The sequence below is a fragment of the Equus przewalskii genome, chromosome 6 (assembly GCF_037783145.1).
Source record: "Equus przewalskii isolate Varuska chromosome 6, EquPr2, whole genome shotgun sequence".
NCBI classification, from domain to species: Eukaryota; Metazoa; Chordata; class Mammalia; order Perissodactyla; family Equidae; genus Equus; species Equus przewalskii.
In genome coordinates this window covers 97,978,413-98,048,915 of record NC_091836.1, presented here as the reverse complement: position 1 = coordinate 98,048,915, position 70,503 = coordinate 97,978,413, and the positions used below count along the sequence as shown (strand labels likewise).

The 70,503-nt window shown below is 50.8% G+C and overlaps 1 protein-coding gene and 1 long non-coding RNA gene across 3 annotated transcripts; both read right to left on the bottom strand.

Annotated features, from left to right (window-relative positions):
- Window positions 1-11,994: 11,994 nt before the first annotated feature.
- On the bottom strand, window positions 11,995-13,772 carry LOC139084031 (uncharacterized). Its single transcript, XR_011541321.1, has 2 exons — window positions 13,637-13,772; window positions 11,995-12,980 (listed from the first exon to the last, which is right to left on the bottom strand). It is a non-coding gene; the product is annotated as an uncharacterized lncRNA (long non-coding RNA).
- Window positions 13,773-18,524: 4,752 nt separating this feature from the next.
- RCN1 (reticulocalbin 1) lies at window positions 18,525-31,124 on the bottom strand. Of its 2 annotated transcripts, none has more exons than XM_070624613.1 (6): window positions 30,699-31,124; window positions 26,296-26,489; window positions 25,107-25,285; window positions 23,335-23,395; window positions 20,544-20,743; window positions 18,525-19,646 (listed from the first exon to the last, which is right to left on the bottom strand). In XM_070624613.1, the coding sequence occupies exons 1-6, from the start codon at window positions 30,941-30,943 to the stop codon at window positions 19,539-19,541; spliced, it is 987 nt and encodes a 328-aa protein (XP_070480714.1). In that variant the 5' UTR covers window positions 30,944-31,124; the 3' UTR covers window positions 18,525-19,538. The 2 variants fall into 2 exon arrangements, with proteins under 2 accessions (XP_070480714.1, XP_070480715.1); XM_070624614.1 differs by lacking the exon at window positions 30,699-31,124 and adding an exon at window positions 27,761-29,087.
- Between the last annotated feature and the right edge of the window lie 39,379 nt (window positions 31,125-70,503).

The window sequence follows — 70,503 nt, the reverse complement described above, 5'->3', positions numbered from 1 at the left end:
GTTTCCTGGTCCTTGGATGAAGAGCTCCAAGAAGGCGTGGGTTGTATTTGCTTCTTCATAGCCTCGGGCCCAGCACAGTTGCTGAAAGTGACTTTTTGTTGAATAAATGAACATAAAAAATTACTTGATAAGCCTTGAAACTCGATATCCAAATGCAGCGAGGGCTTTAAAAATAGTTTATTATCTAAGTCGGTTAAATATGTTCCATGAAAGCTTTTTAAAAGTTATTACTTTTACTATTAACAAAAATTCAGAGTGAATCCTCAGCCCAGTACAGACATATTTGGCAAAAGTTTCTAAGCAAAGAAACTCAGATTAATGAGACGACGGTATTTGGTCAGATGTGGAGTAGCATTTTCCGTAGCCTGACTTGTACTTTGCAGGACGTGTTCTTTTTGAGGATATGCGATATGCAATGCGGGTCACTGCTTATTATGTTAGATTATTCCTTAATCCTCTTACTCCTGGGCAAACTCAACAAACGACGGGTCAGGACATCACGTGAAAATTCACCTTCGTGGCTGCCACACTGTCTCTTCCTTTTCCTTGCTCTCAGCGTCTGTCTCCCACTGATGGACTAGAGAGATTTGAGCTGGACAGTCCGGCTAAACAAGGCATTTTGTTATTATGTTGCCTTCTCCGAAGATTGCTTTAGATTTAGACTTTTTGTTCACATGGAACTTGTAAAACCCTCTCAGTCCCGACCGGCCTACCAGGGCCTTTGAAAGAACAGAGAATCCTTTGTCATCTGAAAGTGCCGTGTCTGATTTTTTTCACCCAGTGATCTCAAGGTTCGTAAGTACAGACTATTTTCCTGAAATTTCTCTGTACACCTAATTCTTTTTTCTCACAAAAGTAGTTTTTATGATTTTGATAGTATAACTTGCTCATTTTGGACAATGTGGAAAATTCAGAAAATGATAAAGAAGAAAAGGATCATCATTAATAATCCCACAGTCAGAGATGGGTTTGGTTCAGATATTGGTGTACTTCTCTCCATTGTACTATGTTTTTAAAGCAGCTTTATTGAGCCATCCCTGACATAGAATGAGCTGCACATATTTAAAGTGTGCGGTTTGATGAGTTTTGGCGTATTTGCACAGTGGTGAACCATCCCTGCTATTGAGATAATGACCGTCAGCCCCGAAGTTTCCCCGCGCCCTGGGAGCCCCTCCTCTGACTCCATGCCTAGGGGACCACCCGTCTTCTTTCTTCCACCAGAGATTAGTGTGCATTTTCTGGAATTTTATGTAAGTGGAATCATACAGTATGTAGTCTTTTTTGCCTAGCTTCTTTCACTGAAGGTAATTATTTTGTGTTTCATCCATGTTGTGGTGTGTTCGTTCCTCTTCAGTGTGAGTACCATTCTATGGGAGGGACGTACACACTGTGTGAACTTGTGGACTGACATTTGGGTTGTCTCCAGCTATTACAAATACCGCTGCTGTGAGCATCCCTGTGACGTGTGCTTTCATTTCTCCTGAGTCAGTCCCTAAGAGTGAGATGGCTGCGTCACGTGGTAGGTGTATTTTTGACATTTTTTTAGGAAACTGCCAAAGTATTTTCCCAAGCAGTTGTGTTAGTTTGCCTTCCTATCAGCAGTATATGAGAGCTCCAATCCTCCACATCCTTGTCAACACTTGGCACAGTCCATTTATTTATTTGAGGAAGATTAGCCCTGAACTAACATCCGTGCCCATCTTCCTCTACCTTATATGTGGGACATCTGCCACAGCATGGCTTGACAAGTGGTACATAGGTCTGTGCCCAGAATCTGAACAGGTGAACCCCGGACCACCGAAGCGGAACATGTGAACTTAACTGCTGCACCACTGGGCTGGCCCCAAGCACAGTCCATCTTTTTAATTTCAGCCGTTCTAGCAGGTGTGCAATGGGTATCTCATTGTTGTTTTAATTTGCATTTCCCTAATGACTAATGATATTGAAATCTTTCCATGTTCTTATTGCCTTTCGTGTATCTTCTTTTGGTGAAGTGTCTATTCAAACATTTGCACATTTTAAAATTGCATTGTGTGTCTTCTTATTATGGAGTTGTAAATGTACTTTATATATTCTGGATCCAATCCTTTGTTGGATAGGTTTGTTCAATATTTTCTCTCAGTCTATGGCTTGGAGATTTTTTTCATTTTTGTAATAGTGGGTTTTGAGGAACAAAAGTATTAATTTTGGTTAAGTCCACTTTATTGATTTTTTTCTTGATAACTTGTACTTTTTGTGTCCTACTTAAGAAAATCTTTGCTAAACACAAAACTACTAAGATTTTCTCCTATGTTTTCTTCTGTATGTCTTTTGAGTTTTAGCTCTGAAATTTTGATTTATGGTCCATTTTTCGTTGATTTTTGTGTATCATGTGATGTATGGATCCAAGTTCACTTTTTTGCGTATGGTTCTCCAGTTCCAGAACTTTGAATAATCTTGTGTCATCTGTTGGCACGTGTGCTGGGATGACTCGGTTGCTCTGGTGAGCCGTTGAATAATTGTGTGACCCTTTACAGTCTCTGACTTTGTGCATCTCGGTTCAATAATCTATAAAATGGGGGTGAGAGTTACTGGCCCCGTCTGCCTGACAGGGTTGTTACAGAGACCAACTTGAGAGAAGTAATATCGCTTGGGATTTTTTTCTCTGAGAAGTTGGAAACTTGGGAGTCAGCCTTGATTGCTCCTCCACCGTCGTCCCCACACTCAGGCACCTCTTACGTATTTCTTGAATCTGCTGTCTCCTCATGACTCCTGTCCCCCTGTCCCTGTGTGTTCTCGTCTGGGTTGTTGCCACATCCTACTAAGCGGTCTGCTGCCTCCAAGTGCTCATCAAACCTTGTTGGTCGTGTTATCGTCTGCTGACCCCGTGTCAAGTCCAACTTTAGGTCTTGGTCCAGGCCCTCCACGCTCTGGTCCTGCCTCCCCTCTGGCCTCGTCTCCCACTGCTCCCTGAGTGATATTTTACCTGCTGGAACACGCTCCCTCCCCGCCCGCCAACTCTCCCCCCACCCTAGACATGCACACACGCACATGCACACGTGTACTCGCACGCACAGACATGCACACATTCACACGTGCCCTCACACACAAACACGCACCCACAACCTTGCTGTTGCTCACCTCCACGAGTCTCCACTCAGCTGTGAGATCTGCTCTCCCTGTGTCTCCATGTCCCGGCCCCTCTGTGCCCAGAGTGTTGTCACGCAGCCCCGACCACACTGCGTTGTGGGTGCCGTTGTGTCTCTCCCATCACAATGTAAGTGGCTCAAGAAAAGGACTGTTCCTTCATCCACTTTTATTTCTTGATTTCCAGCATAGAGTCTTCCCAGAGTAGAACTGAGAGTTGTCTGAAGAACTAAACATGGTGTCAGGAAAGCGATGACTATTTTTGTGAAGAACTATGGCAGTTTAGTGCAGGTGTGCCTCTTGGAAACCCTCCCTGTGAGCGCTTCCTGGTCTAGATTGAGAACCGGTGACTGCAGACACGTCCCAACCTCGTCTCCAGGATGAGGGAAGGACAGGGGCAGGGCTGGAGCTGCCCTAAGGCCTTCCCCTTTGTCTCTGCACAGGAGGCAGGAGGGCTTATCAAGGACAGTGTCTGAGGCTGAGACCAGGACAATCCTCGTATCTCCCCACGAACTGCTTGTTAAAAGGAACAAATAAAAACTACAGAGCAGAGGCATGAGACTGTGACTGTCCTTATTGCCACTGAACTGGACACTTAAAAATGGTTAAAATGGTAAATTTCATGCGGTGTGTATCATACCACAATAAAGAAATAGGCGAAGGGAAAACTACACAGTAGAAAAACTAGACAGTAAATACCTTAATCAAGTGATCAAACTAACATCGCCGGGAAAGGGCAGATGGATGCGAGGGCCTCTGGACTTGTGCCTGAGCAGGGCCCCCAGTGCCGGCACAGCGTTCCAGAGACGATGCACAGCCGCCATGAGGAGCCATGGGCAGACCGAGGGCGGCTCAGGCTGCGTCGAAGCTGGCCTGTCCTTCTCAGAAGGGTCTGCGTCCCAGGGTATAAGGCAGAGTGAAGAGCGTTCCAGATTCGAGGGTGGCAACTGAACGTCCACATGATCCTGGGTGAGACCCTCTGGGAAAAAGAAGCTTCTTTGTTCTCTTTTCCTTCATTTTTTAGATAAAACAGCTTATTGGGACAACTTGGACTATAAGCCGCAGATCAGACCTGTGTCAAATTTCCTGACTTGGATGACTGGACTGTGGTTGTGGAGGAGACTGTCGTTTTTAATAAATACACACTGAACTACTGAGGGAAGGGTGGCGTGGTGTGCACAGCTTCAAGCAGTTCAGAAGTAAAAGTTAGTGATGACAGACACATGGCAACACGTTAAAGATGATGACTCCATATAAAAGAAATACAGGAGCCCTTTGTACTATTCTTGCAGACTTTCCAGTAAGTTTGAAAGTATTTTGAAATTAAAAAAAACTTTAAATTGCTTTGGGATTGATTCAATAAATGTTTCTCATCCGTACAAGGACATACTTGGCAGTCAATAACAATAATGATAAGAAATATATTTATTGGCATGGAAACAAGTTTAAAATATATCATTGATTCAAGAGAGCAAGTTGGGGTATGATCTCCATTTTATTCAGAACAAAACAAAAATCTCCTTTTCTAAAAAACAGTCTGGAAAGATGTGTGCCAAAATGTTAATTCTGGTTATCTCTGAGTTGTGGAACAAAGGGTAATTTAAATTTTCTACTTTTTGTTTATCTATATTTTCTACTTTTTCTACAGCGTGCATGCATTAACTATGTAATAAAAATTAATTATTTAAAAATCACGAAGAAACAAGTGACAAAAAAGCTTTAAAGCCACCCATGTGCATGGGCTGATGTTGGGGACCCTCCGAGCTGGGGTACCTGCTGTCGTTAGTCACCCCTTTCTGGAGCAGAAGCTCAAAGTTCTTTCAACTTCCGACATCACGCTGTGGAGATTAAAAAAGAAAAACGCGTGTCCTCCATCCTCCGTCTCCCCAACTTCACCTTCTCTGGATACAAAGCTCTCAGGGAGTTGTTTCTGGTGTATCTGGGATTCTAGATTGTTCTCCACGGTTTTAAGTGTTTTCTGGTCAAATTAAAATAGGTGTTTAAGCTGCTGCTCAGCGTCTCCTGGAATTTTCCGTAAGTGACTGAACGATGCTGGATGTCAGGGACCTCACTGCTTCCCCCACTTCCTAAACTTCCGCTCCCACCTTCTCACAGGCCCAGGAGTGAGGGCTGGGTCCCTGGCTGCTTACTTCTGAGGGCTGGAAAGACCGAATCGTCCTCTCCAGAGGACGCTCTCTGACACCGCTCACTCGGAGAACGGCTCCAGCAGAAGCAGAAAGCGCGGCAGACTGAGTTCCTCTCAGCGTCCTCTCTAACGTCTGTTCCATTTCTGGACGTCCGAAAAAATCAGATCATCGTCTGCCATGTTTACCCTTTAAGACTGCGTTTTCCTGTTAATTGAGCATAATGTCACGGTCATCTTACTTTTATTCAAAATGTTTTAATGAATTTGTTTCTCGTCCTTCACTTTTTGGTCTTGAATTCTTCATCAGACCCTTTAACACTCAGTTTCTGAGCACAGATTTGGAGACGTCTGCTCGTTACGCATTGTGCCTCCTGAGACGTGTTGGAGCTTCTTGTCATTTTGACACTGATTTACCGGAATGAACTTCCTGGGACAACACTGTTGCAAAGAAATGCTTCTGCTCTGACACAGATCATTTGCATTAGTTTTGCTCACTTTGGAGACCCAGCTCACGCACTTGGGAAGCTGCAGTCGCAGCGAGCTGCAGCTGTCTGGGGCTGCGCGTTTTCCTGATGTGAGCTATTGCCAGCTCATTGTATTAGCTTCTCGTGTGTGGAGACAGGCAACCTGGTTTATAAAGGCCATTTTTATTTTTTATATTGTCAGCTGGCACAAGAAACCTGGCATGGGGTAAAGGCTTGTGTAGATGCTTGCCCAGCCTCACATCTTGCTGAGCGTAAGTTCTAAGAAATCTTTCTTGTTACCTAAGCCAAAATGTGCTAAAAAGCAACATGAAAGTAACCAAAGGAAAAACTCAGTATTCTTCAGGTCATGATCGTTCAAAATGTGAGGTTCTTCCCATTTTTATCTTAACTGCCTCCCATCCCTTTTGGGAGCAAATCAGCTTAAAAGTTTGCAGCTAAATTTGTTTGTCTGTGTGGTCATTTCTCTTGGGTTTGGAAGAATATTCCTCTTGAAGTACTTGAAGAACCTGGACCTAAAGTTATACTCAGAGAGAGTGGGACGCGGTCACAGGCGCAGCCGTGCAGAGCGGTGGGTAATGGGAGAAACGGCCCTGGAGCCAAGGGTGTGGGGTCACCGTGCGGAACCTGGTTTCACCAACAGCCTCGGAGAGGAGAGGGGCTGGTGAGGCTGCTGCTCTGTCTGTAAGCACTTTACTATCAAATGCTGACCTTTGAGAGGTGAAACCAGCCAGGAAGGCCCAGGGAGGGTCCTTTAAGCCCCCTCTCGAATATCTGGGAGCTGCTCCTCTGTCCAGCCACAGCGCCTCACTGGGCTCCCCCTGCTCTGTCGGGTCAGGCTCCCCTGTCGTGGTGTCTCACACAACCAGGGCCCTCTCCTGAGAGCACTTAGCCTGTTTGTACTGATGCACCATTGCAGTCTCTCGTGGATTCGGTGTCAGCGCTGCCAGAGAAGAGACCCCCTCACAGCCGCCGCATCAGCACCGGAGCCGGCGATGAGGTTAAGTTAGCAAAACTGGATGCAGTCTGGACGGATTCACCAGTTTCTGCTGACACGGTCTTAGCTCCACAAATTGGTCTGCTTGCATCATTGCCTCAAAGGGACCAGGCGAAACTTCCATTGTCCCTCTTGAGTAAATTCCTGTCTGTTAAGACGATGCAGTAAACACTAGTTAGATTCTATCGTATTTACTATGCAATTACATTGGCTCAGACTTGCCCTGCCTCAGTTGCTGGACTGCCCGCTCTTCCCTCGAAGCGTCCCTTAGTTCTTCCTTGAAGTTCCTGAGGTGTAGCTTTCACCGTGCCTCCCCGTCCCCTTCTTTCTGCTCTGCTCACCTTGTTCTCGTGTCCACTGCTCTTCAAGCCCCCTGAAGGCATAGTACGGTGGCCTTTGTCCACAGTCGTCTGTGAGGTCACCAGTGTCCACACCCCGTTTGGTCACCAGGGTCCTGACACAAGGAGTCTTCCCAAAATAAAGGAAAAGTTTGGCCCAAAGACGAATGTAAGTCTCTACCCATAGAGACCAAAACTATTTATAAAATTCAAAAAACAAACTAACAACAAAGATCTTTAAGTTCCAGAAATCAGGCAGGACATGTAAAACGTGGCTTACTTATTTAATTGTCACAGAAGTCCCGTCAGGTCTGTGGTATCACCTCCGTTTTAGAGATGAGAAACCGAGGCTCCAGGATGCTGACTCATTGAAGTCACACAGCAGCAGGGCCACGATTCAGACCCAGGCCTGATGACTTCAGCTCTTACCCTGTGTCTACACTGCAGGCCGACATCAGTGGACACGGCTAGGGGACTTGCATGCAATTAATTTCAGTTAGACCAGAATCGTTCTGTGAGGCAACAGCCAGACAGGCTTGACTGAGGATGCACATCTGTGTGAAGACTCACAGAGTGCGTCACCTAGTCTTACTCGGTTTAAGGTCTCTTCTCCCCAGGACTATGTTCTAAACCTATGCATTCCTCCTAGGAACCACAGAATCTCCTGGCCCCCAGGCAGGCCCGTGCAGCCCCCAGGCCGGGGTTCCTGCTGGCAGCTCGTGGGGCCTTCTGGAGACTCAGCGCAGTCCTGGGGTCACGCTGCCAAGCTGGCGCTTATTCTTAGTTTTGGGGAGTGTGGGGACGGATGTGCTGCCAGATCCTGCCCTGGCATTCCAGGTCGACCAGGCCAACCACATGCTGTGCCCACCCTGTGCTATTTATGGTGAGTGACAAAAATAGCCTCCCCCTCTGAAAGGTGTGTCTGTGCCGCATGCCCAGGGGCCTCCAAGCATCTGACAGGAGCTTCTCTCCAGCCCCTGGGACACAATGGGGTCCAGTCCTTGCCGGTCCCAGGGCCACTGTGCCGCTCCTGTGCACACACCTCCTGCTGCAGAGGCACTCAGGGCCCGGGGAGCACCGTGACAGGGCCCAGTGACAGGCCCAAGCAGGGAGGTGGGAGCCTGGGGAGAGGGGAGTAAGGCCAGACTGTACCCAGCTGTTGGATTTGGGTGCAAAGTCAGGGTGAGATCGTGAGCGTTGCTGGTCTGCTTCTGAGCCATGAATGCCTGAGACCAACGGGTCCCCAAGGTTGGACCAGGCTCAGGTGCGGATGTTAATGGACCTGGCCGAAGGGGCTGAATGACCATGGAGTGTAGACAGATCCTGCCTCTTTCTGGTGGCTTGCAACTCACTTCATCCTTCTGGCTATTTCCTTACTGAGGGGGCAGCGCTGGAGGAGCACCTCCCGAGCTGGCTGTGTGCGTCAGAGTCCCCGGGAGCCTGCTCCACCAGGACGCCGGGACCCCTGCAGACTGACTCAGGGTCTGGGAGGGCGTTCCGCAGGCTCCCCAGGGGATTCTGATCCACACAGTGTAGGAGGACCCGTGCTAGATGAGCCCCGAGGGGTCTTCCGACTCGAACACCCCTTTGTTCTAAAGTTCACTCCCTGGGGGACGAGAAGGCATTTACCTCACACAGTGATCAGGCAGCATCAGAACCAGATGCTTCCTCACTCGCTTGTTGCATCCTAAGAAATCATCAGGTGGGGGCTTATTCAAAGCCAGTTTCTCGTGTGTGGGGCTGAAACCCTGGGCTACGCTCACCCCTCCTGTCTTATCCCCTAGCAGATCCCTTCCTCTCCCGGAGGTCACAGCTGGGCCAGAAAGACAAACTCAGGCAGGCCTCAGGCGAGTTTAAGCAGTCTGCATGGCCGTTTTAGAAGTCTGCATTTGTGGGGTCACACTGGGCCCTTGCTTTCCAGCTGCCTGGGCCCCCCACACCCGGGTGTCCGACACCAGCCAGCCTCAACCCGTTACGATGTCTGCTTGGACCCCAACTTCAGTCTAGGTCGGTCTCTCCCCTCCTGTCTCCAGCCCAGGCCTCTTTCTCAGCATCAGACCCAGACGCCTCTTGGAGAGACAATTCGGTTATGTACTTAATTAGAGGCCTGGCATGTAGTGGAGGCTAATAAATGCTAGTAATGATGTCATTACCACGGGGGGGGGGGAGTCTCCTCAGAGCCCCTCAGGCTCCTCGACTCCACCTCCTCCCACCGGAGCCCCTGGCTTCCCCCACCTTCCCCGCAGCCTCTCCTCTCCGTCCCCCTCCACCAGACCGCGAGTCCTCCTGGGCTCTTCTGTCTCTTTTATTCTGATTTGTCTTCAGACCTCATGCAAAATCTCTCCAGATTCCATCTACCTTTCTCCATCTCCACTGTCACGTCCCTCATCCAAGTCACCAGCATCTTTGCAGGACCGTGTAGTTGCCTAATTAGTCTCCTGCAGACATTGTTGTTTCTGTCTAACCCATTGTTCAATCAAAGCCATGATTCCCGTTTTACTCAACAGGTTTGGTCTTGCCTCTTCGCTGTGTGCAACTCACGTGTCGGCTTCCCAGTGCCCCGGCTCAAATCCAGGCTCCTCTGCAAGACCCTCCCTAGTCTGGCCCCATCCCTCTCTGGCAGCCTGTGTCCAGCCCCCAGGGCTTGTGTTGCCTCTGGGATGTGCCCTGCTGTCTCTGGGCCCCCACGTATGCCGTCCAGGTTCACTTGAGTAGTCCCTGCATTGTCCTCATTTCTCTCAGGTCTTCCCTGACACCAAAGACCAAGTCAGGCCCTGCCAAGAGCTTGCGGAGCCCCTGGCTTTCCCCACACTGCGTCCTGGCTGCATCCTCTCTAGACCCAGGCTGCTCGAGGGCAGGGGCTGTCACGTCCAGCGTGTCCACAGCCTCTCTTCCATGCCTGGCATGCGCTTGGAGCAGAGTGGTGCACAGTAAATGTCTGCCGAGGAGAGGAAGAAATTGAGATGAGACGAAGAAAGAGGAAGAGGAACCAGAAGAAACACAACCAGCCCCTTCCCCCTGCAAAGACGGGGCGAGAGGGCACATCACCCCACCCCATACTGAGAGGTCTCTCTTACTCAGGGCTGTAACCCGCGTCCAGCAAAGAGCAGGTGTGCTGTGCAGGTTGTGGAGGGCCGAAGTCATTCCAAGAACTTTTTCTGAAGCAACAGCATAATGTACAGGCAGCTGAGAACTGGACATCCGCATTACTGAATTGCAGTTTTTGTGATTTTTTTTTTTTTTTTTGCAGGGAAAGACTTGCCTGAGCTAACATCTGTTGCCAATCTTTCCCCCTCTCTCTTTTTGTTTTGTCCCCAAAGCCCCAGTGCGTGGTTGTATATTCTAGTTTGGGTCCTTCTAGTTCTTCTATGTGAGCTGCCACCACAGCACGGCTACTGACAGACGGGTGATGTGGTTCCACACCCAGGAACCAACCCAGGCCGCTGAAGCCGAGCCCGCCAAAGTCTAACCACTAGGCCATCAGGGCTGGCCCTCCAAGAACTTCCCGACAGAGACGAGAACCAGAGGAATGAGTAGCCGGAGAACAACTACTTTCGTAACAAGGCTTGAGGAACGACTTGACTTTTCAGAGTAAGTACATGTGTACGAACTCTGATAAAAATTAAAACCTGAAAAAAATGAAACAATGGAAAAACTTCTCACTGAGTGCCCTGTTGCCACCGCCAGCCAAATCAGATTGGGTTAAGAAGTTGTAAATAGGAGGTCTATTATCCAAACACAACACCTAGAGAAAAGGTCATTCTCAAGGTCACAGAGACACTTAAGGAAACGCAGTTCATCCACTGCAGTAAAATGGAGGTTCTGGCTTCACCACCTAAGAAGCCAGAATGGGGAGAAAACGTGAACTTGGAGCCCAGAGAGCCACCACTCAGTGCATGTGTGCCTTTGGGAAATTTCAGCCTTCCCACTTTACCTTCTTTCCTGTGAAACTGGGAAAATAAGACCCACCTTGCAGGGGTGTTTTGAAGACAGAATACAAAATTCAAAGCGCCCAGCATGGCCCTGGCTACCAGGTGCTCCTGGACGGACGGCATTGCTGGAAAGAAGGCCTCCGTGTCAATTATTTAAGGGTGCACAGCTGGGCTGGGATCCAGGGAGCTCACGAGATGCTGCTCTCCCCGTGGGAAGAGGCTCTCTTTCCTGTCAGTGCCTGGAAAGAAGGATGAGGTGGCAGCGAATGAGGGGAGCAGTGGCACAGACACGCATGGGAGATGCCAAGGGAGAGCCTGGTTCTCGCTGGGTCTCGGGGTCATGTGGAAGCGCACAGCTTTTCTTCCCTCTTCCGTCTCTGGGCTGTGTTCTCGAGGAAGCCCGGGGAGGGCAGCCAGTGGCAGGGGCCCAACGGCAGGCAGAGACTTGTTAACCAGCCTGCTCATCTCCCCAGGGCTTTTTAAAAAATGAAATTCATGTTCTGACATTTTGAAAGACAACATTTTTTCTTATTTCAAAGGCAAATCATGTTCATTCTGGAAAATTCATACAAGCAAAAAGAAGAAAAAGATGAGCTCAAATTCCACTGCTAGATAATTATGGAAGCCTTTGGAGTCCATCCTTTCAAAGTTTTTTCTAGGCACTGAGTACATTAACCAGATGTCTTGTATAACAAACGGGATCAAGTGGCACGTTCTGTAGCCTGATCCTTTCCACTGAACAGCTTTCCACGTCAGGAAATGCAGGTGTCTCATGTCACGGTGGGCGACATCTGTGGTCAGAGCCACAGGTGTCATGGTGCACCCCCCCAGCTGGAGACTCGTAGCTTCTTTCGTGAGCGTAATTCAGTGGCCAGCTTTGTAGCAAACCTGTATACAATCCCCTTGTTCCCGCACAGTGAATTCTCACATTGTCTTAATTTTCTCAAGAAAACAGGACAACAAGACAATGTGATTAGAATGTTTAAATCGTAAGTGGGCCTCTTAGGCGGGAGGAGGGGAGAGGCTGTAACTCAGCTTTATGCTTTTTATTTCCAGTTCTGTTCAACCTCCAGATTTATCACAAGTGCAACCTCATTTCTAGTCAACAAACAAAAATTAAGACACAGCCACTGTCCTTAAACAGATTGCAATCTAAGAGCAGAGATAAGAGATACAATAACTATCTCTACTAAGTGAGTTTTCTCTTCCAAGTTAATACAAAAGTACCTGGCTTTTTACCATAAGACACAAGGATAAGATGGACACAATAATATTAACAATAGCTGATGTTTAGCGAAGACTGTCTATGTCTGGGAACTGTTAAAATATTAAACGGAATCTTGCATTAAATGCTCATCATCACTTAATCCGCACGTCAGCCTATGAGGTAGGTACTAGGGTTATGAACATTATATTGTTGTGTGAATCGAGGCACAGGGAAGGTCAGTTGCCCAAGGGAACTCAGCTCGTGAGTGGCAGAGCGCGGATTTGATTCGAGGCCCGTTGAAGCTGGAGCCCTCTGCCGCCGAAACACCGTGACATGGAGCAGGTGCCGTGGTCTAACCTGGGCACCGCGGTCTGCGCATGACTTGCTCACTTCCCCTGGTGGGGTCCCTGGTGACCAGGTGGTGCAGCCTCCACACGCATGGCGGCTTTCCCCAGGTCCCGTGGCCTCTCTGCTTGGAGAAGGTCGGTCCCTCCTGCGTTGTCACCACCCGGCTTCCTTCCACCTGAGCCCGCCGAGGAGCCACCTGCGGCAGACCGCTGGGACCTCAGTGACGCTCTCTCTGGCCGCCCCGAGCTGGCGCATTTTGATGTTGTCGCTTGTACCCCAGTCTTCTGTCTGTGTCCTTGTGGGTCGAGCCACCAGCAAGCCAACGGGCCTCTCGAAGACTTCCGGAGGGGCCTCAAGGCCGACAAGCCAGCTTCAGCGCGAATCCTCTGTACTTGGAACTGCGCCTGTCTGACATAAAGTTTTAGATTATTTGCTAAAGGATTTCTTTTGGTTCCTTAGCATATATTTTTACCTTTAAATGACTGTCAATTCCTAAAGGATATATGTCAGACTCAACCAGCTCGATGGACTGAGCATCTCCTTGCATCAAGCCCAGGAAAAAGTGCTTCCCACACAGTCTCCAGAGCCCACGTGCCGCCAGAGAGCCCGCCAGCGCCGCTCCTGTGAGGGACCAGGGCAGGAGCTCCGCGGAGTGGAGGGCCCAGGCCCAGGCTGACAGCCTCAGCTGGAGCGTCCTCTGACCCTCCAGTGCCCAGGTGTGCTCTCCACGCGCATCTTTCTTCAACTCTGATCTTCGCAGCACAGCACATACTTGCCGTGGGTTGGGTTCCCTCATCTGATGTGACATTAAGTGTCCTCAGCTTCTGACAGTTAACAATCGCATGACCTCTTTTCTCTTAAACATGTGGACTTACAAAAACCATCTTTCTTTCTTTAAAACAACAAACACACTTTGATGATTTTCTGATAAATCTACAACCTCCATCAGTCACTAATGCCATGGGTTGAAGTCTAAAAATAACCATGAATAATAAAATTGTTGATGCCAAAACATGTGAGGACCTTGCTTTGGTGTAATAATAAAATGGCCACCACTTACCAGCTGACCACAAAGCGCTGCGCGTTCCTTAGTTCATCCTCATTCTCTCCCGGAAAAGGGGCTCCTGTTGCCGTCCTCAGAGGAGGATGCTGAGCTGGACTCAAGGAAGCCATCTGCTTCTGCCTCCACCCCAGGCCTGTGACGGAAACACCGCTTATCTCTCTGGGCCTCAGTCTCCCTCTGCTGGAAACATGACCCCCAGTGACCTTTACAGTGGGGACCCTGAATGTTTACTGAATGTTTGGGGACTCTCAATCTGCTTTTTTTGTATTTAGTTCCAAATCCCAGTCACATATAAATAGCTTAGGAATAGTGTCACCATGATTAATACACTGCTAAGTGCTACACCTTTGTCATTTAATCCATTCAGTTTCACGTCATAGTAGATCCATTGTGAAGTTTTAAAAATAGTTAACACAATAGTTCTAAAACTCAGAAGGACTATCAACCAGCAGCCTGGTTTTATAGGCATTGATCTGTCTGACCTCTGGCATATGACTCGCAGTAGGGACAACACAGAGAAATCACTAATGTCACATTCTTGAGTCCCTTAAGAACTTGCATGTGATTGTGTCCCATTATCTGCAAAACACCTGTGAAGAGAGAATCATTATCATGACTACAATGCCCACTGTGCCGTGAGAACAGGCTCTCCAGGAGGAGGTGGCCTTCATCACGACCACTGTCCCCACTGTGCCGTGAGAACAGGCTCTCCAGGAGGAGGTGGCCTTCATCACGACCACTGTCCGCACTGTGCCATGAGAACAGGCTCTCCAGGAGGAGGTGGCCTTCATCATGACCACTGTCCCCACCGTGCCGTGAGAACAGGCCCTCCAGGAGGAGGTGGCCTTCATCACGACAACTGTCCCCACTGTGCCGTGAGAACAGGCTCTCCAGGAGGAGGTGGCCGCCATCATGACAACTATCCCCACTGTGCCATGAGAACAGGCTCTCCAGGAGGAGGTGGCCTTCATCACGACAACTGTCCCCACTGTGCTGTGATAATAGGCCCTCCAGGAGGTGGTTGCCGAGACCACAGAGGTCTTTTGCAGCAGAAGTAGAACTCAGTCCAGCCACTTTGGTTGCATCTTTCCATGCACCGACTCTGCATGGCGTCCCCTGGTGCTGAGTTTCTGATCCCACCATTCTTTGCCACAAATTTTTTAAATAGTAGTAATATTGGTGGTAGTTTCACCTAGAACGTTTTATCTTGGAGCCAACATTGTGGCTGATCAGGGGCTGGGGTCCTCCATTAGGCCTGGATGTGTCTCCTGGATCTACCAGTGTTAAATAGGGGACCCCATGTTCCAGTTTTCCTGGGACAGTCTTGGCTGTCTCAGCAAGTGCTGGCTCACCCCTGATACTTGTGGGCCCCGGGTGGCAGTTAGAATGGAAAATGGTCCATGGGCCCCTCCACCATGTTTCTTGCTACCAAGGGGCCACATGGTCACGTTGTGGATGCCGCAGCTGCATGTTCACACTGAGTCCCCAGCTGCTCCTCGGATCCTTTGGGCCTGGATGGTGCACGTCTGTGGCTTTGTCTGCCCTTTGGCAGATCCACCCGCGGGCACACGCAGGCTCTGGAAGAGGCTCAGGGTTTGGGGGCCGGGAATCTGGGGTGCCACAGGGCCTTGCAGCATGATCTAGAGGCAGAGGTTGCGGCTCTGAGTGGGCAGAATGCTTTCGACCCCTCCTCCCAGGAGGAAATCCCACCTGAGGAGGAGCACAGAGGGTTCTTCTAAATCCCAAAGTAGGCAGGACAGTTGCCCTGGACTTGGGGAGGTACTCATGAAGAGGGCGTCCTGGTCTGCACTGTCATCTGGGTAGTCATCTGCTCTCTGAGCTGTGGGCTTTCCCTCATCTGTAAAGTGGGAAGAACAGTGCTGTTCCCACGGCCCCCAGCTGTGCTGCTCCCATATTCCCGCTGGCCCGCCTGAGCAGCACCTCCTGCTCCTGTGAAGGCCCAGGGGGCCCTGTGACTTGCTCTCACCAACGAAGGTGAGCATGGGCGATGTGGGGATGTACTCCTGGGCCCCCACACCACAGCCATTGTGGACAATAGCCCAGAACCACAGCAGACTCTGCAAAAGCAAAAATGAACCCACTGTGGCTTTAAACCACTGAGATGACGGGGCTGTTTGTCACTGCAGCACAACCCAGCTCATCCCCTTTCCTACAAGCACCAGCTTTGCGGTGTCGTTGTGAGGTTACATGGGAGATGGCTGTAAGTCCTCGGCATCATGCCCGGCACACAGCTGTTAGTATCTATGTGGATGACAGGAGATGCTTATGTGCTTCCACGGCACGAACACCTTGAGTGGAAAGTGACCAGTGCTCACGTCCCCCTCTCCTGTGCCTCAGCCGAGCCTGGACTCTGCTCTACCTTCCACGGGAAGACTACAGAGGTACTCGAAGCCCCGGGATGTTGGGATCCCAGCCTTGCACCCCGCAACCGACCAGAGCTGGGAGTGCAGGTGGAGTCCTGGGGACAGCTCCAAGTTCATGTAAATCTCATGAATGCAAGAGCTGATGACACAGTTGTCCCACGGCTCACATTTTTAACCCTTCATTGTGAGCCAGAGAGCGAGCTTTACGGCACTGGGGGTTCTTGGTGCGGAAGTCTAGCACTATACTCGTTCTGAGAGCACCAAATCTCAGACGCGTGGACTTGGAGGGAACCGGATTTTGTTATAAAGGTGGCAAAAGAAATCCAGAAAAACTTAAAAACAGTCCAGCCAGCCATTCACCACGTCAGTCTGAGAGGTGTTCTCGCTGAGCTGCTAACAAGTAGCCGTGTAGACGGTTTGCTGGGCACTTCTGAGCAGACACGATCCGCCTTTGTAACAAGCAGCGACTACGATCACCCGAGCGGGTGAAGACAACCTCCAGGTGTTGCTGGCTTTCTAACTACGCTTTTGTTACACTCGAATTCATTTGAAAACCTACAGTAAGAGACAAGAGGTACAACATGTGTGTTCGTGTTTTGCTTGGACAGATTTTGGCTCCTAGCAATTAATGCTTTCAGTCACATTAAGCATATAAATAATGCTTTGTGACATTACAGTATTTCCCATTACAGATCAATTTTGTAGCATTTATTCATAATCAGACTTGAAATGTTACCTAGAAACAAAATATGTTTTCCCTGAAACAGTCAGACCCTATTAGGAACCTAAGCCTTTTCACATCACCATGCTAACAGTTACGGCCCCAAGCTGAGGTTTTCTTTCCTTAAATAGTGTTAAATTCAGCCCCAGAAGCACTAGTCTCTTTGAGGGTTCTCTTCTTATGTGCAATGACTTGAAAAACTTAGGGCTCAGAATACATTTAACATCTTACTATGTGCAACTCAATAAATCAACCAGTGTTCTTTTGGGGGAAAAATAATGTTAGCACCTTTTAAAAGTGTTATGTGTATAATTAGGTTACATGATGCGATTTTCTCACTTTTAAAGGACGGGTTTTCATTGCTTAAAAATAGGTGTCAGCCTATTTCTAGGTAAGAAGAGTTCTTCTCATTCCCTAACCACGTAACCCCATGCCATGCATGAGCAAAGAAATAAAGGAACACGTCAGGTTCAAGATCTGGGGCAGCAGAACGTTGTGCTAAACAGCCAAGACGGAAGCCAGGGACACCTGGAACCGAGTTCTGGCCCCGCCGTCTAACCACTGTGGAATCTTCGCCAGATCCCTGACTTCTCATTCAGCAAAGGTTAGCTATTTTACAGGATTCTTTCTTCGTAAGGAATTTTCTCTTTGATTAAAGCTAAGAAGCTCTGGTCCACTCAGCAGATGATCGCACAGTCTTATCGTAGGAGAGGCTCTGCTGCTGTCGGTCCTGGGAAACAGCAAAGGCAGACCAGACTGCTGCTCCCACAGAGCTTATATTCTGGCTAGGGGAGGAGTCCCAACAGACAAACAAGATGACGTCAAACGGTGCAGTTGGTTGCTGCTCCCCAAGATATGTCTACCTCCTAACCTCTGAAACTTACGAATGTGACCTTACTTGGAAAAATGATCTTCACAGATGTAATTAAGGATCTCGAGATGAGAGTCTCCTGGATCATCCAGGTGGCCCCAAGCATCCTTATGAGACACACAGAGAGGAAGAAGAGGCCGTAAGATGGCAGCAGAGACTGGAGGGATGCAGACACAGTCAAGGAAGGCTTGGAGCCACCAGAAGCTGGAGAAGCAAAGGAAGGATCCTCCCCAGCAGTCTCCCGAGGGAGCACGGCCCTGATGACACCTGGATTTCAAGCTCTGGCCTCTAGAACTGAGAGTAGTTTCTGCTTTGAGCCACTTACTTTGTGGTGATCTGAATGTCAGCCCTAGGGAACCAATACAAATGGTAATCCGTACCAAGAAGAAAACAAAGAGGGGTAGGGGCTCAAATGGAGGCTCCTGTAAGGGGTGGGGTCTGGAAGGCTGCACTGAGGGGCTCTAGCCAAGTTACCCGAGGATGTGGAAGACGGGTGTTCTGAATCTGAGGGGACATTATGTGTAGAGGGTCCAATCTACGAATGAAGGTGGTGTGTTCAAGGACCAGAAAGAGTCAGTGAGGCTGCGACGTGGGAGGTGATGAAGCAGAAGGCACCAGGGCCTCAGGGCCTCGCAGGCCTGGGTATTTCTGGATTTTCTTCCAAAGGAAATCTATCTCAGAAAGATCTTACAGTTAGAATGACCTGCAGGTCCCCTAACTAGCATCTAGAAGGAAGGAAGTATATTTATTAAATATGTAAATACAAGGACATTCTGAACATTCTAATAATTGGATTTTGAAAGCCCAGAACCTCTGTAATCTTACCTGTGTAATCCCACGCACTATTTACTGCCATGTGAATGATAATGCCGCAGCACAGGTGAAGTTGCACAGCACAGGACACAGTGGGAAATCCGCAGCGGGATCCTTTATTTCCTTCACTTTCTACTTATAAGGTGGAATTTCAACCTGTAAAAGCATTCTTCCAGTCCAGCCAATGGCTTGGAACATCGCTCTGTCCTGATTCCATGTGTGCGCAGGCCCCGGGCAGGTCTGAGCAGTGGGGTCACCAGGGTGCATGCAAGGGGCTGTGGCACTCCACGAGGCCGGCTTCCCTGGGTCCCACTCCCTCGTTCCAAACAGTGATCAGCAAGGAACAGATTGTATTTCTACTCACTTTTTCAAAGTGAATCACTTGCATGTCAAGAAAATTTTCTCAAGTGTAATAGTGTTTACCATTTTCCTATAGTTCTTCAAATGCCTGACACTCATCTTTGCCCTACTTCTAAAATTCCTTTGTTTTTCACATTATCTTTCTTGATTGCTTCTTATTGTAAAAACAAAAAAAAATAAAGATGTGGATCTGTTGTGCACATTAGCAGGTCCATACAGAAAAATGCACAGAGGTTTTATATACCATTTACACTAACAGCTCAGAGTACAAAGTCAAGAAAGAAGAATCTGAAGTAATAGACTTGCTCTGAAATAAGGCTACTAGGATGACACCACTGCAGCTCGATCAGAATTTCCCCTCACCAACTACTCTACAGTGGCAGACGTAAAAAGTCTGCAGTTAAAACAGTCACTCCATATGCTGCCCCCCAACGTCTGAATAACAGTGCTTTTCCACTTTTGTTCCTCTTCAGTTTAAATTTAATGGAAAAAACTAAAAAATCATGTTTTAGCAATGTATCCCCATAGAGCCCTGCAATTTACCAAGATTTTCATGTGTTTTGAGAGAAATCTTACTGAAACAATAGAGATGACTATTTTCCAGTAAAGATTGAGTGAGAAACAATCTTAACCCCAATCTGAGGTGATAAACTCGTTTTGGGGGACACAGGTGCTGAAATGTGAGAACTGCTGCCACCTCGCGAGGGAGCGCGGGAAGCCGTGACAGTCCGCCCCGCGGCAGCGGCGGCATCAGAGCTCGTCGTGGTTCTTGGTGAGGTCCTCCCCATAGTTGGTGGCTTGGCTTCCGACAAACATGTTCCAGTTCTCGAGTATCTCCTCTTTAGTCAGCTTCTCATCCTGCAGGAGAGGAAAGGGCTGTCACGGAGGCTCCGGCACCTAGCGACGGTTCAGCACGAAGCTCACGGCCATGGTTTGCAACACTGAAAATCCTCCACTTAATAATTAAGAAGCTGCTGGATCCCTCCTGCATCTACCATTACTGCCCTGCCAAACCCCAGCCTGGAGCAGCCTTCTGCTACAAGCATTGTGCTAAAATGTATCGGTCAGTCCCCAAGGAATGCAGAAGCTGGACTCCAGTGATGTCTACAGGCGGTGCTGCCATTCCCAAAATGGGCCTCAAAGAATGCCACTCCCCTTTTATGGCCTGACTGCAAAACTTGACTGTCTTCCAAGAATTTGGAGCAGTGATCAAAACGGGAAGAGGCAGGACTTCTTTCTAAATCTCGTTAATCTGTTCATTTGGATATTTATCAATAGCTGTTGAAGAGCTGGGCGTCAGATCCAGCAGTGTGAGCTCCCCTGAGGGGGCCTGTGTTTAACGGGCTGGGCTTCCTTCTGCCTGACCCCTCACGGATGTTTGGTAAATATCTGCTGACTGAAGGAATGGAGGGATACGCTCATCCTAGGGCAACACAGGGTGTATTTCTTACACCCAGGCCCTGCCCACAGCAAACAAAGTCACGGGTTCTGCAATCCTGGGAGATGGGAGTGGATGTAAGTGTGTGGCCCACAGCAGACTTCCCACAGGCCCGGGAAAGTCTGGGCCTAATGAGCTCGCCGTGGGTCATCACCGCACTGGCTCAAGTGTAAGGTCTCTAACGCAGGGCAGGAACAAGAGAAGTCACAAGGACACACGTGGCCGCCCTGCCAGTGCTATCCCCAAAGACGCAAACAGACCGGATCTCATGGAGAACATCTCCCTTCAAGGAACGATTCCAGAAGAGCGTGCAATACCTTGTTCTTATCTGACTCGTACACCAGGTGCCTGGCCTCGGCCTGCGCGTGGTCATAGTCCTGGGGGAGGATCCAGTGGCGAATCTCATCTTTGTCCAACTTCCCGTCCTTGTTCAGATCCCGGAATTCAGTGAACTGCTCCCGTTCTGACAAAACCCAGTCTGGCTCAGGGCCATTCTCCTCGTGGGAAAACATATCCGCTGGAAGGGAAGGCGGTTCTCGGTTATGGAGACAAGTGGGAAGGTGATGGTCAGAGAAACTCGGCCTCTGGAGTTTGGGGAGGGGGAGGACCAATCAAGAGACCCAACCCAAACATCTGGTGGGCGGTTCCTGGGGACGGCCATGCAGTGACCGGTCCACTGCGAAGGCCGCTCTGAGGAGCAGAAAGAGCTGAGCTCAGGAGCCAGAAGATGAATCCTGGCCGTGGAGCTCGTTCGTTGCCTGGGACTAAGTTACTTAGCTCAGTGTGACTGAGTCTTGAGTTGCCTTGTCTGTAAATGGAGGTGATTCATAAACCACGGGGTTATTATGAAGGTCAAATGGGGCGCTGTCTGTGAAAGCCTTACACAACCCGAGCTGGCACCATGTGGTGAAAGCCAGTATCAGCACCAGCACCTTCTACCTTCGAGGGTCCAGATGCGCCCCAAGTACTCCACATGCATCTGTTCCCGTGGTTCTCCTAACAGTCCTCCGAAGCAGGTGTTATTAGAACCCCACCTTACAGATGAAAACACGGAGGCAGAGCCCCACCCAGGGCCCAGGGTGAGCGTGGGCTCGAGCTGCATAGGAATCTGCCCCCACCCACGGCTGATACCTCCGTGTATTACAACTGTTGTTTAGATCATTTCCAAAGGGCTCTCCCACATTTCATTTTATTCCACCCTTACAATTCTACACGATCATTGTCCTTGTTTTGCTAAATGGCAGGGAGAGGAAAGAAGGCAGGGTGTGCGCACTGTTGGCCGAGTCAACCCATCTTCTCGGAAAAGGGAGAGACCCTGTGGGCAGCTTCTCTCTAAGGGAAGTACAGCTTGGAAACGTCAGGTGGTGCAGGGGCAGGCGGCAAACGTAGGTAAAGGAGAGCAAGACCCTTGATTCAGCGGCAGGATGGACCCACACCTGATGTCAGCACTGTAAGAAATGGCCGTCACACTGGCACACTGGTCAACCTGAGCTTCATGCAGCCCTGCAAGCATGGGCGCTGGTACCCCTCTTTACAGATGAGGAAACCAGGGCTTATCATGGTCATATGGCTCCCAGGGCCACATGGCCAGTAGGTGGAGAAGCCCGGACTCCCGACTCCAGTGCTCTTCCAACTGTGCCACACCACCACTGCTCTTCCTCTCGTCCCTGCCTGAAGAGAAGGCTCCCCGTAAATGAAGTCACTTCTTGGACAGTCCATACCTCGGGCCTCTCTGACTGCAAGTCGCTCAGAGTTCTCTTCTCAAGCACGACGCCCCCACCTCCCACTCCGCCCAGGGTGAGGAATGGAATGCTTCTTTCAGGCAAAGCCACCCCAAGAGTTGGCCCCGACTGCACATTTCAAGGCAGAAGTCAGGAGGGCCAGGAGGAGCATGCACATCTCCTCAAAAGCACCCACTGCCTGTCTGATCCGTCGGCCTTCTCTGTCCGTCTGATTCTACCTGCATAGTCAAGGGCAGACGTCCATGGCTCTGCGGCTTCCCTCCCGCAGCAGGCAAGAGGAGGGCCTGCTGCCTGTGCTGGGGAGGGGCTGCCAGTGTCTTTATTCTACAGGGACCCCTTAATTACTGTTCCCACAGATGAACGGAGAACAGCACTCGGCCCTACAGAGAAAATACAATTTCTAACGACTGGAGAAACTCTGCTCTTCATAACTGAAGGCACTTGTTCTTGTGTGTGGGTGGCAAAGAAACACAGTCACAGACAGAGACTGATGGCCACGTGGGCGCTGGTTCTACGTGGAAAGGAAATTAACTGCCCATATTAAATACGTGTACAAAAATCATGTGTATCCCACCCTCAAATGATTTTCCAGCTTACGTCATTGAGGCTTGGGAAGAGGTGTCGTGAGCAGGCAGCCTGCAGTTGGAGCTGTGTGCCAAAGCCCCAAAGGGGCAGCCCTGAGGGTCAAATGGAAATTTCCATGTTGCCTGCTCCGGGCCTTTGCGCTCCGAGGGCTACCGGCTGCAGGGCAGGCTGGAACCAGCAGCCCAGGTGCATTAAGCTGAGCCGTCATTCAGCCGGTGCTCAGGACCTGCAAACACTCCTCTTGCTGTTAGGTGGAGCCCCACAGAACAAACTGCCAGGTATGGGACTCCCAGAGAGAGGATCAAAACCAGAGGCACGAGATGCACATCACAGGCTTCACCTCTTCAGGAGGGAAGGCCTTTCTGCGCATATAAACAGTACCGCGGACCACGGCTGCGTCCTCAGAGCCACCAGGCCCTGCTGACCCACGGCCAGGCTTTAGTCTTTCCCAGGAGTGCCTGCTCCAGCCTCACTGTGTATCTGTGGGGTCCCCAATCCCGTTGTGCAAAGGTGAAACGAGACAGCGTGATGGGGGCACCCAGCAGAGCCAGGGCCGAGGGCTGGACACCCTCTTCTTCCTCCACTGAACGAGGCCTAACAACACCCCCCCGGACACGGCACCGCTAGGGTGTTGGGACAAGCCCCTCCCCCCAGGTCACGGAGTGACACCTGCACACTTGCAGCTGTTGCTAAGAGAGAAGTCTGGGGAGAGCAGTCAGACACGCGGGTGGAGGAGTGTGGCCCAGTCGGGACAGCTGAGCAAGGCTCGGGCTGCGCTCACCAATGTACTCGTCCTGATCCACAAACCCGTCCCCGTTCTTGTCGATGTCCTCCAGAGTTTCCTGGGGAGCAAAGGAGAAAAGAGAATCCAGGATGGCTCTATGCTCTACATACATCTGAGACGCAGCCGCTGCCCCCTTTGGCTTTTATGGCTGAAGGCCCCGCTGACTCCTGGCTCCTCTCCTTTCCTCCCTGGGCATTTGTGTCTTATCTGTAAACAACAGGCAGTAGCCAGCCCTCCTCCCCGACCCCACAATTTTATGCGAAGAACACTCTCTTCAAATGAAAATATACCTTAAGTCCAGAGGCTCTGATTCTGCCTGGAAGCCCTGACAGGCCACCACCTCCACCATCCCCCCAAACCACCCCCTGGGTACCGTGAGGAACCCAGCCTGAGAACCAGTAGACTAGAGGTAATCACAAACATGGATTCCAGAGCCAACTGGACTACGAACACTGAGCTGGTATCAGAAAAATATGAAAAAGTCAGCAATTAAAGTAAATAAAAGTATATCTGACTTTTGAACATATTATGTTCTGTATTTAGTACACCTGACTTCTTAATCAGGTTTTTCGCTTGCGTGAATAATTAAATGAGTTTACTGTCCATTGTTGCAGTGACTCAAAGGCATCCTGGGTTGAAGAAAATAGCCACCCCGAGAGCCAAGAGCCAGTCCAGAGGCACGCAATCCTCTTGTGGATAATTCCCCATCTTCATCATCCTCTGCAAATTAGCTAGCACTAAATGCATGTTGGGTGGTAAAGAGAAATGATTCTTAGAGCCACTGCCCAATCCTTAGGGTCATGGGGGTCATGAGGCCGAAGCATGAGACAAGAGTGGACCCATCCACCAACTGGACAACTGGATAAATAGTCCAGGCTGATTATAAACAAAGGTTCGGCCACTTGTCTCCCAGCATGGAAGCAGCTGGAACTGGCTTGGGATATCTCCCCGGAAATAGATGATGGCATTTATTTTATTGTTGTGGAAAATGAAGACATTCGGGATCTACGAGACCCTGTGGAAAGCAAGCTCACTCAGAGGCCTCAGGAGCACAGACATCCCGTAAAGCCCAGGGTCTGAGCCATCACCCTGCGAACACCCAGCCCTAAGGGGTGTGTCCTTCCCAGCCAAGGTTTTCCTTCAAGTATCCATGTGGCTCAACAACCCAGCGCATTCCACTTCAGTCTTTTTCTAGTTCCCTCAAAGCTGAAAAATGGGATAGAGACTAGCCAGTGGCCCACTGAGCCCATCCGCTCTTTCGGGGCTCACACCTCAACTGTACTTCCTGCCTCATCAGTTCAGGGGGAGCCCATGGAATGTCAAAGGAAGGGACGGTGCATTCCTGGCCAGGACAGGAAAGGGAGATGGTGCCTTCTCCTCACGCCCCTCTCCTTTCCTTTGTCTACCAGCTGGTTGTGCTAGGATGATCTTGAACCCACAGGACAGCAGAGTACAAAATGGAGTGACCTGAGGGGGCTGCCAGCACTGGAAAACCACCTGGAGAATTCACCTGATGGGGCCATCTTCACCGGCCTTGGTCTAGGCAAGAAATAAGCTCTGGTTGCATTAAATGGCTAGGATGGGGCTCTTTGTCACAGCAGCTGGCCTGCCCTGACTAGTTTACCAGGTCGACAGGTGTTCCAATACATTCCATGCCAGGGCCCTTCTCCAAGTCCCCTCAGGCTGAGGAACGTTCTCTCTCTGGAAGAAGGGACAAGACTGACATAGCTTTCGTCTCAGTCTTTTCAAGGCCAGGCTCTCCGTCTTACCAGAACCACAATTTCCTTCATGTGCTCAAACTCCTCAGGGTGCAGGAAGGCCGTGAACTCCTCCCGCGTGGCCGTCTGGTCACCGTCGCGGTCTGCAGCCTTGAACCTCCTCTCGTCGCGTGGCAGCATCTTTTTAAAGGTGTGATGGTCTGAACTATCCTGAAACTCTGCCGGGTTTCCTGCAGGGTATGTGCAGAAACGTTCAGACAGGGCTGCTAAGGAAGAGCTTTCCCTCCAGATCACTCATCCTTCACGTCCAAACGGTACACGAGCGACAACGGTCCTGACCCATCATGTTCTAGGAAACATTTTATTGCAGACAGCCTCTGGCGTCTGTCCCTTCACCCCACAGTCCAGACCCTAATGGCTCATCAGGGCACTGCTGCAGGTGGTTGAGAGCACAGGCCGAGACCATCCCAAGGTCATACTTCTCTTTGCAGAACCTGCTTTCACCTGTCACTCTTGGGTCCAGAACACGCAGAGGCTCCCCAGTACCCACGACATTTTCTCTCAATGTTGCTGCCTGGCTTTCAAGATCTCCCTTCATCTGGCTCTGAAAGTGTGCAACCTCAGCTCTCTGCAGACCTGTCTCCTTGCTGGCTCCGCCATGTGCCCAGTGGGTCTGCACCCTGGGCTCTGCACACACCCCTCCATGATGGCCCCAAACGAGCACGTCTTACATCCAAACTCTGCCCACTGCCAGATGCACTGCTGCCTCTCTGCCCTCCGGCTGACCCTCTGCCCCACCTGTCTCTCTCTCTCCAAATACATATCCATTTTTCAGGGCCCAGCTTCCAAACCACCCTCTACCAGGAAGCCTTCCTTGACTGCTCCTGCCCACTCAGTCCTTGCTACCTGAAACTTGACAGCATTTAGAAACCGTACCACAGACATGCTTCCCCTCTGCTTTGTTCTCTTGCGTGCCTCTGAGATGGTGAGCTCAGGCTGGGCAGCAACCCAAGTCATTTCCATTAGACCCTCGACTCGTGCACTACTCACCACCTATGGCTTCACTCAGCATAAGTAGAGCAGGATGTCACAAGGGCAGGGTCTACCCTTTGGGTTCTGCATCTTTGGGGAGATGCTGTGACATCTCCCTGGGGGGGGTGGATATGACAAGAGGGCAGAGTCTCCTGCGAGAAGCTCATCATGCGCCCCACCGTGCCACAGCTCCCACAGCCCCTCTTACCCAGGTAGTAGCCGTAGGTGGCTTGTTTGTACTCTTCCCAGGAAATTTTATCGTCTTTGTCCCGATCATAATCCTTCCAGACTTTGGCGACATTATCATAGATGTATCTTTTTTGTACCCGTTTGATCCAGGTTTTCAGCTCTTCAGTGGTGACAAAGCCGTCCCCATCATTGTCGATTCGATCAACAATCTTCCTGTAGTAAAAAAACCCACAAGACTATTATTAAGGCTTGTGTGATCCTGATCCAGAAAAAGATCAAACACTTGCAGAATCAAAAATGCATTAACAATTGAAATAAAATCACTGATCCGATGGTGCCGGAAAGGATCTTAACATTTATCTTTTCCAAGGATGGTATGCCTTCCCCGCCAGGGCGAATGGCAGGCACGACTAGTGGAGCATTCCCCTCCGTCCTGATAAACCCAGACGTGGCCTTGGGATTGTTTTCAACACTGGGCTCTGCGGGTGGACCCTACCAACTGATTAGGGCTGACGTGTACAACGAATGCTGGCAGTCTCCCCTGATGTGGTCCAACTCCCTCATTCTAGAGTAATGCAAACGGAGGCCAAGAGAAACCGGGTGACTTTTCCAAGACCACACAGCTGGTGTTTGGTACAACTGGAGCAAGAACCCATGTCCTCTGGCTCTGGGTCCGAGGCAAAAAATGGGAAATTCTATGTAAACCGAAAGACAAGTAAGTTCTTTGTTTGTTTTTTTTTTAAAAAAAAAAAGCTCATCACCTTGGACTCCAAGACTTGAAACGGGAGGGGACTAGATCTTGTTGGACAACACATAAAATGTTGGGGATGCAAAAGCCTCGACTGCACAGGGCCTCTGCAAGATGAGCTGGGCAGCACAGGCCTGGCTCGCACAGGGACGATTCCTGTGTCCACTGCTGTCTGCTGCTCTGCTGGCCCAGGTCCCAGCGATTTCCCACTGGACCCCACTGAGGTGCCCCAAGGCCTGGTCCAGAGCAAACCTCAGGGTGGGTCCATCTCTAGGCAGAGGGTCCCAAGCTAGGGACGCCATCCCTGTAGGGAACTTCGAAAACACCCACCAGCTATTCCAGTGTTTAAGAAGTTTTAGCCGGTAGTCCATTTACCTGGGATGAGGACATACTGGCTAGTTAGGGACTTGTTTCTTCACTTTGGGCTGGAATGGTATCAACTCAGTGGTAAAACTTTCAGAAGTTCTAATTGGAAGTTACTCTTTGATTAATTAGAAATGGGAAATGAATTCATTAGTACTTATGTCTCTATCTCCCTCCTGAACCTGCACAGCCCAAACTCCTCTTTCCCTGGCAAGTGTGGACATTACTAAGAGCTTTAATGTGTCCCTTCATTTGTAATTTTAAGAGATCTCTAGACTGAAAGACTGAACCTCAAGCATCTTCAGGCTTCATTTCAGGAAATCACAGCCAGACACAGCAGAATTCTTTCAACACCGCGTAGTGTTCAGCCTACCTACTACGTGCCAAGCACTGCTCCAGTCCTGGGGACACAGCGGTGACACGCCCATTGGTTCTCCAAAGCCAGTCAAGCAACAGAATCTCAAACCAGCAGAGACCTAAGGACGCCAGGTGGTGTACAACCTTCTTTTGTGGAAAGGATAGCATCTAATCCATCCAAACAGACACCCGGGACATAGCTCAGCTCGACACACAGTAACTTAACAAAGAGTTGTCAGAAGAATAAATAAGATCGTACCCTCTTCGAAACTCTCAGAAGTAAGCTACTGGGAAAGGCAGCCAAGAGGTGGATGAAGCGAACACTGTCCTTGGAACCCCTGGATCTGTCCTCAGCCCGCTGAGGCTCGGTTTCCCTGACTGTGAACTCGAGCCCCTACTCTACCAGGCATGTTGCGAGGAACCAAGGGGAGAAGGGGCCTTGCCTCCCTCGGGACGACAACCCAGATCACAGGGGGATGGAGCACTCAACAAACAGCTGGAAAGGACAGAAGTGACAAAGCCTCCAGCAGAGCCGGGCAACGGGACGTCCCTGCCTGCCACCCCTGGGGCTGCCAACTCGCTTGCCAAGGACTGCCCCGGGGGGCAATGGTCCTCAGGGGTCAAGGGAAACAAGAACGTGGTCTGTACTGAAACCACTCAGATTTTAAACGTTGGCAAGTAACGTACACTTTTTCTAAGACCGAGTGGCACGTGTGTGACTATGTGTGGCCTAGGGTCCCCACTCTGCAGCCCTCTGGCAGAGGTGTCTTCAGGGGCCTGGAAGCCATCACGTTTTCAGGACCTGTGGTCAGGCGGTGGTGACAGGGTTGCCCGGATACGGCCATGCTCCTCCCTCAGCAGCCCTGATTTGGAGGGGCTGTTGCACCAGAAGCTGTGGATAGAGGCGGCTTCTCATGCCCCATCCCACATTGCACCCATCACCTCCAGCCCTCTGCCCCCACCCCAGACTCTAGCCCCACTTACCTGACGGGTGAGCGGTGTGTCCACCACCCATTGGTGGCTCAGGCCAGAGACCCAGACGTCACCCTGACTCCTCCCCCCTCTCCCCACCCTCGCTGAGTCCCAAGCAAGCACTGCCACGTCTCTACCCTCCTCATGTCTGGCCTCACCCCTCCTGCCGTCGGACCGGCCGTGCCTGGTTCAGGCACTCATCGCCATGGGCGCCCGGTCTCCCTCTCGTGCCTCAGCTATGTCCTCCACCCCACTGCCAGTCAGACTTTCCCCACAAGCTTTTGCGGATGATGACATTTCAGCCACGTCAGGATAACATCTAATCTCCACTTCTCAGAGGTCCCTCCTGCTCTGCCCTTGGTATCCCCTCCACTCCCACCTCCTACTTCTTCCCAACACTGTCAGACACCCCTTTACTGTCCCAACACCCCCTGTGCCCAGGACAGGTTGCAAAACCCTTGTGAGCGGGCTGTTCTTGCCAGGACTGCCTTCCCTGCTTTACACCCGGCAACTCCAAGTCATCCCCAAGCCCTGATCAGATGACACCCCAAGCCTCCAGCCCCTCTTTCCCACCTGAAGCCTGGGGGGCTCCTTCTCCTGGATGTGCTCACTGCGGTCTCTACAGCTACCTTCACAGCAACTGTGCATAGTGTCTGCCTGTGTCTCTCTCCTCCACATTTGACTGTAAGTGCCCTGAGGCCCCGCACACCTGCTGGGTATCTAATGCCAGGCTGGCGCACAGCAGCCGTTCAAATGTTTGTCACATGAACACGTGAATGAAGTTAAGGTGTTTGTACAAGGATCAAAGCCAGGCCAAGTCCATCAGCACTTGCTGTCACCTCTAGGCTCACTGGTCACGACAAAGGCATGACCCTGGAATCTCTAGGACTGCAAATACAGACTTCCCTTCTGCAAACCCCAAAACCTCTCCTGCTTCTCCCAGGTGAGAATGCTGCAAAGCGCTGCCACTCAGGGTCCCAGAATAAACCAGCCTCCAAGGGCCTCAAAGCAATAGACAGACTGACCCCTCCATGGCCCCCACGGTCGAGTCCCAAACAGAAGAGAAAGTGCTTCTCTGCAAAATAAAAGGTGATTGTTTGGAGGTGACTTTGAAGTTCAAAGACCTTTTTATGAGAATGGCAGATGGTGCACCTGCACAATACGCGTAATTTAGCCTCCTACTCTGACCCACTACGTTGCCCGTGGCAGCCCATCACACAGGGATGGCTGCGCACTTTTTTATGTAGCTGGACACCCCGGGGCCTGGTGCCCAGCAGGCAGGGCTATGGGCCCCTCCCCAGCCCGCCTCCATGTGGGCCCCGCTGGCTCCATGGAAGGGTTTCCAGAGGCCTTTGCACAATGCCCCGAGTGCCTCCCAGGGCCGAGGAGAGGGTGCACTGAGGTGTACCAAAGTTTTCTTTCCCCGGTTTGGTTTCTGACTCAGCTGCCTTCCACAGTGACATTCACGATGCACCCCACGCCACCCGCCAGCTCTGCCCTCAGTTCCCTCAGTTGCCAGGGGGCTGGGCGCCTCTGCAGACACCCCTGGAGACAAGCGGTGACCAGTTTCCATTTCCACCCCCATCCCCTACCCCCGAATGCCCCTCCCTTCTCAACAACAGAAATGTTACATCCCTACTTCAGATTTACGGGGCGACTTGGCAGAAGGCAAGAACCCCAGCTGGGCCGGGGACCCAGGCCAGGAATCCAGCCTCTCCTTTGCCTTTCCTCTGGACTTTCATCCACTTAAGTTCATCCTAGAGACCTTAGCAGGGTCTCGGCCCTCCTGTCTGGGAATTCTGGGTGTGGGGAAGAGCTCATGTCGCCAGAAAGCCACCGTGGACAAATTCCTCTTTGTCCACTCCCCCTTCCTTCTGGGGCCAACGCAGGGAGGGCGCGCCCTCCGGTCCTGGCCGCCGCGGCCGCCACGTTCTCGCCTCCACGCGAGTCCGCGGGCCCCTGCGCCCCCCGCGCGGCCTCACCCCAGCCGGTCCTTGCTCTCCTCCGAGCTGAGCTGGTCGAAGGTCTTGGAGTCCTCCTTGCCCAGGAAGGCCTCGTGGTCGTACTGGAAGCTCCGGTTGTCCTCGGGCGGCCGCTCGCCCAGCTCCGAGTCGGGCCGCACCACGCGCTCCTTGCGCACCGTGGGCTTGGCCCGCAGCGCGCGCGGCCACAGCAGCAGCAGCAGCAGCAGCAGCGCCGGCAGGAGCGCGGGGCCAAGGCGCGCCATGGCCGGGCCGGGGCTCGGAGGAGGGGCCGCGGGGCCGGGGCTCGAGGAGGGGGCGCGGGGCAGCGGCTCGGGGCGCGGGCAGCAGCGGGGACGCCCGGGCCTGCACCGGGAGGGGAGGGCAGAGCGCGGGCGGCTCCGGGCGGGCGGCTCCGGGCGGGCGGCTCCGGGGCCCCTCACGCGCCCATTGGCCGCCGGCCGCGGGGGAGGCCGGCCGCGCAGCCACGTCGCCGGCCTGGGTGGGGGGCGCGCCTCGGGTTGGCGCGGCCCCTCCGCGCATCTCCGGAGGGCGGGCCGGGCGCGGGCTGGGACTGGAGGGCCCACGGGAACCGGGAAGTTCTTTGTCAAGCAACAGATGTGCGGGGTGAAGTCCCCTCCCTTCTCCCAGCTCCGCAGAACTGAAAGGACGGAGGCGCCGCCCCTCCCCGACTTCCAGCCGGGAGCCCGAGTCTCAGCCCCAGACCCGGCCCCAAGATGTGCCCCTAAACCAAATTCACCTCCACCTACCCAAACCGGGAGTCTGCTTACAAATGCAGGCGAGAGGAGGAGACCCGGGCGGGCGAGGTCGCCTGGAAACGAGGGTCGCAAACTCAAATGTCGAGGAGGGCGGAGCGAGCGACTTGAGCAGGACCAGGCACCAAGTGAGCGGTCGCGCACCCCAGCTGGCAGGCGTGCGGGCCCCAAGCTGGCAGATAGTCCCGTTTCCCAAAAAGAAAGCGGGATTTCCAATGTTTATGTTTTCATTTCCAAATGATGGCGACTCATTTTACAAAAGCACCGCATGACTCACACGAGTCTTGTCTGTACACTGATGCGGAGTATTGCCGCTCGCATAAGGGGAGCTCGGTGGAACTCCGAGCCGTGATGGAATGTTCTGTCTCTGGGCTGTCCTACAGGTAGTGGCTGTTGAGTGCACAGGACGTGCAGCTAGTGTACCTGAGGCATTGAAAATTTAATGTAAATTTAAACTTGAATAGCCACATGTCGCATACGGGACAGGGCCGGTCTAGAGCAATCATTCTTTCTGTGTCACAGCCTTTTGAGACTCATTGAAAGCCATGGACCTTCTTCCAGAAAAATGCACAAGCAGCTACTGGCTTGCATGTTGGATTAAAGTGTCAGAGGAGTCGGAGTCTTCTGAAGCTGCACTGTGAGCCTCAGATTAAGAATTTCTGTAAAGCTAAGCTGTGGTTGAGGAGAGCAGCCCATCCCCAGGGCCCAGACAGCTGTGCTCCAGAGCTTTCCCTCTGTCCTGCTCCGTCCCCCATCCCTGACAGGGTAGGAAAGGTCACTGGATTGTGCTTCTTGCAGGATGTCAGGACATTGAAAGCAGCATAGATCCAAATACTTTTCTTATGAAGACTTTTTTCAGTCAATTAAGGAATAATTACTGTGTGCCCACTGTGGCCTAAGCACTGGACTGTGTGCTGAGGACACGGGGGAACAAGACAGCCATGGTCTCTTGGAGAGCTGTAGAGTATATGAGCAGATAGTCATTCATTCATTCACTCTTCAATATGCTGAGCACATGTAGATGTCAGGCCTGTGCTGGGCACTGGTTCACTGAGCAGCCACAGACTGCAGATCAGTGTGACTATCAGGGAGGAAGGCATTCAGCATTACGGAGACAGGACCAGACTTGGGGATGGATTTGGCAAGGCTTCCTGGAGGAAGGGGTGTCTAGATGAGACCGCAGGTGAGTCGGATAAGCAAGACAGCGGAGGTGTGGGTGTGGGAGAGGAAGGAGCTGGCAGAGAGCAGTCGGGTTGGAGGTGATGTCCTTGTGACCTGCACTCCTGCATTGGCTGGCAGTGGGAGGTGAGGACATGGTCCTTGGTGCCTCGCCGCGGCCACTGACTTTGACGAGGCAGGAAGTGCTGTGCTTGAGAACAGACTTGTCCACCCTGCCAGTCCAAGGCCTGAACTTCTAGCAACAGAGACGCCTGACTCGGGTGTGTAAGAGCTCCCTATGAGGGTGCAGGGGCCCAGGTGGGTGGCTCAGGACATTTGTGCTCATCAGGCAAGCAGGATGTGAGTTGTTGAGTGAGGAGGAGGTGTGGGAGGAGGCAGAGAGAGGAGATCAGAGCTAGAGAAGAGGAGGAGGATGGGGCTGGGCATGGGAAGGTGGGCGAGAAGGAGGACACTTTGCTTCTTCCCAGCTTTGCCACGGGCAGGCGGGCCCCTGGCTTGATCCAGGCTCTCAGGAATGAGGAGGGTATGTCCTTTGCCCCTGTCCTAGTTGGCTTCCTGCCAGGCACAAGTGGATTCCCAAGATAGATTGTTCCAGGTGGTCTTGGCTCAGGTGGGAACTGCCAGAGAGTCCCGGCACTGCCGTGACTGCCGAAGAGTATGCGTCACCTCTCAGCTTGCCTGCTTTACGTCTCACTCCTCCACCGCCTGTGAGAGCCAACAAGCCCTCTCAGCCGGAGGGCGGGGAGTCGAGCTGAGGCAGCACAGGCACGGTACATCCCTGCGTGATTGCTTTCTTCCATTTCACAGCTGCTTCTGTTTCTTCCCATGTGCATGTGTGGCTAAATTTATTGCCCTCTCTTAAGTTGATCTCTGTTCTTGATGAGGCAAAGGAACCAGAAGCGAAAGGGGTGACATTCAGTGGCTGGTTGAAGTGGTGGCTGACCAGTGAGGGTATGTGGTCTGTGTGTGTGGTTGCAGGTGACAGCCTGCAGCAGAATCCAGCCGGAAGTCACTAAAACAAGAAGAAAACTTTTCATCTCACGTGACAAGACATCTCAAGTTAGACCACTTCCAGATCGGTTAGGTCAGCTGGCTCAATGTCATCATCAAGGAGCCAGCTTTTGTGGGGTTTTTTCCCCTCAGAGGCAGGGAAACGAGGACTGCTCCCTCTGTCTCTCAGGAGGAAATGTCCCAGCAGACTTCCCCACATCTCTTTGGCCAGAACTGTCACATGTCACGTGCCTACGCCTGATCAGTGATGGGCAGTGGGGGTGGACCCTGCAGGGCTGATTTAGACAAATCGGGATTACTTCCTGGGGCTGGAGGATGTGTGGCTCCCTCTGAAGCGCACGATGGGGTCTGTTGGCAGGAGGAGCACGCCGATGCCTGTGTCCGCTAGGAGGAATCAGGATTGGCTGCTTCATGTTTAAAAGCACTCTGAGCGTTCTCCCTCCTGCCTCTCCACCATTCAAAACCACACATGCTCTTCAAGGCCCATCTCAAAAGTCACCTTCCCCCAGAAGTTTTCCATTATACCTCAAATTAGAATTGATGGCTTCTTCCTAAAGATGCCCAGAGCCTTTGTACCTCACACTTAGCGCCTTTCACAGTCTGCTTTGTAGTAACCAGTTTTCCTCAGTCTCTCCTAATTCTGAAACCCTTGGGAGGGAGGACCGCATGTGATTCCTGCCTATGTGCGCAAACCCAGGGACTGGCACATGTGTTGCCTTCTCACAGGAGTTGACCCCATAGGACAAGTTTGCTGTGAGGCCAGGGACCATTATTTCGGGTTCCTCACTGTACATCCAGCACCCAGCACAGTACCTGGTGTGTAGTAGGTGCCCAACAAATATTGCGAATAAATAATAGAATAATAATAGCTACTGATTTCTGCTTCTGGTCGAGATGGAGTAAGGGAGGACTAGGTTTACTCTTCCATTGGAAACAAACAAAAACAGACAGAATATATGAAACAACTGTTTTCAAGGCACTGGACACCAGGCAGGGAAGGACATTGGAAATAAATAAGGAGAGTCCTACGATTGCCCCCCTTTTCCACCCTGATGGCTTCCGGGCCTCCATGCAGGGCGGGGACTGAGAAGACGCCCTGAGTCGAAAAGAGAAAGGTGAGTGTCCAGAGAGACAAGTCAGACATGTTTCCTGGGAGAGAGTGCCAGAAAGTGGAGAGTTGCACAGAGGGGGAACCCCAAAGATCCACAGAGGATCCCCGTGAGCATTCAGTGGAGTCCTGATCAGAGCACCTGAGGTCGAAGAACAAACCCACTGAAAGGATTGGCAGGAACAGCAAGTGCCGGAATGGTGCCTGTCCCCACCCGCTGGACTAGGAGTACTCAGAACTCATGGGGCACTGGGGAGAGCTCGCCTCAGTGGTGGGGAGTAATTAGCCCTAGACTGAGCACTGCCCCAGAAAATGCCCAGCAAGCATGAAAGCAAGACTTGCTTCCAAGTAACTGGACTTTATCCCAGAAAAAATTTTAATGCAAAAAAATATCCATCACCCAACGAGGTAAAACTCACAATTACTAGCATCCAATCAGACACAACGAGGCATGAAAATATGACCCAGGATGAGAAGAATCCACCAATAAAAACTGGCCCAGAACTGCGAGCCGGCCTGGTAGTCTAGTAGTTAGGGTTTGGCGTGCTCACCACCACAGCCAGGGGTCATCGTCTGGTCGTGGAACCACACCACCTGCCTGTCAGTTGTTGCACTGTGGCAGCAGCTCACTTAGAGAACTGAAACTAACAGGTAGGATACTAACCATATACTGAAGCTTTAAAAAAAACAAACTGGCCCAGAATTGACACGGATGTTAGAATGCACAGAGAAGAACATTAAGACAGATTATAATTGTTTTCAATATGTCTAAAAAGTTCACAAGAGACAAGGAAGATACAAAAAAGACATGAATGGAAAGTCTAGAGATTAAAAATATGATACCTGAGATGAAAAATATGCGGCATGGGTGTAACGAAAAACTCTACTGTTTGCATTTACTTTACACACAATATCCTCTGAAAACTACAACACTTCACTTCTGACACTCTGACTACTGAATGTGTGTGGGGCTTTCCCTACACCACCCAGCAATTTCCCCACATCATCTGCACCACTGCTTGGGTGTCCTACCATTTAACTCAATTCTGACACACCTACCTGAGATGGAGTCAGATCCCACAGGTTAAGGGCTCAGTCCCAAAAGACTGCGCCCTCCTCCCACTTCAGATGCCAATCACAAGTCTGGGTTGTCACCTGTGCTTCTGACCCACTGGCTGTAGATTGAACACCTTCCTCAGGTTCAGATTTGCTAGAGCAGTTCATAGAACTCAGGAAGATGTACTGCTTGAGGGCAGACCTCAGGGAGAGCCAAATGGAAGGGATGCATAGGGCAGGGATGTGGGAAGGGGCTTGGAGCTTCCAGGGCTTCTCTGGGCTCACCACTCTCCCAGGACCTGCATGTGTTCACCAACCCAGAACTCTCCAAACCCTGTCCTTTTGGGTTTTTTGGAGGCTTCGTTACATAGACATGATAGATTAAATCATTGGCCATTGGTGATTAACCCAATTTCTAGCCTTTGTCTCCTCCCAGGAGGTTGGAAGTTGGAGGGTGGGGCTGAAAGTTCCAACCCTCTAATCATCTGTTTGGTTCCCCCAGCAACCAGCCCCATCCTTAGGGGCTTTCCAAAAGTCACCTCACTAACATAAACTCAGGTGTGGTTGAGAGGGGCTCTTTATGAAGAACAAAACACACCCTTATCACTCTAATCATTTAGGAAATTCCAAGGGTTTTAGTTGCTCTGTGCCAGGAAGGAGACAAAGGCCAAATATATATTTCTTATAGTAAATCATAATATCACAATGAGATTAGCAGAAGATTAAATATTGCAGAACAGGGGCTGGCCTCGTGGCTGAGTGGTTAAGTTCACATGCTCCTGCTCGGTGGACCAGAGTTTCGGCAGTTCAGATCCTGGGCGCAGACATGGCATTGTGCATCAAGCCATGCTGAGGCAGCTTCCCACATAGCACAACCAGAAGGACCTATAACTAGAATATACAACTATGTACCCAGGGGGGCTTGAGGAGAAGAAGAAGAAGGAGAAGAAAAGAAAAAAGAAGGTTGGCAACAGGTGTTAGCTCAGCTGCCAATATTTAGAAAAATTTGCAAGACAAAATATTAATGAACTTGAAGGCACAGCAATAGAAACTATCCTAAAGGAAACATATAAAGAAAACTGAATTTAAGAACTGAAAAGAGAGTCAGTAATATCTGGGGCCTATTATATAGGTAATTTGAGTCCGTGAAGGGGAGGTAGAAAAAATTTGAAGAAATAATAGCCAAAACTTTTCCAAACTTGATGAAAATTATAACCCACAGATCTAAGAAGCTCAACTAACCCCAAGCACAAGGAGCATGAAGAAAGCTCCGTGAAGGTACATCATAGTCAAATTGTCTAAAACCAGTGAGAAAAAGAAAATCTTAAGAGCAGCCAGAGAAAAAGTTGTGCTACATAGAGAGGAACAAAAATAAGAATGAGATTGGAGTTTTTATCAGAAACAATGCAATTGAGAAGACAGTGAGCAATATCTTTATGTACTGAAGGAAGAAAATATATTTCAAAAATGAAGGTGGGAATGAGACTTCTGGAATGGCAGTGTCAGTGGCTCTATGGACTTGCTCCTTGGAGAACAAGCGTCACTCATGAAAATAATTTAAAAACAAACATTTAAAGTCTCTGTTGATGATCCTCAGGGCATACAACAAATAATAACTTATTCAAGATAGTCTACTACAACTTGGTAAAAACAGTGAGTCTGAAGCACTGCTTCTCACCCCCTCCCGGCTCAGCATGGCAGAGACTCTGCTCCAGGTGGGTGTAGCCAAGAACTCAGGGCTCCTTCCTCCAAGGCTCCCAGTTCAGGGCTCTGGTATCCCCCCAGAAGAGGCAGGCCATTAGCATTTCTTATTTCCCCTAACTACATGTTGTGGAAGCTAAATTACAGGCAAGTGCAGCTGAAAGGTTGGGGGCTCCCTTCTTCCGTGCACCCCAACTTGTAAGGTGGATTATCTCCCTCAGCCATGGCAGACTAAGAATAAGGGGCCCTAAGTGTCCCAGCTCTGGCTTGTTTCCTTGTTTCCAGCAAAGGTTTCTTGCTGGGAGAGGAAAGTGGGAAGATCAGAGGCTACAGCCCCAACTAGCATCCTGCTCTTAAAGCAGGAGTGTCACACAGAAAGAAGCATGTCACTGTCTGTGCCCTCAGCTCCAAAGCCGTGGCTGAGGGACTTTGCCCAGGGCAGAGGCAGGCCGTGGAACAGACAGCTCCAAAGCTCTCCCCCTGGGAGTGGACTTCATTTGAGTGTGGGAAACTTCAAGCCTAAGGGCGCTCTCAAAAACAATGGAGGTTTTGGCGGAAAGAAATTAAGATACAATCTAAGTCATAAGCCAGCTAGTTTACCAGAGAGAACAAAGGAAAGAGACAGCTAAAGAAGAGCCCTCCATGGTCAGAACACACCCCAAACACTGATCTCAAAAAACTACCCCTGGAAAGGATTCTGAGTTTAATTGGATCATCCTGGGGAGTAATTTATGCCCTAAGACATTGTCTAAAACTATGGAACAATTAGCTGGCAATAAGTGGTACCTAGAGTTGGATATGACCCAGGAAATAGATGGTCAAAGAGAGCTCTGCTATAACCACCGTTGTCCCACAGTGGCTGTGTGCACATCCAAGGAGATCTCCTAAGGGGCAACACCAGAGGCTCCACAGTGAGGGGGTAGATTCCCCTAAAAGAGCCCAGCGGGTTACGAAATAAATGAACAAGCAAACGACAGTGAGAAGACCTGAAGGAGGAAGACCAGTATCCAGAATTCCTACGATATGTTATCTAAAATGTCTGGTTTTCAAAAGAATTTACAAGACATGCTAAGAAACATGAAAATATGACCCGTATACAAGGGGGAAGAAAAACAGACAACAGACTTGCCTCTGAGAGGGACTAGATGTTGAATTTAAGCAGATTAAAATTTCAATATCATCATAAATATGTTTAAAAGACTAAAGGAAACCATGCTTACAGAAGTAAAGGAAGGTGTGATGACAATGTCTCATCAAATAGTGAGTATCAGTAAAGAGATGGGAATTATAAAAAAAGAACCAAATGAAATTTCTCAAGTTTAAAAATATAACAACCCAAATGAATAATTCACTATCAGAGATTAATAGTAGATTTCAACTGGCAAAAGAAAGAATTAGCAAATTTGAGGATAGATCATTAGAGACTGTGTAATTTAAAGAACAGAGAAAAAGAAGAAGAAAAATGAAAAGAGCCTCAGGGAAATGTGAGATAGTCCTAAGCACACCAATATATATGTAATGGGAGTACCAGAAGGAGAAGACAGAAAGGAGGAGAAAAAATATTCAAAGAAATAATGGATGAAAATTTCCCAAATATGATGAATAGCGTTAATCTAAACATTCAAGAAGCCCAACAAACTCCAAGTAGGATAAATTCAAGTAGATACACACACAAACACATCATGATGGAAAATGTTGAAAAGCAAAAACAAAGAGAAGAACTTGAAAGCAGTCAAAAAAAACTGGCACATCACTTACAGGAGACCCTCAGTCCAAGAGCAGCTGGCTTCTCCTCAGGAACAGTGGAGGACGCAAGGCAGTGTGGTGACGTTCAAAGCGCTGCTTAAAAACTGTCAGCCAGGAACCTTACATCCGGCAAAACTATCTTTCAAAGCGAAGGTGATAGAAGGCATTCCTTGATAAACAAAAACAAAGAATTGGTTGCTAGTAGATCTGCCTTACAAGAAATATTAAAGAAAGTTCTTCAGGCCAAAAGTAAGCGACCCAGGGCAACGATTCAAATCCACACACACAACGAAAGAGCACCAGTTAAGATAATGTAATTACAAAAGATAGTATAGATGCATATTTCTGCTCCTCATAACTGATCTGAAAAGCAATTGTACAAAATAACGTGTGTAATTGTATCGTTAGGCCTATGACACAGGGATAGGTAATATATTTGGCAATAACAGCACAAAGGAGGTGGGTGGGGAAAAAGCTGTGTTGAACTAAGGAAATGACACCAGGTGGAAATCAAATCCATAGAACAAATTAAGAGAACCAGAAATGGTAAATAAAAAGGGGAATATAATAACAGCTATAAATATATGTTTGCTCTCCTTTCTTTTCTCAGCTCCTTTAAAAGATATGAAACTATATAAAGTAACAACTATAGCAAGGTATTGTTGGGTTAGTAATATATAGATGCAACATGTGTGACAACAAAAGGACAAGGCGGAAAAGGGAATAGTTACGTAGGATTAGTATGTCTGCATCTCACTGGAATTAAGCTGTATATGGAGAGTAGATTCTGATGAGTTACGATGTATAGCATAAGCCCCAGTGCAAGGACTAGGGAAACAACTAAAAAGAGTATAGTGAAAGAAATCATTAAAGGAATGAAAATGTTACATTAGAAAGCATTCACCTAATGCAAAAGAAAGCAGTAAAGGAGGATTTGACAAACAAAAAGGCAGAAGGAAAATGTTGCCAGGTGAAAATTTGGCTCCACACCAATGAAATGAAAGTCACCAGAAATGGCAACTGAAAAGGTAGATACGTAAGATATTTGTCTTACTATTTAAAACCTTGAAAAATATAATTGACTGCTCAAACAAAATTAATAACAATGTATTGGGGGATTTATAACACATGCCTGAGTCGAATACATAGTAACAATTGTAGAGAGGCCCTGAGGAGGGAAATGGAAGCGCACTGTTTTAAGGTTCTTACGAGGGAAGTGGTGGTTTACCGCTCCACAGCGCGCTGTGATATGCTAATGACGGTGCGCACGGTTTAATTCCAGCAGGCTAGGAATTAACCTGCTCTGTTTTGCTAACGTTTCTGCATAGCACTCACCCCTAGTCAGGGCCTGAAACACAGCCATTCATCATGTTGCCTTGAAGCCAGGGGTCCAAGGAATTTGGGACAACTTTTACAACTTGTCAGACTTGTGTTTGAGACTCCTGGAGGACTCTGCTTTCATATAGCAAGATTCTGCCATGTGACCAGAAGGGGCGCCACTTGGGTTTCCTCGGTTCTGAGGCGTTCTCTACACATGGCAGTGGTTCCTAATCCAAGAGATAAACTGCATTTGGCTGTGGCCCTTACAGAAGGGGGCAACAGAAGACCCTGTCTGGCTTTTCCAGGCCCACGGCTGTGACACAGCCTTTGGTCTCGATGCATGTCTTCCCTTTCACATCACTGTTTATTGTCTCCTTTTCCTGAGGTTTGTAAGCGTTGCCATTTGGGTCCTGGGGGTTTTCTTTAGCAACCAACTCTTTAACTTCCACTGTTAGTTTGAAGAAGTGTACTCAAAACCCAAAATCAACACAAAATATCACAGCAAAGAGTTACAGCTTATGAGCCAACAAAGGTAATCAAATGGAATCGTACGAAGTGCTCAACTAATCCAAAGGCAGGCAAGAAAAAAGAGAATAAAGGGGACCCAGACCAGATGAGACAAATAGAAAACAAACAGCAAGATGATCACATGGAATGTAATTCACTTAAACACCCCAGTTTAGAAGGAAGAGATTGTCAAATTGGGCAAAAAAACAATGCCCAGGTATATGCTCCCTACAGAAAATGCACCTTAAATATAAAGACACAAATATGTTCAAAGTAAAAGGATGTAAAAAATATACCACTAATCAAAAGAAAGTTTATATCAGACAAAGCACATTTCAGAGCAAAAAATATGGCCAAGAATAAAGAAAGTCATTTCATAATCACATAGAGTTCCAGAGAGCATACCAGTCCTAAATGTTTATGCACCTAAGAGCAGAGCTTCAAAATAAATGGAGCTAAACAAGAATTGCAGAGAGAAAGAGACAAATACACAATTATAGTCAGAATTTTTTTTTAAAGATTGGCCTTGAGCTAATGTCTGTTGCCAATCTTTTATTTTTTCCTTCTTCTGCCCAAATCCCCAGTACATAGCTGTATATTCTAGTTGTGAGTGCCTATGGTTTTGCTATGTGGGACGCCACCTCACCACGGCCTGATGAGTGGTGCTAGATCTGTGCCCAGGGTCCAAACTGCCGAAACCCTGGGCCACTGAAGTGGAACGTGCAAAGTTAACCACTTGGCCACAGAGCCAGCCCCTCTAGTCAGAAGTTTTTAAAAAATGCTCCCCAATAACTGATGGAACAAGTAGGCAGACAATCGGCAAAGGTACAGTGGACTCAAACAACGCTCCAATGCTTCACCTGGTTGAGATGTTAGAAAATTCACCCAAGAAGGGCAGAATACACATTATTTTCAAGTGCACAAAATTTACAATAGGACATCTTCTGGCCCACAAAACAAGTCTCAATAAATTTAAATGGATTCAACTGATATAAAGAATGTTCTTGGGGCAGATGGACCTGTTGCTGCCAACTGTTAGATTTCACAGTCAAAGCAAAGCTAGCCAAGCAAAAGGCCAGCCTTGGGCCGTCAAAAACCAAGTTGTGTCAGGGCTTCCAGTTTCAGCCCCAACAAGTAAACAGCTTGGAGGCTGTCACTCCTGTCCCTACAACAAGAAAAAAGATGAACAAACTGAAAATCAGTGGCTCTTCTTGGACCCAGAAAAGTGAGGTTGCAGGGCAAACCACCACCCTGAAATCTGGAGAGAGGTGAATGCAGACACTAACAGCCAAGGTCAGCTGACCTGGAGCAGAAACGGGCGGGAACACTAAACTGGTAACTTTGATGAATTGCTGGAGGCTGTGTGTGAACTAAAGGGAGAGAGAGAATTTTCTGGTTGCTGTGGTCTTGGGAGCAGGTGGTCGGACTTTTGTGGGTTTTACCCCCAGGAGCCCCACTAGGTTCTCATGGTGAAGTGCCATGAAGAAATCACCTTATGTCCGTGGCGGGTGGACGAGGAAAGTAACCATTTTGAAATATGCCCAGAGTGTTCTCCATTACAAAGGAAAGTATTCCAGTGAAGACTTTTCAGAGCCTACCTCTCCCGGGGGGAGGGCATTTTCCCGTCTCCAGCCCCCTCTAGCCTTCCTGTCTCAGCTAAGGGATAAAGCGAAGTGAAGAAGCACTTGTAAGGGGCACAGTCCAAGGGTGCAAACCCACAAAAAGACTGGAGCTGGATCTTGAGATTACAGAGCGCTCCCCATCCGCACGCTGCTGCCACATCAGAGGGCTCCCATCTAATAACAGTGGATCACAGCCGACAAAGCTGAAAGGCTCAGGGGAGATGATGACAAGGACAGCAGAGAGATTTGAAGCCCCTGGCACCTGCAGTTGGAGCAAACGTAAAGCCCAACCCAGCTGCGGCTGGATCAACACAAAGCTCACACCGAGTACCTATTCCCCTTGGTTCCCACTACCCAATACGTCACATCTGCCTTCAGTGAAAAATGAGAAGGCATGCCGAGAGGAAGAATAAATGCAGTCTGATGAGACAAAGCACTGGAACCAGACTCAGATACGATGCGGACTGCGACGTGACTACACAGGGCGTTTAAAAGAGCTGTGATCCACATGCTAAAGGCTCTGTGGAAAGCAGACAGCATGCAGGAAACCCTAAGAAAGACCCAAAAGGGATGCTAGACGTGAGAAACACTGGGCAGTCCCTGTAGAGCCGGGGCATGAGGATCAGAGGAGAGAGTACGCCCCATCCGTGTGGGCAGCTCATTCCCAAGAGGGGAGGGAGGGGGAGGGCCTGGACCACCGAGCGGGCTCCTGGGGGCAGCAGATATCGAGAGGCCGGGGGTGCGGCCTAGCGGCTGCCCTGTGGAGCAAGACTCAGCAGGGGGAAAAGGGTTCGTCTGACCTTGTGTGTTTGAGAGGTGTTGCTGTCAACAGCAGGGGGGTAGACTAAAAGGCAGGAAGATGAATTAGGGAACCATTGCCAATGTAACAAATATTACAACCTTGATATCTTAAATTGTTTTTTTTTTTTAATCCTTGGTGCTGTGGACTGAATGTGTCCCCTATCCCCCTAATTCATATGTTGGAGCCTCAACCCCCAAAGTGACTGTATCTGGAGACAGGGTAATTAAGGTTAGTCAGGTCATAAGGGTGGGGCCCTAATGGAACAGGACTGGTGTCTTCTAAGAAGAGAGAGAGCATTCTTTCTCTCCCCCGGCACGGAGGAGAGGCCAGGCCAGGAGGAGAGTCCTCCCCAGAACCCCCACCACAAGCGTGCTGCTCTCAAACCTTCAGCCTCCAGAACTGCAGGAAAACACATTCTGTTGTTTAAGCACCCAGCCTGTGGTCTTCTGTCACCGCAGCCCATGGAGACGCCTGGTGATTATAGCTCGTGGCTGTCCGTGGCCCTGGTTCACTGGGGTTCCTTGTGGATGGAGAGGAGGATGCCAGTCAAAAAGGGGAGAGCCTAAAAGTGCAAGAAAGTCCTGGATCAATAGAGCCCTTTGGAAACTAGATGAAAGCCAGGGACTCTTACCTAAAAATTTACCTAAGGACAAAAGTCTGCATTAATTTCAGAAGATTTGGGATCCCCTGGAGTGCCCAGTGGACTCCTCATGGCCCCCGGGACCTTAGCTTAAAGAACGTCTGTCCTGGGAAACCAGTGGAGTTGGGACCAAGACTGAAGAGAGACAGGGCCGGGGGGAGGGGGTGGTGATAAACCGCAAACAGGGGCTGGGGGACATTTGGAGGAGGAGGGGGAGGTGTGGGAGGAGAAGGAGGAGGAGGAGGAACGGTGGCCTCGCTGGCCTGTGAGGCGTCTGTGTCTCCGTGGAGTGAGAGCAGCGCAGAGCCGAGGCGCTGGGGCGTGAACAGGACTGAGAAGGTAAAGGTCCCGCGCAAATGAGGGAAAAGGATGAGAAAATAAGATGAGAAAAAAGGAATGAGGAAAAGAAACCCAGAGTCTTAGGGACAGCCAGTGGGGGTCGGGTTACCTACGACTGTGCAGAGCCCATCAGCTGGAGCTGGCGTCGTCCAGGCTCCCTCTGGCTCGCTGTGGAGGATTTTAGTGGCAGCAGCAGAAAAACACCAACGAGGGATTTACTGCGAGCGGAGGACTGTCAAGGAGCCTGCACGCACAGGTTTGCTATAAACTAGGATTTGCTTTAAGTGAAGGTCTCACTGCTAAATGTTGGAGAAGGAAGGAGGGAGGGAGGGAGGGAGGAAGAAAAGAGGAAAGAAAAAGAAACAAAGAAGTCCTTTGCCTTGGAAGGATTAGAGAATTAGGTGTAGCTGACCTGCCCTGGGGCATGGATTTCTCCTTCTGAATGTGTGAAATTTGACCCCTGTTCTAGGAACTTAGAGGCCAGCTCTTTTGTTTGCCCCAGGTGCATAACAGAGCCCTGTGGCAGGAAGGTCCTGGGGCGCTCCCTCTGCACCCCGTTCCCCAGCCCTTGAAAGGTGGGCGGGAAGGTGGGTTCTGCTCAAGGCTGGGCTGGTGTGTGGCTGCCTCCACCACAGAGCTTCTCCTGCCCGGTCTGCCACTGGGATCAGCCAGGCTGCTGTGCCACCTGCAGCCTCAGCGAGTCCCGGAGGAGTTGACATTTCCAAGTGTCCCGTACCGGAAGCCGCAGGGGTGACCATCAATGACTTATCCACAAAAAGCACTTGAAAACACTCAGGATTGTTACTGATAAGCCGAAGGATAACAAAACAAAATTTACTCTACGACGAAGATTTTCTCCTCCCTTTTGAAAAATTATATGAGTGACACGAGAATGAAAATCGCCCAAGTCCCTCCACCCAGGGATAACCATGTCAGTGTTTGTGTGTCAGAACTGACACTTTCGTGTGCAAACAGAGAAATGCACATTCTGTGAGGATGGTGTCATATCATGTACGTTGTTTTGCAACATGCTCCCCTCCTGCAATTTACTTCTGCTACAAATCTCTCAAGCCAGCACATGTCCACACGGCATTCTGAACGGCCGCGTGGTATGCACCGTTTTTCAATTGTTGGGTGTTTACTGCCATTGCATCTGATATCCATTGACTCAGTAATGCTACGTAGTGAGCAAGCACAAAATCTCAGCAGCACACAAGAACGAATATGTGTTTAGTTTACAAGTTTGCAGGGGTTCAGCTGATCGGGACTCAGCCTGGCTGTGCTCCCCTGGGCTGCTTCTGTCTTCACAGTCGGCTGCCGTTGGCTGAGCAATCCTCCCATGTCGACTTGCTCATAAGTCTGGGGCTGGCTGGCTACTGGCGCCTCTTGAATGGCCCCAGTGGGACAACTAGGGCAATTCCACTCTGTTCCGGGGGAGTTACCCTCCAGGAGGCCAACGCGGGCATGTTCTCACAGTTATTCAGAAGAGCGAGGGCTAAGTAGAAATGTGCCAGTCCCTGCTTGTGCCATATTCGCTCTCGTCCTGCTGGCCAAAGCCGGCCCTGTGGCCAAGTGCACCGGGAGCGATGGCCCAGCACAATTACAGGGTGAACAGTGCAGATACAGGGAGCGGTGGAGAATCAGGGATGATCTTTACCGTAGATGCTTACACAAATGGGCGTTGTCTGATTGTTGTGTGGAACAAATTCTCAGAATAAAATTGCTGGATAAATGGTATCTTGTGTCTTTTTCTGAAGACTCTGAAGATGAGCTACCAAACTGCTCTCCTGAGAAGGGTACCAATTTACACTCCCGTGAACAGCAAACGAGAGGGCGGATTTCCCTACGACCTTGATATAGAGAAGAAACACGCAAACTGTAGATACTCTGGGGGTTTGTGCTAAAGTTGCATGCTGTGCCCCAAAGCTTCATGGACGTAATCCAGGAAAAATCAGGTTATTTTGGAAGTCCCTGGAGAGGTCCTCAAGTGCGGTCCTTTCAGGCTCTTTAAGAAGTATTGGAAGGACCGTAGGACAGTGTTGAGGGACAGAGAGGGTGACTGTTGTCCTGGTTTGCATGGAAACATCTTGGTTTACCCTGTTTTTCTGGCTTAATTATTAAGAGTGCCCCCTTTTCACTCTCAAATGTTTTCCACTTTGGACTATAGATTGTATGACCCCCAGGTGAAGGTCACCTTAACTAAGATCATTCCCTTTGATCCCAAACTCCTTCTTTCATGCAAATCATGATTTTGGGGGGTTGTATTTTGAAAGTTTATTATGTGCCAGATACTGAGCTAGGCACTGAGGACGCAGTAGTGAGCAAAACCAGACCCGGCCCCTGTCCTCACGGTGCCTTCAGTCTAATAGGGGAGAGGTGTTAGTGGATAGTCACACGAGTCGGGAAGAACTGCAGTGGTGGTGGGTGCTCAGGGGAGGTCCTTGGTACTCAGAGCACTTGTCGAGTAGGAGATGTGGTCTTATCACAGAGGTTGGGAAGAATCCAAGAGGAAACGGTGCCTCAGCTGAGATTGGGAGCTTATGTGGGGTTTTCCCAGGGGAAGGCGCTCCCGGACAGGTAAGAGCATGTGAAAGAAGGAAGCTGATACAGACGAGGATGTGAAAGGCTCATGTGCTGCCATGGAGAGAACCAGGGGGTTTGGGGTGAGGTCAGCCTGGAGAGGAGCGAGGTAAGGATGCCGGACGTGCCTGCCCCGCATCCCCTACACTGTCTTCCTTTCCAATAGAATCCCCATTTTATTCAGGAATCCTGATGTCCCCCAACACAGTCTTCTGCCTCCGGCGACACTAACCTCACTCCCAGTTCAAGGGAGTAATCCCTTCCCCATCCATTGGTTTACTCATCAGCTTGTGCCTCTATTCTCACAAATGAGAAGTGAAGGAGAGTTTCCTGTGGACTTCCAAAAAAAGTTTCCTTGCTCCTAAGAATGAGTCAAAAGCAAGGGCAGCCCTTAATTGTTCCTCTGAATTTTGTCAAATCTGGATGTAAAGCCCGGAGCAGCTGCAGCTATCTGCTCCCCCTGAGGATGAAACCAGCACCAAGGATGGCAGAGCAGATGTGGGAAGAGGCTTTTTCCTTAATAAAGGTCGAGCAGCTGAATCAACTTGCTCTGAAGGCCGCTCTCCACAGGACTTCCTGTTATATGGGACACTAAAATTTCTTGTTGTTCAAACAAGATTGAGTTCAAGTTTCTGTTATTTGTGGTCAAAATGTCATAATAATACAGGAGAGGACAGACCATGTTCTTGTTTATGTTGGAGGCTATGTTAAGGATTGGTTTTTTCTGCCTTTTTCCTAGGATCAACTGGAAGTCATTAGAGAATTTTCAGCAGAGAACATGATCTGCACTTTCATTTTGCAAGAGACCACTTGCTGCTGTATGGAGAGAAGGTTCCAGAGGAACAAGAGTGGATGCAGGGGGACCAGTCAGCAGGCCTTGCCCTTGGGTAGAGAAAATGGAGCATCTGCCTTAGGCCCCACACTTGAGGTGGGAAGCTGCTGAATGAACATCCTTTTAATCAACATCATTCAAATTCAATTTTGAAATTTCTGTCTTTAACAGTATCTCAAGGGGCCAATAAAAGATGTGAATACAGAGTGGATCCTTAAAGAGCCAGTATTTAGATAGCCTCTGCGCTGGCTTAGTTGCCCTCGGTCCCACTCTCTTCAAGGGGTAGCCCTGGAGGGTGACATGGAGAGAGGATAGCTTACGTGGAAGGTGGTGGTGGTGGAGGTGGGAAGAGTGGCAGGAATATTCTGGAAGTAGTGTTTTGGTGATAGAATGACAGAGTCAATAAAGGAGAGAGAGATGTCAAGGATGACCCTCAGGTTTCTGTAAAAATGGAGGAAATGATGGTGACGTTAGATGATATGGAAAATTCTGGAAGAGGCCTCAGTTTGGGGAAGAGGCCCCAACTCGGGGCAGAGGTCCATTCTGAGTTCGGTTTGGACATGTTAAGTTGGACGTGCCTTTGGGATATTCAGGGGGAGGTTCTGAGCAGGTGGGATAAGTGCTCAGAGGACAGATTTGGGCTGGAATTATTAATATTTTAGTCATGCACATTTTAGAAATGAATTGAAATCATAGACCTGGATGAAATGGCTTCGGGAGAGAAGAGACAAGACCAGGCCGAGGAAGCCGAGGCCTTTAAAGGTCTCTGGAGACTTTTGTCAGAGAGGTAGAAAGAACAGAAAAGTGGGGTGTCATGAGAGCGAGGAGACTGTTTCAGAACGTAGATAGTTGACAAAGGCTCTGACGGTTGTTGGAAAGTCAGAGATGTGACAGCTGGTCTCCGAAGACGGCCCTCCAGTGAATCGTGCCTCCTGAAATTCAGACCTTTGTGTGGTACCCTCCGCACTGAAGGGGGCTGGCCCTGTTCAACCAGTAGACTGCAGTGGGAGGGACACCACGTGACCTTTGAGGCTGGTCGTACGAAACCTCGTGTCCACCTTGGTCTCATGAAATGCTTGCTCAGAGGGATGCCAGCCACCACGTACGAAGTCTGTTCACCGCTAGACCCTCATGCTGTGGAGGAGCCCAAACTGACCGTGTGAAGATGCCACATGGAAGGGGAGAGAAAGAGAGAGAGAGATGCCTGGCTAGCTCCCAGTTGTCCCAGTTTTCCCAGCCTGGATACCAGACATGGGAGGAAGGAAGCCATCCTGGATGTCAAGAGGACGACAGCTCTCTGAGACAGTCCAGGTGACAACTGCCCGGCTGATCCCAGCCCATCCACAGAACCGCGCACGAGAAAAATAAATTCTTCTTTCAAGCTCCTAAATTTTATATCGGAACATGATGGGAATTGGAAAAGAAAAGTCTGTTTGACTTGATGGGGGTTGTTACTGTTTGTGGGATCCAAGTGGGCTGAGCGGGTGGAAGCTGAGGAAAAAAGGAAGCGAAGACAGCGGCTCTCTGGAGAAGTCTGGCTGTGCGAGGGGAGGAGACGGAGATGCTGGTGGTGGGAAGAGCAGGTAGCACGTTGAGAGGGCATTGCCTACTCAGTCCCCTTAGTAGAAGAAGACTGGATCTGATCGAGCCCCTTGGTATAATGACCAGAAACGTGGAGATGGAGGCACAACTTATCAACACCGTAAGGACGTGATCGGCCAAATCAAGAATTTGGGGTAATCTATGTAAGCAATGGCCCAAGAAATCAATGACATTTACAAAAAAGAAAGGCAAGGAGACTGTTTTAGGATAAAAACAACTTAAGAAACATAACAGTGAGATATGATATGAAGATCTTGTTTGAATCCTGACTTAAACAACCCAAGTATAAGAACACATCCTGAGACAACTGGGGAAATGGAGTGTGGACTGGGTGTTAGATGATATTAAGGAATCTCTCTGAATGGTTTAGCTGTAATAATGGCTGGGACATTATTTTTTTAAAAGTATGCCCTTATCAACTAGAATTTTGTGATTGCCTGATAATTGGGATTTGCTCTAAAATACACTGGTAAATGGTAATAATTGTTGAGGCTGTGTGAGGGGTAAGTGAGGGTTCATGATACTAGTTTCTCTATTTTTGAATATACTTGGAAATTTCTATAATCAAAAGTTTTAAAAACTGTGTTGAAACATATTCTTTATTCTGTTGAGGATTTGGAGACAGCAGTCAGGTTAACCTTCAGTCATGGAGGCTGAGCACAGACTGTGTCCTCCTGATGCTGGAGAGAACCCCCCCGACTTGTCAGTCAGTGATCCCCTATGATGGGAAATAGAGCCAAAGGGAAGAGTCCGTCAAGAGGACGGGACAGAACACACAGCAGTGGGAGGCAGGGTGACGGTGGACGGTCCTGAGAAGGAGGGTGAGGTGGGATCCAGAGTCAAGGTGAGGGAAGGGGACGGGGAGACAGGTGTGCGTGTGCTGGTGCCTAGAGGAGAAGGAATTCTCATTCTCTCTAGATCCTTGGAGAAGCAAGAGCCAGGTCAGATGCTACGAGGTTGTGGGATTGGTAACTGGGAAATTGTAGTTTGAGGAGCGTGGAAGAGATTTAAGAAAGTCATTGAGGTGAGTGGGGAGGGAGTTTGCTCGGGGACAGAACAGAACTGCAGGAATGTGTAGAATAGAACAATGGACCAGGGACCCTGGGCGGGAGAGGAGAACAATGGGAGGAAAATGCCGATGGACTGGAGGAGAAAGAAGCCTTGCTAGTCTGGGTGCCCCATGGTGCGGAGGAATGAGCCCACCTCCAGAGATTCGACTCGGTGAGTGTGGATGGAGACCGGGCATCTGTGTGTTTAAAGAGGAGTCCAGGTGATTCCAATGCAGGTGCAGGCAATTCTTGGACCGTAGCTCGAGAAATGCTGCCCCAGGGGCTGGAAGGGGAGGGAAGCCAGCTCAGGGCAGGAGGCCGTCACGTCCCGGGGGAAGCCTGGTGGACAGACAGCAGAACGCGGGTCTGTCGGTTGTTCCCGCAGCTTCCTTGGCCTGAGGGACTGCGACTGGAGGGCCCGGTTTCCCAGGCTCCTGGGTGGGCTCAAACACAAAGGTGGGTGGCCTGCAGAGGCCCCTGCCCACGGGCTCCTCATCCTCGGACTGCAATTGCTGGGGCTTTTGTTGTTTGTTTTTGCAACTTCTGATTCTAGAAATAAAAATGGGCTTTGAAAACCAGCCAACCAACCCATCCCCACTGTTAAGGTTGGCCCATTTGGGCTAATTGTCTTCCTTTTCATTTGGACCTATTTCCCACTTAGTGTGGGGCAGAGTTTCAAGTGAGTCTTCAGTAATTCCCAAGCATAAAGCAATTGCCTTCATTTCCCAGCGGGACACACTAAAGTGGGCTCATTTGTAGAAAGGATAGGAATAGCAGTTTTTATAGCTTAAGGCCTGGAAGAAAACTGCTTTTTTTTCTTGACAATCATAATCCGCTCATGCTTTAAAAATGCATTTCAAAATCAAAAGGACTCTGAGAGCCTGGAATGTGCTGGAAGGATGTATTAAGACATATCTTATTAGCCAACTTATCTATAATCTAGATGAACTTACCTCTTGTTTCTCCTCTCTCACAACTTCCTCAACCACAGACTGCGTTGCCTGGATGTCAAAGAATTAAGCATGCGTTGAACGAGCAGAAGTAACAGGAGCACAGAGAATTGCTGTCTTGTTTCCTGCAATTCTCTGATCTGAATTCGCAGTGGCAGATGAAGGAAGGGCGGTGCCCTGGGAGGGGGCGGGAGCCATGGCCTGAATAAAGGCTGGAGGCCAGCAGGTCATGGAGGAGTAGAGCAGAAACCAGGCTGGCTGCTGTGGGGGCCGGATCGGGGGGCCGAGCAGAGGGGCTCTGAGTGGTGCCTGGGGAATCCTGAGCCATTTAAATGAACCGTTTAAATCTGACAGACAAATTGCTGTTTTAAGAAGATTTACCAGCAGTGATGTGCAGGATGAGGTACGGTGAGTGGGGGCAGTGTGTGTATCGGAGGGGGGGGCAGTGACAGGTGACAGAGCGGGCAGGATGAAGCTGGATGAAGATTCTGCTGTGAGTCAACAGACTCTTATTGGGCGCCTGCTATGTACCTTGTGCCAGGCATGCTCCCTCTTAGAGAAGAGAACCGGCACCTGCCCCTTGTCCCAGTCAGAGCCCTGGTGTCCTCACACCTTCTTCTCCATCTGTCCCCAGCCTCCCAGGTGGTCCTGTCACCTCCATGCCTCCTGCACCTACCCATTCTCCCTCACGCCCACATCCTCTGCCCCACTGCAGCCGCGTCTCCCTGGACTATGGTCTCCCCGCTAACTCCTTCTCCACCTGGCAGCTTTAGGGGAGGGGATGGCCATCCTAAAACTCTCACTGGGTTCCCCATTGCCTCCAAGGCAAAGTCCAAACTCCTCCGCAGAACCAGGAGGCCCTTGATATCTGGGTCCTGCTCAGCCCTCCCCCCTTCCAAGGGCTCTCTCCTCTCACCTTGACTCTGGGGATGTGGCCACGCAAAATGCCTTGGCGACCTCTAAAGAGGTCACCCTCTCTCTCTCTTCTTCCCCCTCCATCCTCCTCCTCCCCTCTGGCATTCTTTAGAACACATTTAGAGATCTCTTCCTTCCAGAAGCTCTTTCCGGCCCACAGGTACCTCCTGGGTGCTCTCAAAGAATTGTCTCTGGGGCTGTCCTCGAGCTTGTCACAGCGTGTTGTCACTGGTCTTCTCCCCCCTGCATATGAGCTTCAGGAGGAAAACGGCTGTGTCTTCGTCCCCACCCAGCGCCCTCCTGGCACACAGCAGGTGCAGTCAATAGTCATCAGATGGGAAAGGATGAGTTGACAAGAGCCTGGGTGGCGGGGCTGGTGGGAGAGCGCTGGTCCCATTTGACAGATTAAGAACTGAGGCTTCTTGTCACGGCTTCTCAGCCTCACTGCCAGCATCCCCTTCAGGCCGGCTGGCTTCTGTCCAGGGCTCTCCCCTCTTCCTTGCAGACACAGAGTGGAGCTCATCACGGAAGCATCCTGTGTGGTGCCGTCAGTTCTGGCCGACCTCTCAGAGAGCTTCCAGTGGGGCCACTGTGGGAGTGAGATGGACGGCAGCTGAGAGGCTGTGGTCCAGTAGTGAGGAACCCACAAACTGGGGTCTTCGTGGGTTTGGAGATTGCAAAGTGCTAGAAGTCCAAATGAACCATTTTCTGACATAATTTGAAAATGTATTTCACTGAAGTTATTATTCAAAACACAAATCCTCCGTGTTTCTGAAAGCCACGATCTGGCTGCCTGTGTTCATTGCTGTTTTTTTCCTTCCCTCTCATAAACGCTCTTTGCCCACCATTTTTTGATTGACTGGAAGAGCCACGTTGCGGAATGATAGATATTGTTCATTTAACTCCAGCACTTGCTTCTTCCCTAAACTGGAGCTCCGTTCACGATTGATCAGACTTCTCCCCCATTTAGCACCCACGGAAAACGTCGCAGAAGATCGAGTCTGTGACTGGGAGCGCCTCCGCAGCAATCTGCTCGCGACGAGCGGCAGGCGCCCGGGCGCCCTAAGCTCTTAATGGAACGTCGGTAGATATTAGGGTTTTATGGACTGGAAAACAGTACAAATCAAAGCGCTTTGCTTACTGTTTATCTGTTTAGAACATTTTTATTTTCTAAACCTAGCAATGCTCATCTTCTTCATCCAACATTCGGTTTGGTTCTTCACATATTGATTTTCCCGTTGGCTGGTACGCCCCACGGAGCCAGGAGACCGAGCTGTGCTGTCTGCGTGGGTGCCGGCCAGGCACCAGGACCATGGCCTTCTCCACCCTGATACCCTCAGCCCAGGGCTGGGAGAGGCACCCTACACTGCCCTCCCTCCCGTGTGGGCCCCCTGAGCCCACAGGTTGGCCTTTTATCTTGGCTTCTTCCCAACATTTACATACAAATCTTACAGCGAAAGTAGTGTCCTCTTCCCAAATTTTATAAAGAGATATGATACACAGGGCCCCAGCAGAAACAAAACCCATCACAGACGATTGGTCCAGGAGTGGGCAAATTTGGTCTGTGAATGGCCAGGTAGTAAATATTTTGGCTTTCTGGGTCACACACAGTCTCTGTTGCAAATGGCCACGGACAACAGCTAACCAATGGGCAGCAAGCCGGCTGAGTGAAACTGTCTTTACGAGAAGACTGGCAGGTGGCTGTCTGGCTTGTGGGCCAAAGTTTGCTGACCCCTGGTTTAAAAGAAGACTTTAAGGGACAATGTGCAGCTGTATGGACAGGGTCCAGGGAAGGAGCAGGGGCACTGAGGTACCCAGAGACCAGAGCAGCAGGAAGCTGTCACTCCCTCCAATGCTGAAAGGGCAGGAGGAAGGAGCGGGGTGACCGGCACCCCTGGGGATGGGGCCCGGGCGGCACTGAGCGGGGGAGCGATCAGGGAGGAAATATCCCCTCTCTTCCCTCCTCCCATCCAACCAGGGACCAGCCAGCGAGGCGCCTGGTGCTGAAGTCCCGGGGCTCTCGGAGCGGAGGACAGGCGGAGCATCAGAGGCGGCTGCAGCTGTGTCTCTGTGGGGACTAGCTTTGTAGACCCCACCCCTTTGGGAGTGTGAGTGAGCCTGACTGGCTGCGGCCCTGGACCCTGACACGTCCCCCACAGCCCTGCCCCAGCCCGCCTGCTTCTGGTCACAGCGACCAGCTCAGGGACAGGGACACGGTCTAAGCTGGGCTAGTGAGACCCAGGCCAGAGCTGCTGTTGTGTGAACTGCTGCAAAGGATCAATGCTCTTTTTTTCTCGTGGATCCAAGGCTAGAACTTTGGCAGCCAACTAACCATGTGGTGAGGCCCCCAGGAGGGGAGAGCCTGTGCTCGGTAATCACAGGAGAAAGCAGAGAGCCTCAGGGGTGCAGAGAAAGCCAGGTCCTGAGCTGTTATTGAGCCCCTGGGTCAAGCTGTACCTGACACAAAAGCTCATTTCTCAGTTAGGTGACCCAATACACTCCCCATTGTCAGCTTCTAGCAACTGAAGGAATCCTGGATAAGAGAGAAAGTCCAGATTTATCTCGGGCCAAGGCCAGCCTCCCCATGGCTGTGTGGACCTCCCACAAGGCTCACGTAATCACCAACAGACGCAAGAGGCAGCCATTCTCCTGTGTGCATGACGCTCAGTGTAGACGCGGCCAAGTTCAGTCAGTGGCGTTTACTGCTGGCGTGCATGTTCCAGAGGCACAGAAATCTTCCTTTTCTGAATATCTGCAGGCCGTGGGCCTCACACGTCACAAGCCAGCAACTTCCTGGGCAATTATGAAGGTGTGGTGACAACAAGGGCAGCTGGCAGTTGTGATGCTGGTGTCACGCAGGTCGCTGGGCTGCGGTGCCGGCGAGGATGCAGCACCTGGCCAGCCGTGTTGTTCTGTTGGAGCCCGTGGCCGCCCTTGCTGTGCTCTTTTCCTGACAGCAGTCCCCTGGGGCCGCGCCGAGACTGCCTGGCACGAAGTGGGTGCTCCATGAACACGTGCTCCGTGACCATGGACGGCCGGCAGGAGCGCCATCAAGGGCCACAGGAGTGGGATTTGGACCGCGAGTCCCTGGCTCTGGGTCTGTGTGGGTCATGCCTGGGTCTCCCGCTCGAGAGGTGCTGAATGCGTAGGTGACGTCTGCCCCGCCTGCCCAGGGAATGCTGCCGTGGTGTTTGGGCTCAGTGTTGCCCGCCCCTCGCTCAGCGTCTGTCACCACCCCTGTCAGCCCCTGCCCCATCCCATGCTGCGTCTGCAGGGCCTGAGACCACGCTCCCAGAGTCTGTTGGTTTCCTCGGACTGCTGTGACAAAGTGCCATAAACTCGGTAGCTTAAAACAACAGAAGTTTGTCCCCTCAGAGTTCTGGGGTCCAGAGGTCCAACGTCAGCTTCACGAGACTGAGGTTGTGGTGTCAGCAGGGCCGTGCTCCCTCCGGAGGCTCTAGGGAAAAATCTGTTCCTTCTCTTCAGCTTCTGGAGCGACGTTCTTTGGCCTGTGGCCCCTTCCTCCATCTTCAAAGCCGGCGGTACAGCATCTCCGAGTCCATCATTGCCCCACCTTCTGCCTGCCGTGCTGAGTGTGGTCTCTGCCACTCTCTTCTAAGAACACCGTGCGGCTCTCAGGGCCCACCCGATAGTCCAGGATAATCACCTCGTCTCAAAATCCTTCATTTAATCACAGCTGCAAAACTGTCACCATTTTGGGTACCACTCACACATTCCAGGGATTGGGACCTGATCCCTGAGCGGCTGTTACTCAGCCTATGGCGGAGAGCAGTGACTTGCCCAAGGTCGTGAAACAAGCGTGGGGTGCAACCAGGCAGGCCCTCTCCAGACCACCCCTGACCACCCAGCTGTCCTGCTGAAGGGCCGCCAGCCCAGACCAGGGTTTGGATGGAGGAAGGCCACCACCTGAGATCCAGACGTGGCTGTTTGCACGAAGCTGTGAAGGTGCCTCAGTGCTGGAGGTGACGAGGACGGAAGAACGTTCCTCTTTTTGTAGATGCTAATTTCACCAGCCCACCCTCTTTGCAGCAAGTCCAGCTCTCCGTCATTTTTGAAGTAACCGTGACAAAACCCTGTATGTTTTGCTGTTTGTAACTCGGTCATTGGACTTGGGACCTATTAACAAACGTGAAATATCTGATTAAGGGCCAGAGAGGGTCAATGGGAGGCCAGCACTAAGGACAAACAGTGATAAAAGCCCAAAGAACTGTGTCTTCTTCTCAGCCACGTCTACTCGCAGCCAAAGCCGTGGAGTCTGGTGTCTCAGGGGCTCAGGGCCTCTGAGTCAGATGTTGGACGGATGTTGGCCAGCCTGGAGACCTCGCTCTTGCCTGGGTGCTGTCAAGGGGGCAAAGGGCATAGAAGGCACCCTCCACCCTCCCAGAGCTTCCAGGTAACTTGTAGAGTCAAGTCATCACACACGGAGGCCAGAGGACAGCTTAAGCTCCAAGTGTTAGCACTCGGGTGCAGACAGAGCTGTGCTGTGGGTCACCATTGGCTGCAGAGGCGTGGATGAGCCCCAGAGGAGGTGGGACCTGAGCTTGACGTCTGAGGGATCGTTGAGATTTGGATCAGGGAAGAGGAAAGGCAAGGGTGTGCCATGGGAGGGGACAGCCACAGAAGGAGCCCTGACCTCCTGGGCACTGGGCTCCCTTCGCTCACCCGCCTGCTTGGTGCTTCCCGGAGGGAGCTGGGCGGTGAGGCACAACACACCTTTCTCAGGCTGATCTAACGTACAGTTGCGCTGTTGGGAACTCAGCCCCTGACTGCGGGCCCACGTGGCCAGGCGTCCAGCAGCAGAGTGGGACTCACGTTGTGGAGGAGGATGAAGCAGGCAAGGATGATGGAAAATGAATGATGAAGAAAGTGGACAACTTGCTGAAGAAGAAAGAGTGCAAGAGCAAGATGGAGAACTTAGCGGTGAAGACAGTGATTCAGTGGGATATTCCGCTTTGCAGAAGTCCTGCTGTGACTTGACTGTTTTGCCTGGCTGTCCTCGCCCTCTCACCTGATGGGCAGTAGCAAGTTTACCCCCATGCACCGTCCTCTGTGGGACCTGCCTGTCCGCTGAGAGCACGTGCTGGCTCTGCTCTCTGCGGGAGGACGACACGCAGCAGAAGCTCTGCTCCAGCGGGTGGGGCCTGTGGCCGGAGCAGCGACGCCTCTCTGCGGAGCATGTCTGTCCACTCTGGGTTCCGTGTTAGGGTTCTGTGGTGATGGAGCTCACCCACTGCCAAGGAAGGTGAGCAGAAGCGGTGCGGGCACCTCGGGTGGAAGCTGTGAGTCGAGGTGGGGCTTGGCACGCACACCTTCTCCTCCGCCACGATGACCGGCAATGCTTCAGACAGAGTCTGTTCCAACCGCTGATCCCCGAGTGAAGGTGACGTGGAGCAGGCCCTCAGCCGGCCCCCAGCGGACAAGCAATGTGAACGAGAGCTAAACCTTTGTTTTAATCAGCCCCCGAGATTCCTGGGTGTTTGCTACTGACTAAGCCACATGTCCTGACTAAGGCAAGGACTGGTCCTTCCACTTTCTCCAACAACCTCTCAGTGGCAGACTGGCACTGACGTCGCCCTCTGCCCCCTCTCCTTCCCCTTTCTTGACCTCTGATGGGATGGAGGTTGTTATCTGGACTCCCTCCTGCCCTGATAAGCGTTCGGTCTGCAGAACTCCAGGTAATCATTAATCAGGGTCTCGGTCTACAAAAAAGGAAGGATGGAAGCATCAATAGAAAATGTATTGGTGAGTTCCAGTGTTGTGAAGTGAGGGGAAGATTATTTAGATAAACGGATTAATCTGATTGAAATGGTTCCCAGAAGTAAATGTCAATGAACCAGACGTGGTAATTTCTTGCTCATGAAGTAGTGTTAGTATGCATGTGATTTGAAGTTTATGTTAAAATACAAGCAGGAGATTGCCTCCTGGGCTGTGGGTGGCGTAAACAGGGGATGGGGCCACCGTGCACGGGAGCTGCGTGTGTCACATGCCGTTAGCTCGGACAGGATGATGGCCAGATGCAGGTTCCTAGAATGTTGCTGAGAATCACAAACTAAACCATGACCAGAAATACATCTTTTGTGTAGAAATTAACATCAAGCTCTCTGTTAACGGCTGCCAAGCGGACTCCAAGTGGCTCCCTGTGCCGGAGGCTTTGTTCAGTGCCTCAGAATAACAAGCGTGCCTTCAGAGGGACGCCTCTGGGAACATGTGTGTGGGACCTAGCACGTAATTCTCTTTCAATGCAGACCTTTTTTAAGCACGAAATTGGACTTGATGCAATAGTAACCACCCCAACTTCACCAACTCTTTCTCTCTCATGTTCTTCTGCTGCTGGGGCCTCAGCGCCCTGTGAACGCAGAGTCGGTCGAGGAATCCCAGAGGATGCCACCGCCAGACTCAGAGGTCAGTCTGTCTGCACGTTGCTACAGCCGCGGCATTTCTCTTCTGCCCCGGCCCCTTGCAGTTGTCAGTTGCCTGCAAAGTCACCTGAGGTTGGAATGCTGATATCCACGCCAGGGGGGCATCGCTGTTGATTCAGGGATGGCACCCTCCAGGATTCCAGGGAAAGGTTCTGAGCGAAGTCGGCGAGAAGCCTTCCAAATTGCATAGACTCTTCCACGGAAACCACTCCTTCGGCCTCCTCTGCAGGCCGCTTCTCCATGGTGTATTCATTCAGTCACCAGATACCTCTGTTCCAGCAGTGTGCCAGAGACCAGTTCACCGATGGACGGCAGTTGGGCTGGACCAAAGGTGTTTGTTGAGCCGGCACTGGAAGATTGGAGAGTCGGGGCCGACTCTGCCTCTTCCCCAGACCAGGGTGCCAAGAGGCCACGGTGCTCCTGAAGCCTCGGCTAAAGGGGTGAAGGGGGGCAGGCACAGGATTTTGCGGTGATGACCTCTGAGAGTCAGAACCGCTGTTTGTCAGGCGCCTGCTCTCTGCACTGGATCTTCTGCAGCGGCCTCTGGCCAGGGTGTCATTTGAGAGCAGAGGCGACGAAGCAGGCAGAGCTGCCCCCTTTCCTCTTCCATCTGCCCTCTGGGGTACTTCCCATCTGTGCCTGGGCCTGAAAACAGCAGAGGACAGGGAATGCACCTTGTTTTTCTTCCTCCTTCTATCCCAACACGAGCCTGCATTTTAAAGGAAAAGCAAGGTTCCAGCGCTGGTCAACACTGCCAGTGACGTCACACGCAAGTGGGTGGGGTTCTAAATTCAGTGAGCACCGTGGAGACCACTCACCACTGAAACAACCCTCGAGAATTCAGGGTCCGTGGGTGTGGCTGCTGGGTCCCAAACTACAGCTGGGAGTGTTCAACATGGCCGCCTGTCTGTGCAACAGGAGCAAGTGGCTCCTTCTGTGACAGAGCACAGACAAGATACCCGGTTGTGGTTAACGATCAGGAAGAGTGCAAACCGTTGTGTGGTTTGTTCTTTGCCTTCTGTTACTCAGTGTGAACGGTTTGCATCATTTAAATAGATGTGTGAATGGTGTGAGCTCCTTGCAGACGCCGTTCGTTGCTGATAAATAATATGCCCTCCATTTGTGTGTCATGGAAGACGTGAAAAATAATTTAAAACCATTTGTATTTTTTCCCCAACTTTTTGCTTTGGAAAATTTCAAACCTAGAGAAGAGTTAAAATAATAGTATGACGAATGATGAGTACTCATGTCCTCCACCTACATTCATCACTGGGCAATATTTTGCCCCTCTAATGCTGTCTCTCTCTCTCTGCCTCTAATACACACACACGCGCTCGCACACACGGTGCACTGGCTCCAATGGCCTTTGCAAAGCAAGTCACCCTTGTCACGAGCACTGAGATCGGGAAATGGAACCCAGAATTCTCTTGAGCGCCGCTCCTGACGTCACCCCCAGGAAGCCACTGTCTGGCATCTTCGGCTCACTGGTCCTGTCTGGGTTCTGAGTTAGGCGATGGAACCGTCCTTGTAGACTGAGTCTGGCTTCCTTCACTCAGTACGGTGGTTGGGATTTGTCCACGCTGTCGCGTGCCATCCCCTCCTTTCTGTTTGGCTCTGTCCTTGTGGTTGTTCCTGCTCAGGGCATTGACGTTTCTAAAGAGTCGGGCAGGTTGTCCTGTGATCTGCACCCGTCTGGTCGCTTCCTCTGGATCAGATTCGGCTGAAGCAGTTTGGCAAGAACATGACAGAGGTGAAGATGTGCCCTTCCCCTGACTCCCAGGAGGCACGTCGACCGGGGTGTCCTGGGACCGGCCGGGCGAGGCTCAGCCTGCTGGCCCATCGCTCCTGTGTGAAGAAACTTCCCTTTTGTGATGAACAGTCATCTTTGGGAGGAGACTGTGAGGTCACGTAAAGATCCTGATGGACGAGCAACTTTTCACTCAATGGTTCAGCATCTGTGGGCGAGCCCTGCTGGAGCCAGTTATTTCATGGAAGTTGAAATTCTTTAGAAGTTTCTGTAAAACTAAACCCTCCTAAGTGTGCTCACTTGTCTTGCCCCAGCCGGCAAACACACGAGATGGACAAGCAGGTTGTTCTCCCTTTGCCCCCTGAGCTCCACTTCCTGCACTAATTGTCCCATCTCGTAAGGAGGGCTGGGAGACTGACCCTGAACATTACACCACCCGAATTCCCTTGCAGCTGGGTTTCTGGCTGGGTGTGGCCCAAGGGAGCATGTTCCTGGCCAGAAGTCCAAGGGCGGGAGGGAGAGGTCAGGGCGCCCCGGCTCAGCGCTGGCAGGAGCACGTCCCTCAGGCGGCGCCTCCACGGCGCAGCAATCCTGGACAGTGACGGCTCCCTCCTCTTCCAGTCTGGGTGCCTCCATATTTCTTGTCTGTATACTTAACCCTGTCCACACCTCTATAGATCGTCCCTTCATTAAAAATCTCTATTTAAACCATCTGAGAAATTCTGCTCCCTGCCAGGACTCTGGCAAGTCAGTGAATTTCACTTCAAATCACTAGTTCTGATCTGAATCATGGGGTTTTCATTTTGCTTCTGTCAATCGGCATCACGGACAAGGCTGCATCCATCAGAGTAATGACTACGTGTGGGGGAAGCAGAAAGCAAGGAAGACAGCATCCTGCAGGCGATGGGTTCCTGGAGCCCGGCTTCCCTGAGCCCAGCTCCACCCTCCTTCTTCCACAGCCTGAGTCCATGAACTAATACGTCCACTCTTTTGTTTACACCAACTTAAGCTGCGCTTGTGTCACCTGCATCCAAAGAGCCCTGACACGCGGGGACGGCACGAGAGTCAGCAGTCTGGGTGTGCAAAGGGGTCGTGGGTTCCAGAGCCACGGCGTGGGCTCTTCCATGTGCGCCGAGAGTGTGGCATAGCCGTAACTCCTTATTCCTGTCTCAGCCTTCTCTGGGAGCTTAAATAACATGTGGAATGACTTCCCATCTTCTCTCTCTTCTCTGTCCGGTTCCTTGAAAGCAGCCCCTGGCTGGCTGTGCTGGGAGCAGGTCTTCACACGTCACTCGTTGGTCAAAAGGAGGGCAGACTGTAGGGAAGCTGTATGAGGGAGAGATCTGTGTCCAGGGCTGGTGACATGACTGTCCCTGGACCTGCAGGGGCAGGAGGAGGGGCAGCTGTTAAACCTGGAGACAGGGAGGCAGTGTAGCCACTCAACAGGAGCTGTGACCTTCGGGTGAGGGACACAGCCAGCTCGTCTTGGCCCTGGAGAGAGGAAACCAGAAGAACAAACACTGCAGCCCCACTCCCCTCCCTCCCTCCTATCTCCCACTGTTGCTCCCACCGCCCAGACTCAGTAGATCCACCCATTTCTCATTGCTGGTGGAGAAGGGGCAATGGATGTGAAGATTACAGCACAGGGGCTCTGCTTAGTTCTTGCCTCATAATGTGCCGTCACAGCCAACCATACCAAATCCCAAACGGACTACAAGATTGAGATGCCTTTGCTGGGCATTTAAGGACCTTCTTTGAGAGGAGCTAAGTAGTATGGCAAAAAGTGAGGTTTTCAGGCCCAACTGCATCCCTGGAGAAGTCACCAAACCTGTCTGAGCCTCACCTGTAATAGGCGGTCTTAACGGTATCTCCCTGCAGGTGTGTTGGAGGATTATCTGAGCCAATGCCTGTGAAGTGCTTTGCACAGTGCTGGGCACACAGCGAGGAGTCACCAAGATTCACGTTGACTAGTGTCATTATTACGTTTGCACTTTGCTCTGGGGAGTTTCGAGATGGAGCAAATTTCCCCTGAAAATACCTTGAGGTAGAAAGAAAACCAGCTTTGAGACTGAAACGCTTGGGTTCAAACCTGCCACAGGCTGTTCTTCCTCATGTCACCTTGGTCTCTCTGAGCCTCGGTTTCCTCGCCGTGGAGCACAAATACTCACTTCAAAGATTAGATGAAGACCAAAGCCAATGAGAGAAATGCACAAGGAAGTGTTTTCTAAAGTGCAACGGCATTCTGCTCGTGGAAGGAATTATAATTATCAACCTGGCAGAGACTGTTCTGTGCAAGCATTTTCGAGATGATCTTCCTTGCTGCTCCTGTTGACTCAGAGCATGTCAACAGAAGACGCCGCGTCAACCTAGATGTCCCTTGCCCAAACTAATTGTTAATTTAGACTTAAACTGTACCCAACGCACGATCAGAATTCAAACCTTGGAGCTCCATTAGGGATGCATAATGCTACATTTTCCTTCACTGAAATTAATCAGCTGCAAATGATTAAATTACTATATATAGTGTGAAACACAACAAAGCTGTAATTTTTCTATAAATTCCAGAATGTTACGTTACTTCCCTTCAGCACTGACATTGGAATAATTCCTCTACAGTCATTGCCTTGTCTTCTATAAAATAAAATTTGAAAAACTCATTGCTCTTGAAGCGTACCAAAGTGTGCCTTCAATATTTAATATGATTAATGTTTACTGTATTTGTTGTGGGTTGTCTGCTAACTGTGGCGTTAAACTGCATCCCCTTCACCATCTCCAGGGGCTGGTTTGGAACCACTGTTTGAGAAAGTATCAATTAAAATTCAGCTCCATTGAACACAGGCGTCTTTCTAGTTGTTTGTTTGTGGTGCTGGCATATCTAGTGGCATCTGTTCCCTCTCTTAGCTGCAGGGACAGACTGAGGTTCTAGAAGACGTCTCAGTGAGGATGTAGCTTTAGCTCAAACCCGGGCTCACACAGCAGGCACAAAGGGCCCAAGGCTGACTGCATGCAGGGACAGCAGTGTGCTCCTACGCAAAGCAGCAGCCAAGATGGAACTGTTCACTGAAGCCTGGACTAGGGAGACAGATAAGGCTTCCAGGAGCAGATGTAAGAGGAGACTGTGAGAATGCGTGACCCTGAGACAAACTTGAAGCTCTTCTCACTGTGCGCGGGGGACCCCTCAATCAGAGGATCTCCTCACCCTGTGCCCCTGCCCCTCACTCTCAAGACCTCCTCACCCTGCGCCCCGGCCGCTCACTCTCAGGACCTCCTCACACTGTGACCCGGCCCCTCACTCTGAGGACACCCTACACTGTGCCCTGACCCCCCACTCTGAGGACCTCCTCGTCCTTTGCCCTGGCTGTGTCACTCCAGGGACCCACTTTCCCTCTGCGTCCCGACCACTTCACGTGCCTCACCTGGATCTCACTGTGATGAAGAACTTAGAGTCAGATCACCTGAAATGACTACCTGTTGTGTCCCAGCAGCACCATGATAGACCCCACTTTTGTCCCTTAACTTCTCTGTGCCTTTGCTTTCTAAGTTGCACACAGGAATCATAGCCTCTGCTGGAGGAGGTAGGGTGGTGACTTCACTTTGTAGCATTCAGGATGCTCTCCAGATCTGAGGTCACTGTGATCTAGTGGGGTGTCTTTCTCTGGCTTCTCACCTCTGGTTCCGTCCCCAACACCGCTGCAGCTTTTTGGGAGAACGCTGGGCCATGCCTTCGAAGCACTACCCACTAAGGACTCTGGCTCCCATAAGGCCTCTGAAGCCCCGGGGAGGGTCTTTCACCACTTCTGTTCCCGATGTTGGGCTCCAGGCTCCTGGTGGCTTTGAGGCCAAACTGCAACAGCTATAGGGGGCCTCTCTGCAGTGGCAGGTGGTCTCTTCTCTCGCCCCTCCCATTCTTGTCAGTTCTGAAGGGACGCTGCCTTACACTCCCAGTGTCTCCAGAGGAATATGTGCACAAGCCGCTCTCCAGCTTCTCTTTGCAGCCCCTCTCTCTGGAGTCCACGCACATGACCATGGAGGCAGCTTCAGAGTCTCCCCACTCTATGCTCAGCGTCCTTCCCCTCAACCCCTCTACCTTTGTGAACCTCGCCCCCGGGTTTGTGATCACTCCCTTCCACCCGAAGCTTGTGTTCCACACTAACACTTGGCCACACTGAGTATTCACTGGGCCCCTTCTGTTTTGTGGGGCACATCGCACCCGGCGTGCTCCTCACCTGAGATCTCACAACCACAGGACATCCCCTCATGGCACCGGTGCCTCCGTGAGCCCGCGTCAGAAGATCCCTGTGCGATTGTGAGCTCTCCTTCCCCCCTCCCTGGAATGAGCTCCCACCTGGACTCTCAGCAGCTGGCGTGTGGGGCTCCAACTACCTTCGCCTCCACCAGCTACGGAGGCACAGGAACGAGCCGTGCGCGTGTTGTGTTGGGCTGTCCCTCCAGAGCTGCGGAGAGACTCCTCCTCAGTCAGTTCACACATTTTCCATCCGTCTCTTTTGTCAAAGAAGACGTGTATAAAAACAAGCTGTCCAGAGTGGCCCTTGGACAGAGGGATGCTCAGGTGGGCAAGGGACTGACCCCTGTACCTGGACTGATCCTCAGGCAGGGTGCACCAGCCTGTCCAGACAGGTTATTAAAGTCCTGAAATTTTGCTGTAGCAGCTGGTCCATGGCCACTCCAAGGCCCCTCTGCATCCTGGCTGCCCACCCCCAACCCTGGGCCCCTGGATTTCCCCACAGTCCAACCAAAGAGACCTGGTGCCCAGGGTCTCCAGGACGTGCCCCAGCCCTATGGCCGGGCTTCTTTCTGACTGGCTGGTGCTCATGCCAGCTGGTTGTTAATCTGAAGATCACCCACCCTTTCGTCCAGCTAGTCACACAGATGTCCCCCAATAGCCTCTTCAAAAACTTGTGGCAAGAAAAGAGTCAGAGTCTACTTTGAAGAATCCTGAAACTCCTAAAGATGATTTCAGTGCCCAATCATCTTGTCACTGGAAGATACTGCCCTCGGTGAGACTTCCTTCAGTCGACAAACTCCAGGTTGGCAGTTTCAACCTGCCCTTATCCTTGGCTTTCGGAGAATGACACTGGCTGATGTGTTGGGTGCTGCTCACGGTGGGCGCTGTGTTGAGAGCCCTGCACGTGGGTCTCGCTGAGCCCTCGCTGAGCACCGTGATCTGCAGGCATCATCACGACCACTTATCAGAGGTGGGACCGAGACTCAAAGAGTTGAGGTGACTTATTCAAAGCATCCCAGGAGAACGTGGCAGGGCTAGGACTCGGCCCAGGCTGGTTCGTGACCTTGAAGCCAGACTGCTTGGTGATCACAGACTCTGGTCAGTGATCTTGTGCTTGTTATTGTGCTATCCCAACTGTTCCAGCATCTCAGGGAGGCTCAAGTGTGTGTGTGTGTGTGTGTGTGTGTGTGAAAGAGAGAGAGGACAAGAGTGGACGCCTGTGGGGTGAAGTTACAAACACATGCAGGCACTGCCAGTTCCCTATTCCTTGTTATTTTGTTTGGTTCCTTCTGATCGCCTGGGCTGTCTGAGAGTGAAAGCTGTTATATGTCAAGAGCTGCGATTTGCTTTCAGAACTCGGATGAGTGCTGCGTTCCAGCCAGTCCTGCATTAAAGCATCTGGAACACTGCTGGGTGAAGAGGAAAGAGAATCAGTAAGCGGAAACCTGTGGGACCGGGAGGGAGGAGGCTGCGAGCTTCTCTCTGCTCAAGGGAGCTGTGGGGGTCCTTTTTCTTCCTTCCTTCCTCCTTCCTTCCTCCCCTCCTTCCTTCCTCTCTGCCTCCCACGCCCCTCCTTCCCTCCTTCCTTCCATTTTCCTTCCTTGCTCTCTCCCTCTTTTCTTCCTCCTTCCTTCCTCTCTGCCTCCCACGCCCCTCCTTCCTCCTTCCTTCCTCCCTTTCTCCATGTCAACACAGAGAAGGGCACGAGAGTCTTACTAAAGAGCTATGAGACACAGTGGTGAGGGCCCAGAATACTCCCTATCTCGAGACTACTTATGGATCTAGGTGGAGGGGGGACCATTTGGGTGGACTCTGATGGCGTTTTTTCACCCTGACTTGCCTTTGGAGTGATTTTATTGGGACCAGACAATTTAAGACTTAAAACAAAAGTCGAAGAGATGAACTGGAGCCGATTCCTCCCAGGGCTGCTCCGCTTCCAGACCAGACTAAGGCGCGCCCCAGCTGGGCCCTGCTGTTCCCCTGGGGGTGTCCAGGCCTGGAGAGACTCCGCGCCTGGAGGCTGCTCAGCCCGGCTCCCTGCCCTCCGCCCCATGGCCAAGGGTGGGCCAACAAAAGCACACAGTTTTCTGTTCGTTAAAAATCTCCTGACTAGGGAGGGAGCTTTGCAGATAAGAAAATTACCGGCTTTTTTTCATCTTTGAGCTCAACATCTCACATATTAGGGCTTGGATGGGTTGCAAATCCAATTCAATCCAGAAAAGCCCACCAAAAAGACTAACGTGAATTTTTCCACAGGCCAAATTATGGGGAGGAAGCGAGTGGAGGGAGGGAGAGAAACCCCATCTGATTACATTTCTCAAGCAACGTTGTCTCTCCTGGTGTGGGAAGAAGGGAGCCCGGGCCCAATGATCTGAGTGTGGCAGCCCCAGGTCTGGTGGTTCCTTCCCAGCGCCCTCTCCCCACCAGGGGTCGAGCCCTTGGCTTACGGACCTCAGGGCCGGGACAGAGCCGGGCCTGCAGACAGCTTGGCCTCTGAGATGCCGTTAACCTGGAGGGAACTGCTGGCGGCCGACATCGTCGTTGCACCACCTGCTGGAAGTCTGGAAAAGAATCGGAAGCTCATGGTTTGGCTGTAACTGGTTCACAATCCTAATGATTGTTTTCAATACTTCTCTTTTTGTCTTGTTATGCAAGTTACACAGGTTTACTGACAATAGCTTAGACGTTCATATAAATAAAACAAAATGTGGAAATCGATCACAATCCTGTCACCTGAAGTTGCCCTCATTCATGTGTTGACCTTCCTTCCAGTCTTTTTTCTGATTGGCTGTGGGTGAATTCACACACACTCTCAGTCTCAGACAACACACGTTACTTCACGGCCTGATGTTCAAACTTACCAAGGCGCCTTAAATATCTTTATACATCCCTAGTTATAAACGGACCACGACTGTGGCACAGCAGTTTTTTACAATGTGGTCTGTGCGTTGAGTTTATACAAGTCCCATTTTCCTCTGCTTATTTCTTTCATTCTCTTTCTTTCCTTCCTTTCTGCTTTTCGTTCTTCTTTTTGTGTGTATCTATTTCTTTATTTTCCCTCCAGCAGAAAAGGACCCAGCGCATGTTGCCTGGGGTGGTTCTCACAGGTCTCTGGCCTCCCTCGCCCCTGCACATGAGGCACTCTAGAGATTCCACGAGTCCTGGATCTCTCCCCCAGGTGGCCCTGCTGTCCCTCCCTCGGAAGACTGGACACTTCACTCTGAACAGAGATGGGCGAGAAGGGCGGGCTCCCCACCCAGTGCCCCTCCAGCGTCTAGTAAAAGACAAAAGCTCACATTTAGTGATGGGTACTCCGTGCCAGCCTGGCTCCCCTCTAAGAACCTTGCGTGAGTTATCAGAGGCCCGTGCCATAAAACCCTATCAGATGGAGCTCTTCTCCTTCCTTCTTTCCGTTCACTGGACAGCTGAGACACCAAGCTTGAGAAAAGCAAATGAACTTGCCCGATATCACCAGCATCAGCCCCAAACCTCATTGTGCAGTGAGTGCCTGTTAAAAGGAAGTGAAACAAGACAAAAAAGATTTCCAGACTCTGTAGAAAATTGGAACCCTGGGCAGCAAGGGTTTGCATCCCCCCATAGCCACCACCAGCCCAGGCAGAGTGATAGTGCCCACGCTAGACCAGCACGGACTCTGCAGGTGGACCGTGTCCTCCTTCCGTCTGCTCTCCCCTCCACAGAGGGCCGGCTCCACCGACAGAACCAGAAATCTCACAGAGAGACAAGGACGGGCTCTGGGCTCTCCATTCCTGGCTCTGTTTGAGAACCAGGGTGTGCCTATGGATGCCCTCAAAGAGCCACTCATCTCCCCTCTCCACGGTGTAGGACTGCATTCTGAGGTGCTGGGCCAGGAAAGGAGGCACGTCCTTACAGCTCAGACTGCAGCAGTTGCTGTGGTCAGAGCCGCTGGATCTGGGCACACACAAGCAGGGGGCGTGGTTGTGCTCGCTTGGTCAGTTGGCTGAAACCAGAGATCAGTGGTGGCTGCGCTAAATGAAGTTAATATAACGTAGAACTAGATTTGGAAAACTTTTTCTGTGAAGGGACAAACAAGTAAAATGTTAGGCTTCGTGGACCCTACGGTCTCTGCGGCAGTTACTCAACCCTGCTGTCGCAGCTGGAGCAGCCAGGGCAGTGTGTCAACGGGTGGGCGTGGCTGCGTGCCAATAAAGCTTTATTTACAAACCAGATGGTGGCTTTCTTTACAAAAGCAGGCATGCAGGAGAAGGAATGTAACGAACTGAGAATGGGAGTGTTGGAGTGGTTTATCCCGTGCTAACCATGCACCATTTAAACTAGGTAGATTCTATTTTCCGGAGTTGGTTCAAGTTTCTTCAACTGAACCTTCAAGCATACATCATTTCTGTACTTTTGTTGACTTTTGAAAATGGTCAAAATAAGACTTCTCCCTGGAAATAATATGTGATGGGGATGGGCATGCAGATTTGGATTCTCTGACTGGGACCATCTCGGCTGTGTTAGTGACTGGATGCCCGGAAGATCAGCATCCTCTCGGGCTCCACACACCATGAGGCCAATTGGGCCAGTGGAGGCAAATCCCCTCCACGGGGTTGTGCCTGTGGTACCGCTGTCCCACTAGCGCTGCCTTAGGGGCCTGGCGGAACGGCATCACTTAACTCGGCATGTCTGGGCCTGAGAAGAGACTTGAATCTGAGAGTCTCCTGCAAGTGGGCGAAGAGACGGCCTGCCGGGGGTGAAAGGCTGCCGGGGGGCCTGTGTTTCTGTTTCACTTGAGGTGTTTGGTGCTGCGTGGGGCGTAGGGAAGAGGGGGGAAGGACACTTCTCTGTGGCTTAGTGTAGACGGACAGAATTCTGTGAAGTTGGAGGTGAAGGGACCTTAGGAATCCGGAATCCTCTCCATTACAGGGGTCTCCCTGTCCTGCGCCCATAGCAGACACAGCTGGACGCTCACGGCAGTCATTTCTGGTGAGCACTGATGTGGGCCTGATGGGGTCCCACGCTCTTGTCAACACAGCGCTCCAGGCAGCCTCCAGCAGTCCGTCAGGGTTAGAACTAATGATAATAACAGCGAAAATCACAGCGAACAGCCATGGGGCATCAGCCATGTCTCCAGCCTGGCCAGTTGAGGTGTGATCCCCTCTGATCCTCACAACCCTGCAAAGTAGTTGCTATTATTTTTCCTGCTTTGCTCAAGATGAGTTCCATTTCCCTGCATCCCAGATTCGGTCCAAAGAGGAAACTGAGACCCAAGACCACATCATAGCAACTTGTAGAACTGAGAACCCAGATCTGTAAACAGCCAGTCCGTGGCCCAACATGCCTCCTTGGTAGATACGTGGTATGTTGGCACACCGACCAAGCTGCTGGCCACCTATAGCTATTAAACACAATGAAAGTGTAGTCCCTCAGTTCACAGCCACAGTGTAAGTGCTCAGAGCCTCAGGCAGCTGTGGCTACCACACTGGACAGTGCAGACAAAGAAAATCATCGTCACGGAGGTTCTACTGCAGGACGCTGGTCTACAGACTGCGGATCCAAATGGAAAAGACCAGAAGCTTCCAGGCCTCCCTCTGTGAGGAGCTCTATTTATCAGAGAGGGTGTAAAGAGGTGGAGACTGACGATGGGGAGGGCTCAGAGAGGCCCCATGGACAGATGCC

Excerpts from the sequence above, each read along its gene's own strand:
- RCN1 (XM_070624613.1), bottom strand. The coding sequence starts at position 30,943 with ATGGCGCGCCTTGGCCCCGCGCTCCTGCCGGCGCTGCTGCTGCTGCTG. Across the intron at positions 20,744-23,334 it reads GGATCAGGACGAGTACATTG|CGGATATGTTTTCCCACGAG; the intron begins GTGAGCGCAGCC and ends CTTCCCTTCCAG. Across the intron at positions 19,647-20,543 it reads ACGAGTCAGATAAGAACAAG|GATGAGAAGCTGACTAAAGA; the intron begins GTATTGCACGCT and ends CCTCTCCTGCAG.